Source organism: Herpailurus yagouaroundi, unplaced genomic scaffold, assembly GCF_014898765.1.
Source record: "Herpailurus yagouaroundi ecotype Mexico unplaced genomic scaffold, PumYag 77, whole genome shotgun sequence".
Taxonomy (NCBI): domain Eukaryota; kingdom Metazoa; phylum Chordata; class Mammalia; order Carnivora; family Felidae; genus Herpailurus; species Herpailurus yagouaroundi.
In genome coordinates, this window is record NW_024412388.1 from 26,127,305 (window position 1) to 26,198,697 (window position 71,393).

Here is a 71,393-nt window from a genome sequence, read left to right on the forward strand (position 1 = left end):
AGGAGGAGAGGACTTTTCAGGTGGAGGGAGGAGAGAAAGCAAATGCATGATGGTCAGAATATATATTTAAAGAGAGATTTATTTGTTAAGGCTGTGTGTAGCGTGACTGCTTTAGCCGGAGATACCCTGGAAAGGTAGACAGCTCTGAATACTGGAGAGGTGGACTTTTATTTCTAGGAAGTAGAAGCCAAGGGGCACAGCCTGGCATGTGCCCTGACTTCTCTGTAGGGAAGAGTTGGGAAGGACAGGGCAGAAAAGTGGAGTGCACTGGGGAGGTTACCGCAGTAGTCTTTGCTGGAAGTTATGTGGGCACAGGCAGAGATGGGAGCCTCAGGAACATTTGCAGGGCAAGGGAGAGGCAGGAGTCCAAGAGGTGATAACAACCCTCCGCCCTGTAGCCTAGGAGAGTGTGGCTCTCAGCCCAGTTCCTGGGGGCTGGCTTCCTACATGCCCCTTCCGTTCTCCCCAGAGCAATAGGCAGCCACGGGTCAAGATGTCTCCACGATATCATGTTGCAAAAAAAGCCCAATGCAGTATAGTGACTCGCCAAGATAAGCTTAATATCTAGATAAGATCAGAGTTCATTTTAGAAAGAAAACAAGACCTGATGCGCTGGAGAATTCAGCCTGATTCAAACAGGGGCTGTAGACTTGATGCCCTGAAATTTTCATTCTGACCCAAGAAGAAAATGAAGGAGCTTTCTGAAGCCCAGGGGTGGGAGGTGGGCAAATACGATGCTGTAAATAGTGAGGGCAGAAATGGATGTTGAGGGGTGAGCAGGACTGCAGAGAAGGGCTACAAAGGCAAGGGCTCAAAGGAAAAGCCTGGGGTCTGAGTGGAGGGTGGGGATTTGAAATCATGAACATGATCAGACAGAAGCTAGTATTTCCCAAGAGCAAGGCTGTCACTGTGGAGATGACAGTGATCTGCTTCCCAGGGAAAGGTGACAGCAAGGGTTGAGAAAGGAAAAGCCCAGAACAAAGCGTGATGAGGCTATGGACCACAGAATCCAGGAGGGGGAAGTGAGAAGGGCCCATAGTCAGCCCTTCCTCCAGGGCCACCAAATGCTGGGGCCACCAAATTTTAACACTTCTTATAGAAAAATGTGTTTGTGATACAAGACAAGGGACAGCGCTCACATCAGTGGCAAAAGAGGGCAGAATTCTCAGCTTGTCAGAGGCCATAATGCACAGGACAAGGGCTATTCTAGGCTGTCGTCTCTACTTGAAGCTCTAGTCAGCTCTGCTATCACGTCTCCGTGCCTTTACTCATGCTGTTTCTTCTGACTGCACTACCATTCTTTTCTCACTGTGTGGAGTAAATGGTCCTAGCCATCACTCAGCTCAAGTGTCACCTCTCCCAGGTAGCCTTTCCTAACCGCGCCCCACTCCCCCTGCTGGATGCCCCTTGCAGCATGGCCAGCTAGCTGGATCTCAAAAACCGCATGCTTCACCTTCCATGGCACACAGCACTGTTCTCAATCAGGGGCAATATTGCCCCCCCCCCCCCCCCCCCGGGGGCACTTGACAATGTCTGCAACCTTCTTTGGCTGTCACAGCTGGAGAGTGCTACTGGCATCTAGGGGGTCGAAGTCAGGGATGCTGCAAAACATCCTCCAATGCCCAGGGAAGATCTCCCCCACCCCCCGAAATTACTCAGCCCAAAATGTCAATAGTGCTGAAGTGTCACTTAGAAGTGGCTACATTTTCCAGTCCCCTTTGTAGTTGGGTGAAGTCATGAAACAAGGTGCCAGCCAAAAGAATGTAAGCAGAAGTGGTGTGAGCCACTGCAAGGCTAACCCCATAAAACCCTCTCATCCTTCCTCCTCCATCTGCTGGCTGAGCATGTGGGTCCCTTGGGGACGGCAGAGCCACAAGCTGGAAGAAGCTTGGATCCCAAATCACTGTGTGGAGGAAAATTACCACCCAACAGGGACACCGGAAACGCATCCTTATCTGAGAAAGGATCTTTTTAAAAATTTGTTTTAATGTTTATTTTTGAGAGACACAGAGTGTAGGTGGGGGAGGGGCAGGGAGAGAGGGAGACACAGAATCAGAAGCAGGCTCCAGGCTCTGAGCCATCAGCACAGAGCCCGACATGGGGCTCGAACTCACAAACCATGAGATCATGACCTGAGGTGAAGTTGGGTGCTCAACCCATTGAGCCACCCCGGAGCCCCTGAGAAATGATCTCTAACAGCATGAAGCCACTGAAATATTGGGAGCATGTCACAGCAGCTAGCAGTACCCTTACACATCCCTTCGTGTTTTTTTCTGTAGTCATTGGCTTACTCCTCACTCACTCATTCAGTTGTTCGTGTCTGAAACATTAATGTGCATGCCAGGTTCCATGCTGGGTGCTGAGGTAACAAATACGAAGAAGAATAAGGCCTGGCCAGTAGGCCCTGCCCTCATGGTGTTGATAGTTTATTGAGGAAGGAGTTCAACAACAAAGCATGGCTGATTACTCTGGGAGAGATAGAGCATGGGATGGAAAGGAGGAGGACTCCGGGCCTAGTTTAGGGAGAAAGGCAGGTGGCTTCTGCAGCACTCCTGAGGCCCAGGAGGCTGGCAGAAGGGGGGGGGGGGGAGGGCAGAGAACCTCCCTTCTGCACTCTCTGGGCTCTGTAATTGTCAGATTTCTCACTGTCCCGCCTGTACCCTGGTGGGCTGGGAGTTGCCTCTGGCAGAAACCTCCTCCTGAAGGTCTGAGTCCCTAGTACCTGCAGAGTGTCTGTCATCCTCTCCTCTTGGACGTCCCGCAGGACACTGTGCCTCAGCCTGCTCACACCTTGACTCCCCCTGCCTCTAACCTGTCACCACACCCCGCCTCTGTGCTCAGTGCCTCCATGTCCACAGGCTCCTGAACTGGAAACCTGGGGCCTCATCCCAGACCCCCTCAGTCCCTACTCCAGGCAGCCCTCAAATCATCTAAATTCTGCCTCCTTAATATCGCCCAGGTCCCAGTGAGGGCCCTCCTGGTCTTTCTTTCCAGTTTCTTACAACAGCCACATCACAAGTGCCCCAGCTCTGCTCTCGCCCCATCCAACGTAGCTTCCTCTTTGCCACCAGTGATTTCAAAAGCACTACCCTGATTTTACAGCTCCCACACCTTCCCAAGACGGTTCCCCATGACCTCCAGAGTGAAGGCCAAGCTCCCTGCTAGATTCTCTGAATAGGGGCTTCCATTACCTGCCCCTGCCTGCTCTTCTAGCCCCTGTCTCCCTGCTCCCCCAACCCACCCGCTCATGCTCTAGCCATTTGGAGGCCCTGTGCTCCTGAGATGCGCGTGCTTTCTCTCTCCCCATCGCCTTGGACTTTTGTGCATGCTGCTCCCTCTGCCTGGAATGCTGTCCTCCTCCTGCTGTGGCTGGCGTCCTCCTGTTTGTCCTTCAGAACTCGGTCCAGGTGTCAGCTCTTGCAAGCAATCTTCACCAGTGCCACTTAGAGTGCCTGGTACATGGTGGGCATTCAGTAGAGCTTTGCTGGCTGGCTGGCTGGCTGGCCGGAAGGATGGATGGATGCTTGACTAGGTGCTCAGTAATGTTTGTGGAATGGACCCAAAGGTGTCTCCCCTAGTCTTCATTATTGGAGTTCCTTAAAGAAATGCCTTCTCTGAGTTATGATTTAATGTTATGCTCTATGTCTTCAGAGAACCCTGATGTGAGAAACTGACCAACTTAATGGCATTTCTGTCTTTATGAAAACAGAATTGAATATATTGCCCACTATGTCACTCAGTGTCCTTTACACAAGGACTCATGATAAATTCATGCTTGGGGTTATTTCCAGGAAACATTTTGTCTCCACAGATGAAGATGTGTATTTTCTGCTGTCATAAAATAAAAACTCTGCCTTCCGACGTGTTTCCATTTTTGCTTTAGCTGACAAATAAGGAAACTCAGTTTTATTACCTTATTACCTCCGTGGTTCTGACCAATTCAGGTGCCTGAGAGTAGCAACTCTTTCTGGTTTCTTTAGATGGAGTCAGTTCTTGCTTTATTCTTCAATGCTGTAATTTTTACTTTTTAATCTGAAAGCTGCCTCAAATCATCTCAGCACTCAGCTAGTCCAAACCTTAAACGACTGCATATTGGTGACCAACATCCTGGCCCGGAAGTTATGAAAGGGAGGGCAGAACACCAAGCTTGTAGCTGAGAAGGATCCCACATAAAGCCTCCCCAGAAATTCTTGGGGTACCTATCAGGATGAGTCTGGCGGGAAAGCCAGAGCAGGAAGCAAAAGGCCAAATGCATTCTGACTTTTTTGCTACCTTACTTTCCCACCACTACCAAGTCGTATTCTTTTCCTCCATTTCCTCCATTCCTTCCTTGTTCCTAGCTTTAAATGGAGATCCCATAAGCTACCATTTTCACTGTAACAGCTGATAATAATAACAATAATCGGTATCTTTCACTGTGGGCACACCATAAGCCTGGCACTGTGCTGAGAGACTTTGTGTTGTCCTATTTGAACCTCGCCCCCTCCCAACCTGTCTATTGTTTTAACCACTTTGCAGATGAAAGCTAAAACGCCAGAGAAGTCAAGCACGTGTAAAGCCACTCCACAGTAAGTAGCAGAGCAGGAATTCAAATTCAAGTATGTTTGGCTACCACAGCCTAAGCTCTCAACAATCTCCTCACATGTGGGCAAGGAATGGAGGCAAGAATAAGGACTGATATTCCCTGGGCAATGGTGAGGATTGCTGATGACATTGCTGGGAGAGAGAAGTCACAGCGTCATAGCATTGCTTCTAGAGCATTCTGGTGTCCTTTCCAAAGTCCTAGAAATGGCTGGCTACTCTGTGGCCAGGTTCAGTTGCTGGGACAATATCCAGGGGAGGCTTGTCCCTGTGATACATGGCTCAAGAAATTTACCTGGGAGCTCCCTAGGCATGGGCCCCCCTCTGGGCAGCTTGACCCATTCAGGCATCATTGGCCTGGTAAGAAAAGGGGTTTCTCTGTGGTTTTTTAAAAGAGCCTACAAGAAAATTTGAAGCCTAAGGATGTTTTTATTAGCTCCACAATACCAAGTAGAAAACTACGACATTAAAATCAGTAAATATTCAATTAAATGCAAAATGTAACATTATGTCAACTTCATTAACTGTTAAATTTAGTAGTCATAAAAATTTCATCTCATTTGATAACAGTTTGCAGGTTGGACTTCTCTCACTGCGCAAGATTTCCCAGGTAGGCACCAAGATGGGTAAGAAATCATAGCCAACCATAAAAGAAATAAATTACTCATGGCCAAAAATTTTCAAAAGCAAAATGGCAAAAAGCCTTTCAAATTGTTTTACAGCCAAAAAGTTATATTTGTGGTGAGAGGTGGGTGTGTTTAAAATGTTAGATGAGGGATAGGGCCTACAGGAGGAAGCCGGCTTCGCGCCTGTGAAGGTCTTCACAGAGTGCAGGCCACGCCCAACCTGGATGAGCTCTCCATCCTGTCCATGTTAGTGTCAGTGATGGACGCCGGATAAGTGGAGGTTTGGGCTGGAGACTAGGGAGGGAGATTTGCTTCTTCCTGAGGATTCCCTGCTTCTAAATAGAAGAGCAAGAATCCCTGAATCCGAAATAATGATAGCTTAATATCCATTGGGTACCTGTTCTAAGCTGTGCACCTGCATTATCTCAGCAGTCACAAAACAACTCTATGAGGTTTATTATCCCTGTTTCCCAGATGAGCAAACTGAGGTATGCAGAGGTTAAACAACCTGCCCAGGGTAATAAGGGCAGTAACAGGTAATTGAAGAATTTGTCCAAACAAATTGAACCTACCGCTCAAGGTGGTGAAGACAGGCCTGGTCCCTGCCCTTTTCCAGAGCTTGAAGTGCAGTGTTCAGTGGTGATAGACTCCATTTCGTGTGCTGGGCACACAGATCTATACGTGCCGGAGGAACACAGCCACCTATACTGAACAAGAATGGAATAAGTTCAGTTTCCTCCACAATCTGCTGTGTAGCAAGCACCTATGGAATGCTTTGCTCCCTTCACTTGCCTGTAACAGTCTTTAAGCTAGAGAGAGGTCTCATTTACCTCCTAGCCCTGCGCCTCGCACAATCTTGGTCCGTGGCAGATGCTCAAAAATGAACCAAGCCTAGAAAGGCTTAGTTGATGATTGGAGTCTGTCCCTCCATCACAGAGCAATTTCCCCAGTACAGCTAAAGTCCTCCCTCCCTACACATAGCACAAAAGCTGTTATTTAGAAACTCCAGTAGCACACATTTTAATGTAATCAACTGTAAAGGAATCCGTGTAATCAATGTAAAGGAACTAATATACAGCACTTTTATGTGCCTCTTATGTGCCAGGCATTCTAGGGACTTTCCATGTGTTAAATAGTCATTAGTAATAGTATATCTACAGTTCTACCAAGCACGTGTTCCTTATCATCCCATTTTACAGATGAGACCAGTGTTGTGAGCTACATGCTGTCCCTCCAAATTCGTATGTTCAAGTCCTAACCCTCAGTACCTCACATACCTTAGAAGGGGAGATAGAACCTGCAAAGAGTGGTAAAGGTAAAATGAGATCGTTAGTGTGGGTCCTACTCCAATATGACTGGTGTCCTTATAAGGGGACGACACACACACGCACAGAGGGAAGACCATTCGAAGACACAGGGAGAAGACAGCCATCCGTGAGCCCGTGAGAGAGGCCTCACCAGGAACCAACCTCCCCGACACCTTGATCTTGAGCTTCTAGCCTCTAGAGCTGTGAAGAGATAGATTTCTATTGTTTCAGCCGCCCATTTTGTGGCACTTTGTTCTGGCAGCCCTAGAAAACTAATACACCAAGGCACAGAGTAGCCTGCCTAAATCTACATCGCCAGAACACATGAACTCGGAATTTGAATCCAGGTAGTCTGGTTCTACAGTCTATGTGTTTTAGGACAATGAAAATGTTCTCTGTGCTGTCCAAAATGGTAGCCACCAGCCTCATATTGAAATGTGGCTGATGGAACTAAGGAGCTACCATTTTTAACTTTATTTACATTAAAATAGAATTAAAATAGCCATGTGTGGCAAGTGGCTACCATATTGGACATAGTTTTATGCGATTTCTAATTGCTTCACTTATGTTTTTTGGTAGAATCTTCTATTTTTTATTAGGTTTACTCATTTATGATTTCTGAGAGAGAGAGAAAGAGCGAGCACAAGCTGGGGAGGGGCAGAGGGAGAGAGGAAGACACAGAATCCGAAGCAGGCTCCAGGCTCTAAGCTGTCAGCACAGAGCCGATGTGGGGCTCGAACTCATGAACCGTGAGATCATGCCGAGCAAAGTTGGATGCTTAACTGACTGAGCCACCCAGGCGTTCCCTTGCAGAATCTTCTAGAAACCTCAGCTGTGTGCTCCAAGAAACATGCCCCTATCTTTATTCCCTGTCCCTGCTACATTTTATTATTGTTATTATTTTTGCAATCCTTTCCAATTTAGCCGCTGTTGCCTAGTCTCCTGCTGAAGGGGAGAAAGAGCAGGAGCGAGTGAGCTGGCTAACTTTCCAGAATCCTGTGGCCTGGGCAGTGCTGGGCTGTTGGTGTACTGCTCTAAGCATAGGTGTTAGCCAACCAAATGCCAAGCAGCACAAACACTGAGTGACATTTTCAGAACTATTAATATTTCATCAGAAATGATCACTTTTCCTTTAAATACACTATCTTAAAAGGTTTTCTACATTCTTAACTATAATTTTATTCAGTCTAGATCCTCAGAATTTTCCCCAAAGGAGCACATCTTCAATTTTATAATGAAAATCAAAGGGGAACGAAGCTCGGATTGCAAAATTGAGAGTCAACATCTCCAGGAACTCGGGCCTTCTCCAAACAGCAAGGATGTGTGTTGGGCACCCACTGTACCACCAGGTGCTTTACGTATGGCATACCATTAATTCATCCGGCACATATTTATTGAGTGCCTACTATGTGCCAGAAATGTGGTTTTCATAATAATTTATCAACACCATTTTACAGAAGACGGTTCCTTCTCTTCCTTCCGTCTCATCTCCAATGTTACCTTAGCTCCCGAAGAGGCCTACCTGGATATCCATCTAATTCTGCCACATTCCCCCCTCCCTTGCCTCCCTTTGTTGGTTAGTTTCCATCAGGGCCCTTATTTCATCTGCAATTGGTGCTTATTTACTTGCTATGCTAGTTTGTGACCTGTCTCCCTGCTCTGGAATATAGGCTCCATAAGAGCAGGGACCCCAGGACGCTTTGTTCACCTGCCCGACGCTCACCAGGAGGTGCTCAGTCACTACTGGGAAATGAAGAAGGGAGCATGGGAGACGTCAAAAAATTGGCTGGCGTGACACAGCTAGGTGGTGGCAGGGTCCGGGTTCAACCCAGCTCTGGTCTGTTCCCATCCGTTCTTCTTTCCAGTCATCTGGTTCTCCCTTTACTGGGTGAAACCAGGAAGGAACAATGATTCGTGGGGTCAGCGAGCCTGGGGAAGGTGCTGTGTCAGCTCCGAGTTCTGCGAAGCCCATCCAGTGTGGGGGGGGGGGGGGGCCCCCACTGGGGGGCAAACTGCTAACTTAGCCCTTCTTCCCGCACCTGAGCCCCTGACCCCACTCCTACCTGCCCACCCTCCACCCCCTGCGTGGGAGGCACTGGTCGATTTCAAAGGCTGAGCGCTCAGCAGCAGGCCTGGGGTGGGTGGGGGTCGCGCTGGGTTTGAATCCACTAGAAAGAGGGCCTTGGACACACCCCTTTCTGACTCGGAGACTGGGTTTCCGGCCCCGCGGCACCGTGGTGCTAACTTCACAAGCTTGTTAGGTTGCACATGACACAGAAAGCCCAGCGCTAGGCACACGGTAAGCTCCCAACATAGTGGCCGTTTGGGGTAAAATGAGGCGACCCAGGGCCAAGGGCCCAGGCAGGCGCGGAGGTTTCATACGGAGCGGCGGGGCCAGGCGGGGGCGCGGCGCCCTCGACTTCCAACAGCAGCAAGGGTCCTCCGGGCCCCCACCCCCACCCCCACCCCGCCGTGGGGCCTTGGGCACCGAACCCGGGGCGGCCCGCGCACCGAGCCGTTGCGTTTGAAACCCACAGAGGAATTCTGCGCTGGACTGGGAGGGTGTGGGAGCCACCGACACGCAAATAGGCCCAAGCTGCCACCTCCGGCGCGGCCCGCCGAGACAGCGCCCTGTTTTGGCGTGGGGCCCCTGGCCGGTCGAGGCTGAGCGCAGCCCAGCGCGGGGGGCGCGGCAGGTGTCTGCTGGGGGCGCCGGGGCGGGCTGCGGGCGGCCGCACTCCCGGGGGCCTTCCTGCCGGAGGCGGCGGCCGAGCGGCGCAGGCGACTGGGACGCGGGCGGGCAGAGGGGCGAGCTAGGCGGGGCCGGCGGGCCGTTGGCCCCCGGCGGTGCGCAGGGTTCCCTGGGAAGGCCCCACTGAGGAGCTGATGGCGGGTCCCCGCCCCCACGGCGCCTAGCAAGGTGCCCAGTGCGGGGCTCTCGCCCATCCATCCGCGCGGCTTAGCGGGCGACAATGGGCTGAGCCACAGGCTCCGCAAGGTGTCGGGGGCGCCTCACGACGGGGGTGTGCCAGGGACTGTGGGGAGAGCCCGCCCTCCCCCTCCAGCTGTTCCCAGATGTCATTCTGCCCGCCCAGGCGCCTGGTTCCTGAGCTCAGGGGGATTCCACGGTTACTAAGCTACTGGTTTTTGTTGACTTTCAAATATTTTCTTCTAAGGGAGAGGGGGAGGGGGGCAAAAGTCAGGAGAGAGCAAATAAAAAGAAATCAAACTAAGCTCCCCCTCCCCAGAAGAAACTTGCCCTCCAGCCACCACTCACACACACATCGAAGGCCTCTGAACATAGTCACCTTGCTGGAGGAACAGCCAGACAGAACTGACCTGCTTCTGCCCCTCCTCCTCTCCCCTTCCGGTGAATGAGGGGCCGTGGTGGATGGTCCCCCTGTCTTGGACCCCTGGGTGGACAAAGGAGCTTCCGGAAAGAGAGGAGGAGGATGGCCAGTGGGAATGGGCTCCCTTCATCCTCGGCCCTGGTGGCCAAGCGCCCCTCCGCCCTGGGCCCATTCCCCAGATACATCTGGATCCACCAGGACACACCCCAAGACAGCCTAGACAAGACTTGCCACGAAATCTGGAAGAGAGTTCAAGGCCTGCCCGAGGCCTTGCAGCCCAGGACCTCAAAGGAACAGCTGTCTGCCCCCATGACTGGGACCCCAAGAGACAACGGGCTCGGCTTCCAAGAAGAGTGAGTGTCCCCCCTGTGTAGCTGGCACCAAGGGAGGAGGGAAGAGCAGAAGCGGGACCTTCTGGGGGAATGTTCTGGCCCATTGTTCAGTCTGGTTAAACCGTAAAGGCTGTATACTTTCCCTCCATCTGTTGTGGTCCTTCGTCCAGCCTTTATAAGGGAGGTGACTGGGTCCTGGACTTACTGGGTGCAGGGCCAGACCAGGGCTGGATTTCTGTTGCCCCTTTAGCAGTCCACTACGGGGACATTTTTCATTTTGCACAGGCGGAAACCCACACTGGCCAGGGCTGAAGGTTAGATGCCCGTGGCTTTGCCTGGAAGCAACTGGGTGATACTTCCCTTTCTCAACCCCCAAAGGCTACGCATTGGCACGGCTGAGTCTGGTGGTTTAAAACCACATCTGGAATTCCCTAATACAGGGAGCAGCTGTCCCATTCAGCCTCCACAGAAGCCGCTGCAAGAGCGCACATCAAAATATTTACTGGGAAGGCATTGACATATTCAGAGGACATAATAGAAAATTAAAGTGCGGGAAGATGGCTGTAAATAGCCCTTTTCCTGGATGGGAAATCCTGTGTCTGGGAAACACAGAGCTAAATGTTTCTCCACCAGGGCAAAGGCGGGCAGATATTGTTGGGGACAGATATCCGCAAGGAGAGGAAGATGGGAGAACTCATTAGGAAAAGCAAGTAAACCGCCATGGTCATTAATGCCAGTGGCTGAGCCCTCGTTCAATGTTTGGCGTCTTCCAAGTGGGCTGCAAACATTAATTAATCCTCCCAGAGTCCCTGTGAGGCAGGTATTAGTGTCCCCATTTTACAGATGGATTAAGTGTTAATAATTAAGTGCTAATTAAAGACTAAGTGATAATTAAGTGTCGCCTGTTCCAACACATGTTCCTCTTCAGCTCAGAGATGCTAGAGTGGGGGATAATTTAGGCAATTATCAAATGTGTCTGGTTTCAGGGATTTCTATGAAAGAGCTAGGAAGAAAGGTGAAGTATAACCACTACCCAGGTGCACCCTACCTGCTGTCCCCTTTCAGGCTGCAGGTGAAGGTGGAACGCTCTTTAGCTATTATTGAGTATCCTGCCCTGTGCTCAGCACGACATGGCTGGGATGGGAATGGCCTGTCTATAGCCAAAGTCCTGCTGTCCAGCCCTCCAGTGGCACTGAGCCCCTCTCCCCTGCCTATGGCCATCTGCTCTGGGACAGGGCCTTGGCAGGGGGCCCTTGGGGCTGTGCTTAGCTCTCAGTGGCCAAGAAGCTGATTGTCCACTTTGTGGACCAAGGGTCAGTGGCAATTTCCAGTAGATGGCACCCTCTGTGCCAGGTCACACTGAGTTAATGGAGACAGACTCTACTTCCAGTCTGCTCTTGGCCAAAAAGTGAACTGGTGCACCTTTGGCCAGTTGCTTAACTCCATTTGGCCTTGATTTTTTCATCTGCAAATTAAGGGTGATGTGCCCTGCCTTGTCCACCACGGAGTCGATAATGAGGATCACACGTGATAGAGACAGGAAACCGAAAGCTGCATTATGCAAAGAAGGCTGTCCTTAAATGTAATTCTCAGAGTTCAGGGGTTTTGTTGCTGTTGCTGGCTTCAAAATATGGGCTTTTCGCACTATGCTCACAGACCCCAGAGTGCTTCAGGGGCCACCCTCGAATCAAGGGGCCTGGTTGCTGGGCCCCCATCCCCACTTCAGACAAGGCTGTTTGGCTTTTTGGGGTTTTGCTTCCTGGAGTCCTGAGTAAAAGCTGCGTTTGGGGAGAAAAAAAAAAAAAAGGTTCTGCTACTGAGAACCGAGCTGGGAAACCACTGCCTTAGATGCATAAGCGATGTCATAACCGCGTAGATCTCTACCAAGTAGAACACGAGGAGCTATTCTTGACATCAAGGCAGCTGTGATGGTGGAGTCAGATACTGGGTTTCAGATCGCGTTGCAGCCCTGTGCCAGCTGCGGGATTTGTTTAACTTATGTGAGCTTCAGTTTCCTCATCTGCCAAATGGAGATGATTACCGCCATTTCAGAGGGCTGTTGGGATGATTAAATGGGATATTTAAACATTCCTGGTAATAACGGTAATAACTAGGATTTGTAAAAATTCCTTGTAATAATAATGATGATGATGATTTCTTTAAGCCCTGCAATTACTACATGAGGTTGGTACTATTTCAGACTCCCCCTCTTTTTACTTTTTATTATGCAGCTTCCCATGCATAAAATAGAATAGTGTGGTGAATGTCTGTGTGTCTGTCACAGAGCCCCATTAATTACCACATTTGCGCCATTCTTGTTTGGATTCCTCCCTCCCCGCTTTTTAAATGAAATCCTTTTTGCAGATGAGGTCACGCGTTGGAGGGGTTCGTTTCTCTGCCCAACGGCCTACAGTTAGGAAGTGATGGAGTTTCAGAAAGCAAACCCAGGTTCATTCTTAGCTACTGTGCAATAGATAGTGTGGTCTTTGTTCCCCTGGAAATGGAAGCATCTTTTTGGATCATTACAATATTTGGCAGCCAGGTGTTCTGAATGGTCACGCATAGACAACAGATTTCAAATTCAGTGAGCTGTACGGTATGTTTCTGGGATGGCTGCAAGCCCACGAGATACCTCTCAGCTAGTGTTCCCACAGCGTAATTTGTAGACCTGGTTTTGGTGATATTTTTTGCTATCAGGGTGACTAGAGAAGTAAGTTCTAGAACTCTTGTTAGCCAGAATCTTTTTTCTTGACTCAATCCCTACATATCATAAAACTCCAGACAACTCAAGGTTGAAAGGGATATTGGAGGCCATCTTCTGCTGTTTGAATCTCTTCCTGAAGGTTCTTGCCAACTGGTTATCCACTTGTACACTTTCTTAGATGGAAAGCTCACCGTTTCGTGAGGTAGTCCCTTCCCTTACTATGAATGCTGGCTGTCAAAAGACTGTTTTCTTCCTATGCCGAATCTATCTCTATCAAACTAATACCCATAGATCTGGATTCTGCCTTTAGGGCTGTAAACTAAATCAATCCCCTCTTTCTCTCAATAGCTCTTTAGATATTGAAAGATGGCAACACTATTCCTCCTAGGATTTCTTATTTCTACAACTGATTATCTCTGGTCTTCTAAGTTTCCCCTCGCGTGCCAACTTGGTCAGTTTCCTGCCCGCACTGCTGGTCCTCGTGGTAGTGCAGTGACCAGAATCAAGTACGGTAATCCAGGTATGATCCAGTTGGTGCGGATTGGATCTTCCCTGTTTCTATTCTGTATTCATGGTAATGGTGATTGATGCCACATTTACTTTTCTCTAAGAGCCAGCTTCATTCTGTGGACACATTTAAAGTTCATTCACTCCTTCATTCTATTACTCATTCAACAAATATTTAATAAGCATCAACTATGTGCCTGGCACTGTGCTGGCAGGATAGAGTCGGGAACTGGATAAGGCTCTCCTTCTTGGAGCTTACATTCAAGAAGGGGGCAGAAACAAAACAAGTAAATAAAAGAGTATGATAGTTTCAGTATGTGAAAAGGACTGGTGTTCTAGTGGGAGGAAACCAGACACATAAAAATGAACACATAAAATAATTTCAGATAGCGAAGAGCGCTCTGATGGAAATAAAACCAAGTCCAGGGAAAACACCCTTGGATAGATTGCGGTGGGGGAAGGGTTCTCTGAGGAGAGATGGTCATGGGATGTAAAACCTAGATCCAGAGAAGGAGCCAGTCAGGTGAAATCCAGGCAAGGGCCTCCAGGCAGACGGGAGAGCAACTATGAAGAAGAACCCGATGTGGGGGTGAACACGGAGAGGGACAGGCCCAGGTGTATGATGGGACATGGGACAAGGCAGGCCGGCAAGGTGTAGGCGGCTTGGGGCATCACTGTAATGAGTTCGGACTTGACTCTCCGTGTGATGGGGCACACTTGGAGGATTTTAAGAAGGGGGTGTAGCATGAGCAGATTCACTTGTTTTTAAAGACCTCTCCAGCTGCTGTGTGGAGAGGGTGTGCGGGCCTGAGAGAGGACGTGGGAAGACCTTGGAAAGATGCCACAGTAGTCGAGGTGAGGTGCCACGGCAGTGGTGGCTGGATCAGAGTGAGTGCAGTGGAGATGGAAAAAGCAGGCGAGTCAGTGTGTGTTCTGAAGAGCCACCAGACCTGCTGGTGGTTTGGGGACACTCAAACGGAGATGACCAGGCTAACCTGAGGTTCTCGGGCCCGAGCCACTGCTTGGACAGTGTGCCATTTACTGAGGTGGGGAAGAAGCAGGAGAAATGGGCTTTGGGGCAGAAATCAATAACTCTGTCTAGTGTTCATTAAACTGCAGAACCTTACTCAGTTACCTTTTAATTAGACTTAAACTTGGGCTCAGAGAATCGTGGCAAACCACTACTGACTCATATTCTAGGATTACTTTCTCACTCATTCCCCTAGTTACTGAAACTTCAAAGCCTCGGAGTGGAGTTTTGGATTTGCTGTTGAGTCCATTGCCCTGACTCAGAAGGAGCATTTGTTCATTCCTTCGTTTACAGGCTCATTCAGCAAACACTCACCGCCGCCTTCTCAGTGCCAGGCCCAGTGCTGGGTCCCACGGGTACAGAGATGTGTAGGACAGGAGCCCTGCTCTCAAACAGCTCCCACTCCGGTGGCTGGGAGGGACCCAGATACATCTGACAACAAGGACATTCAATAGTGTTTATTGTGCACTTACTGCATGCTGATAAAGTGTGGAAACAAATACAATGGTGGGAAAGATGGGGACTGAATTTCAGGGACCTTTGGTGTCTTGAGGAAGGCAGATCACAACGTATTATGGTTAATGTGCTGGTGAAGTCCCAGCGCTGCGGGAGCACATGGCTGGGGGAAAACTTCCTGGAGGAGGCTGCGGGAGGCGAGCTGGAAGGAAAAGTCAAGACCCCTGCACTGTGAGTGTGATGAAGGATGGAGAGACAGCCCCTTGGGGGCAGAGGATGGCAGGATTGTCACTGCAAGGATCTCCATGGTGGTGTCTCCTGAGCTGGGTCTTGAGAAGAAAGAGGGAGTAGCCTACAGAAAGCATTCTGCAGGTGCTGGGAAGGATAGGAAGCTCCCTGCTGAGGGCATATCCTGTGTGGGGTTGGAAGAGAGCAGAAAGGTGGCCAGGAGCTTGTTGGATGTGGTTTCACTTTTCTGGCTGCTTCCAGGCCCTCAGGCAGCACTCCGGAAACTTCCCATGTCCCCAAGTCAGACAGAACTTGGTCTGTAGAGTCAGGCTTTGGTGGGTGTCACTCTGAACCAGACCGAAGAAGGAAGAAAAGTCTAATAAAGGAAAGGAAATCCATTTAAACATTTAAAAAGCAGAAATACTCCTTCCTCTCTCTCTCCGCACCCCCCCCCATATTCTGTCTCTTTCTCTCTCTCAAACATAAATAAACATTAAACAAATTTTTTTAAAAAGTTTTTTAACGTTTATTTTTGAGACAGAGAGAGACAGAGCATGACGGGGGAGGGTCAGAGAGAGGGACACAGAATCTGAAACAGGCTCCAGGCTCTGAGCTGTCAGCACAGAGCCCGATGCAGGGCTCGAACTCACAAACCGTGAGATCATGACCTGAGCCGAAGTCGGCCGCTTAACTGACTGAGCCACCCAGGTGCCCCTAAACAAATTTTTTTATAAAAGGGGGTGGTGCCTGGGTGTCTCAGTTGGTTAGGTGTCCAACTTCGGCCCAGGTCAAGATCTCGTGGTTCGTGAGTCTGAGCCGCGTGTCAGGCTCTGTGCTGACAGCTCAGAGCCTGAAGCCTGCTTCGGATTCTGTGTCTCCCTCTCTCTCTGCCCCTCTCCCGATCACACACTGTCTCTCTCTTTCAAAAATAAATAAACATTAAAAATGTTAAAAGAATATATCCTTATATCCTTTCATACTTTGCAAATGTCAAAGATGCCCTGGGCCCCACGTTAGAATCCTTTTCTCCTGGACACTTAAGAATCTCCCTCCCTTAAGATTCCTGGGGCTGGGTCTCAGCCACTGCTATGACCCCAGTCATGTGGACAACCCCCCCCATCTTGGTTGTCAAGTGAATTAGTGCACAAAATGGCAGACCAGAGGTTCAAGGCCCCCCACCCCTTCCCTCTTCCAGTCGTCTTCATGATGGTGTCTGACTCCTTGCCTCTCTGCTGGTCTCTCTTCTGCCGTTTACAGAACATCTTATCTTGCTGTGTCTGGTTTCTTTCCTTCCTGGATGTCCTTCACCCTTCATCTGCTTCGTATTCCTGAAGCATGTCAACAGTGTTGCTCAGGAATCTTCCATGGCTCCCCTCATGGTCTTCTGAACCCCTTGACCTGGTCCTCAAGGATCTTTGTGTTGGCCCTGCCTTCATGTCTAGATGCATGTCCTGCTGTTCTCCAAACTCTCTGTAAACCAAGATGAGCCACACATCTCCTTGCTCTTGCTCAGACCAGTCCACTACCAGGAATGCCTTTCTTCCATATCTCTGTCTGTTGAAATCCTACCCATCCTTAAAAACCTAGAATAAGTATGTCATCTTCTGAATTTTTCACCGCTCACCCATTCAACATTTTGTTTTCTTCCACCCTCTTCCATGTTCTTCCTTTTAATTCAAATAAAGCGTATGCCTTCTCGTTTTCCTCAGAGTTTAAAGGTGGCTCAGAAAACAAAATAAGGCAACAGCTGGATTAGAATCCATGCCTACTTCTTAGCTGTAACCAACTTGCTAACACGTTCTGTGCCCCGTTTTCCTCATTCTGAAACATGGAAAATGTCTTAGTGATGAACCACCTTAAAGGATTCTTTTGGAGGTTAATGAAAGAGTGCATGCAAAACTCACGCAGCACCTGGCATAAGATAAGGGCTCCCAAGTTATTTTCCATCATCATCATCACCATTATTGTTCTGATCAAAGATAAAATAACAGGCGTTAAGTAATCAAGAATGGTATGGCGAGAGGAGACTTAGACCAGAAAACCTCAGCTAATGGAAATTATTCCGCTGAGGCTAGCATTTTGCTTTGGGATTCTTGGCAGCCAGAACAAATAGTGGAAACACAGCAGTTGGTTTCTATAACTTGTATCATCTCATAGGACAAAGCAGGAGAGATCATCAGGAACGACCAGTGCTTCCCTAGCTCTAAGGACCATATGGCTTTTATATGAGGGTGATGGAATGGAAAAGTTGGTTCGGGCTCAGCTCTTGTGTTGACCATCGGCCGAACGGGAGGATACCACAGCATCCCAATGGGATCTGTCAGTGAGGTTCTGGCGTGAGGTTTCTGATCATCAGGCACATATTGCACACTGCCTTGTGGCAACAAGCCCTCCACCCCCACTTGACCATGGCTTCTTAAGGGCAAGGACTGTGTCTTACTCATCTTTGTCTTCCCAGTGCCCAGCTGAGTTCCTGGCACTTGGTGGCTGCTATGCGGTGTGTATGAATGAATGAGGAAGTGAATGATGGATGAACCATAAAAATGCCACTGCAAGGAGAGCGTGAAGCCCAGAGGTGGCCAGGATCCAAGCAATGGGTCACAGTCATCAGAGGAAGCATTGAGTGACCCAAGGACAGAATATCAATAACGCAAGACATTGCAGGGTTTTTCCCTCCTCTGCCTTAAGCTGCAGAGAGAGGAACTAATGTTTTCTTGAACATCTGATATATGCCAGGCTCTATATTTTAATTTTCTGTGTATCTCGTTGTCTTAGCAGCCCTTCCCAGTAGATGGTCAATATTACTCCCATTTTACAGATGAGGAAGCTGAGGCTCAGAGTCCAGGCAACTTGCCCAGAGTCCTCCTGCTATGCTAGGAGTGGGCGAAGCAGAGCTAGAAACCCCCTGAGGCTTCGAGACCTGAGCTCCTTCCTGGACACCGGGATCCCATCGGGATAGCTCTTCCGTGTCTGCTTAGCACCAGGAGCCATGAGCAGCAGAGGGAAGATGAATCACGATTAACGTCCCATGTCCTGTGTCCCCCTTTTTAATTTAATTTTATGGTTTCAGGAGCTGTGTCGCAGGTTGTGGGAGCCTGCAGAGATGGGCCACCGGTGGTTTGTTTTAATCCCCTTTTTAATATCTTTGTTGCAACGTTCTTTCCAATTCAGCTCCCAAGTCACATTAAAAAAATACCTCTTCCTTAGGGTAAGCCTTCTCTTATTAAACAGATTCAAATGAAAAGTTTTAAAGATAATTTGAACAATACGAATCACTCTGTAGCTCTGCAGCCGTAGCCGAAGCTCCTTTACTGCTGTAGTCACTCCCCAGCATCTCTTGTCTTAATCTCCAGCCCACTGAGTGCCCCCACCCCAAACCCTTCCAGTCCCAGGCCAGCCCCCGCCCTTGCCTGCTTCCGGGTGGTTCTGAGCTTCTCCTGTCCCCTCCTGTCCCCTCCAGGGGCAGTGGGAGGGAGGGAGGGGGAAGGTGTCTCGCTCTGCCTTCTTGGCTTTCTGTCCCACCTGCCCTAAGGGACAGGCAGGGAGGAGCTGGAAGGTATCTGAAGGAAATTCCCACCTCATTTGCCCCAAGAGGGGCGGAGACAGAAGGTAGCTGAGGGATACCTGCTCAGAACGCAGATGCCTAGACCCTCCTCTGGACCAACTGAACTGCCATCCCCCCACGAGTGCCCAGGGATCTGCATTTGGAACAGTTTCCTTCCTGACTCCTGTGCATATGTATGAAAGTTCTCAGGTACTTTGGGGGTCAAAGATGACAGATCCTCAGATTTAAAAGGGACATAGCTTTGAGAAGGAGGTGTTCCAAAGAAGCGCGTGAAGGAAGGAGACTGAGCTTTATTGAGTGAGCTGTAAGTGTGTGCCAAGGACGTCATAAAAAATGGGCTCTAGTCTACGTGAAGGCCTTGCGAAGAAATGAGAGGGACATGAAGTCCAGGCTTGGCATCGGGGCAGCTGAGGGATTTCACGGGGTTGCCTCCTCTAACGCCGGGTGGTATCGCCATCCGCACGGTGCCCATGACAAGGTTTCAGCGACTTCCACCACTCTCCAGCCCCACCAGCCCGGGCCCTGGGCAGCGCGGGGTCAGCAGGGCTCCCGCCCGTAGCCCGCTGGCTGGCTCTCCCACACCGCCGGCTCTCTCTCTCCGTCGGTCTGAGCTGCTAACATTTGCATAGCGCTGGTTACAGTTTACCAAGTGCTTCGCATTCACCTTCTCACTTAATCCTCCCACAGCCCGAGAGCGAAGGGCGGGTGGAGGCCAGCTTTCCGAAGGCCCTCACCCCGGCCCCCTGCGCTCCCCAGACAGACAAAGCTCAGCGGCTTTCCAGGGACCTTTGGGACCCAGCTGCACAGGAGCTGGGATGGCAGATTTGCAGCCTCCGTCAAGTGACCCTCTGCCCCAAACTGAGACCCTTCAGAGCCCGGGACCCTGGGTTGTGATGGGTGGAATCCACCCTCCTTTTCAAGCCTTTCCTTCCTGCCAGTTTTCCCCAAGGCTGTGGCAGTGTGTGTGTGTGTGTGTGTGTGTGTGTGTGTGTGCGTGCGTGTGTGTGCACGTGTGTGTGTGTGTTGAGTGTATATATGTATGGCTGTGGTGGGTGTGGAAAGTGCACATGGGTGAGGTGTATTTGCACAAATGTGCATGGATGTGGTACATGTGTTTGCATGTGTGTGTGGGGTTGTGTGTGTGCACATGCCTTGTATGCATGGTCGTTGCATGGCTACGTGCGTGGGTGTGTGCACCTGGGTATGTGTACATGGCTATAGTGTGTTTGTGTACATGACTACTATGTCTGTGTGTACACATGGATTGGTGTGTGTGTGCATGGCTGTGGCGTGTGCATGAGGAGGGAGCCCCAGGGCGGTCCAGTGAATCTTACACCTGGAGAGGGAAGACGGATGAAGACACAGGCAGCTTTGACCGAGGTGGCCGTGTCCCTTCCCTCCATGTGGGGTGGGGCATCCTGGGTGCTGTGATGAATATGCCAAGGCAACAGAAAATGAGTCTCTGCTCCTCATGCAGACAGGAAGACCCAGAAACGTCCACCACCCTCGGTCAAGCAAGGGTGGTGCCCGCTAGGGATGGGACCAGGCTGTATGCCAGAGCCCCTGCCCCCACGATGAAGGCCTCTCTTTGCTGGGGACCTTTGGTGTCTCCTCCCCACCCCCACTTGCAACCTCTCACCTGCCCACCAAGTTCTGCCTTCTGCCACCTCCTAGTTCCTGGCTGGCTCCCTGGCCTCTAGCCTCCTGCAGAGAAGGGAAGTGAATTGCTGAAAGGACAGAGCTGGGGTTTGAACTCAAAGGCCCTGTTCTGTGTCCCACTTGTACTGTTCTGGGCAATGTGGAGTGGTGACTGTGGGTAGAGGCTTGGAGCCATGTGGACTTGGGATCCCATCCTGTTCCAACACTTATGCTCTTGGGTGAACTTGAATTTACGTTTTAGATTCCTGAGCCTCAGTTTCCTCTTTCTAAATTGGGAACGAAGATGCCAGCTATCCTTTGTAACTGTTGTGGGGACAGGTGCCAAGTATAACACCCGGCACCTAGAAGACACAGCGTAGATCCTGGCTCGGGCCCTTGTCCCCTCCTGTCACTCCTCTGGGCTGATCCCTGGGAGAAATACATCTGGTCTGGGGAAACGACAGCCTGGCACCTGCCTGCTGAAATCTCCCCAGTGGCTTCCCTTGCCTTTAGAATCAAGTCCCCTAGTATCACTCCAAGGCTGGCAGGTGCCCCCTCCTGCCTTTACCTCTAACCCTGCCTGATGGGACCCTGCCCTTAATGAGCCTCAGGCACTTGAGCATCAGTCCTGCCCAATGCACCAAGCCCTTTGCCACCTCGTGGTCTTCGCACGTGCAGTTCCCCGCATCTGGAAAGCTCTTCCTTGCGTCATTTACCTGAATACACACTTGTGTCTTTTCTCCCCCAGCTTAAATGACACTTCCTCAACAAGGCCCTTTCCGCTCCCCTAACCTGGGTACGTGCCCCTAGAATTCCCGCTCGCAGCATCCCCCTCTTGGTTTTCAGAGCAGTAGGACCTGGTGGTGACAAGAGTGGCCATCTGAGCAAGATGGCCTCAGTGCATCCACTGTGTTACCTCTTAATTCTGTGACCTTGGGAAAATTACCTACCTTCTCTGTCTCTTTGCTTCTTCATTTTAAAATCTGGGAAAATTGTATCTCCCTGTGTCAGTTAGCCTTTGACATATAACAAACCACCCCAGAGCTCAGTGGCTCCACCCCACAACTCTGTACTTAGCTCCCTTTTCTGTGGCTCAGCAATGTAGCCTGGGTTCAGCCACATGGTTCTTCTGCAAGGGGCTGGGCCTGACTGCACGTGGCTCGTGTTCACCTGCATCTGCAGTCAGGTGGGCATGGCCGACTGGAGGACCTTGGGGTTTCCCTCTGTGGGCTGTGTCATCACCCAGCAGGCTCTCCTGCACTCGTTCACATGGAAGTTGCTAAGTCCCGAGACAAACAAGAGGTTAAGCCCTAATGTCCAAGCACTCTCTGCTTATTCCTTTTCCTTTTCTGTATAAAATATAATTTGTTTTTAATTTTTATTCTATTTCTATTGAGCTAGAGTTGACATACGATATTATATTAGTTTCAGGTGTATAGCATAGTGATCCAACATTTGTATACATTATGGAATGATTACCATAAGTCTTGTCACCATGCAAAGTTATTACAGTACAGTATTATTGACTCCAGTCCCTAAGCTGTACTGCGGGGGGTATTTTATAACTGAAAGTTTGTACCTCTTAATTCAATTCCCTTCACAAATTTCACCCATTCCTTCCTCCCCCAGCCCCTCTGAAAACCACCAGTTTGTTCTCTACTTATGAGTCTGTTTCCATTTTGTTTTGTTTGTTCATTTGTGTTGTTTTTCAGATTTCACATGTAAGTGAAATCCTACGGTATTTGCTGTTCTCTGTCTGCCTTATTTTACTTAGCATAATACCCTTAGGTCCATCCATGCTGTCACAAATGGCAAGATTTCATTCTTTTTTATGGCTGAGTAATCTTCGTGTGTGTATGTGTTGTGTGTGTGTTGTGTGTGTGTATACCACATCTTCTTTATTTATCTGTTGGTGGACACTTAAAGTGCTTCTGTAATCTGGCTGTTGTAAACAATGCTGCAATGAACGTAGAGGGGCATATATCATTCCAAATTAGTGTCTTCATTTTCTTCGGGTAAGTACCCAGAAGTAGAATTGCTGGACTGGATGGTATTTTTATTTTTATTTCTTGAGGAACCATAGTTGTCCATAGTGGCTGCACCAATTTGCATTCCCAGCAACACTGCATGAGGGTCCCCTTTCCCCCACATCCTCGCCAATACTTGGTATTTTTTGTCTGTTCTATACTAACCATTCTGACAACTGTGAGGTGATTTCTCATTGTGGTTTTGCTTTGCATTTGCCTGATGATGAGTGATGTTGAATATCTTTTCATGTGTCTGTTGGTCATCTGTATTCTTCTTTGGAAAAATGTCTATTTACAGTCTCTGCCCATTTTTACTCAGATTATTTGGTGTTCTTTTTTGGGGGGGGGTGTTGAACTATATGAATTTTCAGTACATTTTGGATAATAGCCCCTTGTCAGGTATATCACTTGCAAATATCTTCTCCCATTCAGTAGGTTGCCTTTTCATTTTGTTAGTTTCCTTCACTGTACAAAAGCTTTTTAGGTTGATGTAATCCCAATTGTTTATTTTTGCTTTTGTTGCTCTTGCCTGAGGAGACAATGAAGAAAATATTGCTAAGACTGTTATCCAAGAGTTTACTGCTGGTTTTCTTTTAGGAGTTTTACAGTTTCAGGTCTTACATGTCAGTTTTTGATTCATCTTGAGTTTATTTTTGTAGGTAGTTTAAGAATGTGGTCTGGTTTCACTCTTGAGTGTAGCTGTCCAGCTTTCCCAGCACCGTTTATTGAAGAGACTGTCTTTTTTCCACTGTACCCTCTTGCCTCTTTTCTGTAGATTAGTTGACCATATATGCGGGTGTTTATTTCTGGGCTGTCTGTTCTGTTCCACTGCTCTCTGTGTCTATTTTTGTGCCAGTACCATACACTTTTGATTACTATAGCTTTGTAGTATAGTCTGAAATCTGGGCACGTGATACCTCCAGCTTTGTTCTTTTTTATCGAGATTGCTCTGGCCATTTGGGTTCTTTTGTGACTTCATATGAATTTTAGGATTATTTGTTCTAGTTATGTGATAGCATTTTGATAGGAATTGCACTGAACCTGTAGATTGCTTTGGGCAGTATGGACATTTTATCAACATTATGTCTTCTAATTCCCGAGCATGGTGTACCTCTCCATTTATTTGTGTCATCTGCTATTTCTTTCATCAGTGTCTTATAGTTTTCAGAGTACAGGTCTTTCACCTTCTTGGTGAAATTTATTCCTAGGTATTTCTGCTTATTACTGAATCCAGATGGGTGGGGTCTACCTAAGGGCCTGGATACAGGAAGGCATGATAAAATGGGGGTATCACTGTAATCAGTCTACCACCCTACCCCACCGGGGCTCTTGTGGGGATTAAAATGAGGCTTTTGCGTGGAAAATGCCTAGCACAGTGCCTGGCTGGTTTGCGAACTCTCCATTAAGTGCTAAGCCTTCTTTGTATTTCGTTGAGCCTGGAACCTGAGGCTTAGATGTGTCAGCCAGCTTGCCTAAGGTATGGCCCCCAATTACCAGTGAGGGTTTGAGTCCTGTTTCTGACTCTTTCCAGGGACTGAGCTCTTGGCCACTAGGCTCTGCTGCTCCAACCATGCAGACAGGTAGGGAAGTCAGAACCTCATCCACAGTCAGTGAGGTCGGTCTGCAGAGGGACCGTCACTCAGGCTCAGGTCGGTGGCAGACCTGGAGCCCTTCACTTGCTTCGGTCACAGTCAGCCATGTTGCCTGGGCGCTGGGCTTGGGTACTGTGTTTGTCGTCGTTCTGAAATGCCACGGTGGGAAGAAAATATTTGTTTTGGTGTCCTCTTGTAGCACTAACAATTTTCCGCTTGCATTTTTCTGTTGTCTGGCTCAGCTGAATAGCAGTTTCATCTTTGCTCTGTGTTATCATGTACACAGAACCGCTGTTGGGAGCTAACAGTGTGCTTGCTTAGTCATTATTCTGGGAAGGGGTGCCAACCAGTCAATAGCCTTTATTTTTATATGACTCTGTACCCTGCGAATGCAGACATGATGCACTCACTCAGGCACCTGTCACTTCTGGAGGTAGGCAACGCAAAGGTGGCGGTGGCCCCTGGGGCCACGGCACCAGTCCTGACTTCTTTCTTTGTCAGTGCCCGGGAGCTGAGTTAGCCTCCCTGAGTGATTCACTGTGATACAGTCTGTGGCAGATTTTATGGTTTTTACCAACTCAAAGGAGAAAGCAAATAGCATGGGAGAGGTGCCAGGATCGGCAAAACTTCTTAGGAAGAGAGAAGAAAAGATAGATTCCAGGAAATGCAGGGGAACAGACTTGACAGTGAACCCAGCAAAGTCGTGGGGAGAATGAAAAATCTTTCTGGGAGCCCATGGTGGTTGTGAAGATCAGGCGGGCTCTGTGTGGGGTCTGCTGTGGGACCACTGTGCAGAGGTGGGGAGTTCTTAGGGTGGGGCTGAGCATGTGGTTAGTATCATCTGACCAGCTTAGAGGGTTGCCAGGCTAGTTGTGGGGGCTAGAAAATGGAACCAAGGCAAGATAGTTTGCAACCAGTGGAAGGAACTGGGAAGTCTTTGGCAATAGAGCTCTTGATGTCAAGAGCTCCAAGAGATGTCAAGATAAGTTCATGAGCTAGTCCACCCATTGATTCAACAAATTCTCGATGAACTGGAGTCGTATGCCAGGCACTGCTCTAGACCTTGAGGCTCTGTGCTGAGCAAGATACAGTTCCTGCCCTCAGGGAAGTTATGTTGTTGTGGGAAGTAGAGATGTAAAAAAAGATGCTGTGTGGTAGTGGTTAATACCATGAAGAAAATAAACACTTAAGTGGGCACAACCGAACAGGAAGGGATGGATTGAAATTAAGCCTTAAACATGAGGTTAATAAACAGAGAAATGGATTGATCTGAGTTCTGAGAATGTCCTAACTCTGCAGGCATGCAGTTTTCTAGAACAAACAAGAGCAAATGAATCTTGTTTTCTTGGGAGTGGAGGGGGCAGGTAGGAAGACCCTTGATCAGGGACTTGTAACTGTGCGATGAATCTTGATTGCAGCGAGGTGCTTGATAAAGGCTGTCTTGGAGAAGTCGAGATGGGCCGATAGTGACTGGATTGATTTATTCCCCCAAAGTGTTGAGCCAGGATTACTGTCAGGCTGCGGGGAGGGTATCCGGCAGTGTCTCCAAGGCTTGGCCCTGGGCTTGTTCCCTTCAACACTTCTATCCATAAATTGGCGGAAGACCCAAAAGACGTGCTCATCAGACATGCAGCTGAAATGGAGCTGTCAGGGACAGCTAATGCCATGGATGACAGACCCAGGATTCACCGCGATGATCCTCCACAGGCTGGAGTGATGGAATGAAACCAGCAATGGCCCTGATCACACTCAGATTGGGGAACGAAGCCCAGCCATGGAGTAGGAGTCCTTGCTGGATAACTGACCCTGGAAAGGAAGCCGGATGCGGTAGGAGGAGGCAGCAAAGGCAGCCAGACCCACTGGCATCCCCACCCTTTCTAGTTGACAAGGTCCTTGGCCTCTTTCAGGCTTAATTTTTCCCCTTCATAAAGTGGGGATGATGCTGTTTATTGCCCAGGAATGTGGAGAGGATTAAATTCAAGCATGTATGTGGATGCCTGGCTTCCTGTCTGTTCTGTAGTGGATTTATGACAGACGCAAGGGAAATAGGGGTTTGTGGAGGCCCATGGGAAGCCTCGGTGCCCGGGGGCAGCCTTTCAGGGGTACGTGGAAGGCCCACAGCCAGAGTGGAGCCTTTCAGGGGTACATGGAGGGCCCACAGCAGAGTGGGTCCTCCATTCTTGGCACTGTGCCGTCCCTTCTGGGGATGCCAGCTTCCTAAGAGGCCCGTGACCTCTGTGATGTATCCAGAGTAAGGATAGGGGTTCCTACTCAGTTTCTGCCTGTATTCCGAGTTGGGGAGAGGTAGGAGTGTCTTATCAGGTGCTGAGAAAGGACCATCTGTGGGTGGGTTTTGATTCAGGGACCCCAAGGTCCTGAGGGGACCTTAGAATCTGCCTCGACTTCTCCTTAGAGTTGGCCTTAAGTAAGTGGTGAGACTTTTTTCTATGTGTTTCTATGTCTAACACCTGTATTAAAAAAAAAAAAACAGCCAAAAGTAGAGCAAATAGCACGTGATGAACCCATGTACCTATCAGTCACCCAGTTTTAGTGATGGCCAATGTGTGGCCATCTTGTTTCATCTATGACCCTGCCATCTTCCCCTCCAACTCTGCTGGATTAAGTTTAAAGTGAATCTTAGACATAATTTTATCTGTAAACACTTTGTATGTATCTCTAAGAGATAAGGACTCAGTTTTTTTTTTAAGCATAAACCACAATACCATTATCACAATGTTTTAAAATTGATATCATTGTAGTAGGTCTTTCTAGAAAATCTATTGGTATATAGCTTGCTTTGTAGAGGGGAGAGTCAAAGAGTGGTCCTTTAAATGTCTGGTGTCTGTGACTCGGGACTCACCTGTTCCCTTTGAGGATGATGATGAAGAAGAAGAAGGGGGTCTAAAACCCAGATTGGTAGCCTCTTTTATTCTGATTGTTCCCAGGGACACAGCAGTGAGAGTGGGGCCTATTTATAGACAAAGTCTAGACATGGGACGGAGGAAAGGAAGAGAATGGGAGAGGGCAGAGAGGAGGGGGGGAGAGAGCATGGAAGGATCAAGAAAGCCTGAATGGAAGATGGCCCAGCCTCCCTGCAGCCACACCACCTTCCTGAGCTCCCAGGACCCTCCCACTGCAGCCAGCACTGGGCACCTCACCACGTTCTCAGACCTATGCCATTACTGCCGGTACAGGTGTCACGCCCGTGCTACAGGGGAGGCCTGGAGGTTCTGGGCTCTGGCATGAAATAGGCACTAGCACCCTATTGAAACCCAGACCCGTTTGGCCAGATTCTGCTTTTTCCTGGCACCTCTCTCTGCTTCTAAGTCTGCTGAGGCCGAGTGCGCAGCTGGTGACCAGGGGGCATGGCTGTCTCGGTTGTTAGAATAGCGAGGCACTCCCATATCTTCAGCTCTTCCCAGTGTTTGCCATTTACCCTGGCCACCCAGCGACCTTGGTACACCCCCCGGGCCTCATCAGGACCTGGCAACGAAGGGGGTAATGCCTGGCACAGAGGAAGCCTCTGGGACTGTAGCCTATGTCCGTTCTGATTGGCTGTCAAATGCAGTGACTTTCCCCCTGGTTCTGTGTGTGGGAACATGCGAGACATTTTGTGCCTGCACGTGTGTATGCATCAAATACACCCACACGTGCGTGCATTTGCTCTTGTACACAGGTGAGCGTGCATGTGCTCATATACAAAGAGCATTACCAGGAAGCCACATCCCTGCTGGGAACATTCATAGTCCCCGTTTGTGGGACTCACTGGGCCTTTGGGATGAACTGTGAGAGTAGGGGTGTGCTCCAGATGTCCCCATTGGCAGAGCTCCATTCATGAGGCATTTTCATTCCCACCCCCCCCCCCCATTGCTCCTTCATTGTCTTCACCACCCTCTCCCAGGAGAGAGCACTGAGAAGTTTTCAGAATGCTCTTTCTAGAGCACCTCATCGACTTCTTATGGGAGCCCACCAAATATGGATAGCAGATGGTTTTAAGCTAGGTAGTCATGGTCCTTCTGGGAGTGCCAGGGAGGAAGATGCCCCCTTGCCAAAGATGCTAGTGTGGCAGGCTGGGCCACAAGCCAGGCCAACAGGATTGCCATCCTGTTGTGTGAGGTGCAGGTAGGGGCCAGTGTGTAGGTACAGGGAGATGCATGTGAATCAGTGCACGGACCAAGCAACTGCAGCTGCCCACGGGAAGTTGGGCTCAGCCCAGAGACTGTGATCTGATTGGAGGGCCATGCCAACGTGGGGGGACATGGGTAGCCACGGGGAAGTGGTATGGACTCCAGGATCCAGAGCCCAACCAAGCTGACACAGGTGTAGACACCCTCGTGTCACCCTTACTCTGTGCCAGACGCTGTCCACGGTGCTTTGTACATCTATGATATTCCTGTTAACCAGATGAGGAGACAGGGTGTCAAGATGCTAAGCAACCTACCCAAGGTCCCAGCAGGGAAGTGAGGGAGGCAGGGCGTGAGTCCAGCTGTCCACTCCACAGTCCCTTCCCTCCCCCTGCCACGGGGCAGTGAGTCTTGGGCTTCCTGGCGCTCAGCCCCAGCACTCTGGCCTCTACGCTCAGAGCTGTCGGCTCACTCCTGACCCCTGTGCAGCTGGTCTTTCCTTGTTTCAGGTCCTGGGCACAACCGAACAGGAAGGGCTGGATTGAAATTAAGGCTCAGCTCACTCAGCAAGACATAGTGTCTGGAGAGGACCCAGGTGTCCCGATTCCCAGAACTGTGCTCTCGGTGCTGGCATGTGTAGAAACCTCTTGGGAACCCACTGTTTGTCCATTTTCTGTCTTGAGAAAGCAGTAGGTTTCTTTGGCCTGGAGACGTGTTTTCTTCCTCCCCTTTCCCTGGGGCCTGGGCCCTGCCACGGAGCCACCCCTAGTGAGCTGGCACTAAAGCTGCCTGTCTTTCTGACCCGTTTGCAGAGCTCTGGAGCTCAGCCGTGATAAAGATGAGATCTCCCTGTTGGTGGAGCAGGAGTTCTTAAGCCTGACCAAAGAGCACCTCATTTTGGTCACAGAGAGCTCGGAGGAGCTGGAGGCCCCCGGCACCTCTCCCGAGGGACCCAGACAGCTGGCTCCCTGCCTTCTCATACCTCCTCCAGTGGCGGACAGCAGTGAGTACCCGGGGACCTCCATCATTGCTGGTGATACGCTTCTTGAGCCGAAGGTGGCCATGTCTGTCATCAGCAGCCGGCCGGACTGTGATTCTGTCATGTCTACTGTCACGGGAATTCTGCGCGCTGCTAAGGTCAAGAGTGTCAAGGGGACAGAAGATGGGGGCCACAGCCTGGGTGCCTCTAACTCAGAGATCGGCAAGCTCCTGGCTCAGTTCCCATTCAAGTCCACAGAAACGTCCAAGGCTCCTGACAACAAGATGGTGTTGGAGGAGACAAGGGTCATCAAGGACTTCTTGCAGAACAGCATGTTCGGTGGCCCAGGACCCAGGGAGCCCATGGGGCTGGGCCCATTCCTACTGCTACCGCCTCCGCCTCTGTCTGCACCTCCTGAGAAGCTCTCTGAGCTCCCGCCTCAGAAGAGGCAGCTCCCAGTGTTTGCGAAGATCTGCTCCAAGCCCGAGGCTGACTCTGCTATGGAGGGGCACCTCTTGATGGGTGAGTGGGCCTGGGAGCAGGGCCAGTAGATGAGCCTGCAGGGAGGGACTTACCAGCAAGCCAATCAGGGTTACAGCAGGTGCAGATGGCATCTCTGTGCAGAGTGGGGGGCAGTGGTCTCTCTGGTGGGTGTGGGCCCCAAGTGCAGCCTGCTTTTTGCACCCACAGGCCCCCTCTGCTGGAGGCCCGTGTATGGGGCACAGCTTGTCTAAGCAAACGTGGTGACCTTGATCCCAGCGCACTTTGAGGGGAGATAGAGGCACATTTGGTAACGGGCTCATTTTTTGAATCCAGGTACTCAAAGTACGTTGAGGGAAGCGTTTACCCCAGCTGTAACTGCAGCATGGGGACCTTAAGCCAGATAGGAGGGAAATTTGATTAGCAGACAGTGTCATCTGGCTTCCGATAAAGGCACCTGTTCTGACCATGAGGACTGGTCCTCGCTCTGGGCCCTGGGAGTGAATGTGCAAACCTTCCACGTTTAGTTCAGACTCTTGGCTCTGGACTTGTTCCCTGGGACTGTTCCCCCCCATCCCACTCCCAGGTTCTGCACCTTGTGCCCCTTCTGATCCAGCCACTCAGACCGGATGGTTCCAAGCAGTTACTAGGAGAGTTGACCATACCCCTGTCAACCAAAAGAAAAATTACCCCCGGGCTGTGAGCGTGGATGGATACCTGAGATCCCTGTGTTGGGAAGGCTCAGATCCCTCTCCTTAAGCAAATAAGTGCGTGTTCTGTGTTCTGGAGCATTATCGGAAGGCTGAGAAATCAGAGCTGGGGACAGCAAGCTGGACTCTGGGTCCTAGGAAGAGTCTCTGGGAGCCAGTGGCCTCTTTGGAGCCATGGGCTGTGCGTGTGAAGGTGGAACCCTACCCGGAGGGTGGGACTTTCCTGCCATCTCCTTCTCCAGAAAGGATGTATGGATAGCTCCCGGATGGATGGGGCCGCTGGGTTGGAGGTATTCCTTTCCCACCCGCCGTGCCCGCTACCTGTGTGTGTCTGTGTGCCAAAGAGAACTTTACAGATGTGAGTATGCTTGCTAGAAAAAATGCGGGTGTGAGTGCATCTGAATGTGTGTGTCTTGTGTGCATAGTTGTGTACGTGTGAGTGAGGCGGAGGAATGACAGGCAGGAGTGTGTGTGTATGTGTGTCTGTCTGTGTACACAGATGTTAGAAGAGGGAGCTTTGGAGCTGAGTGAGTGGCAAGTGTGTTCAAGGCGATGGGAGGTGGGTGAGAGACTGCAGGTGTGTGGGTCTCTGGGGAAAGGGCTATTATTAGTGGGTACCGTTATTTCAGCACACTGGCTGGGGGCTAAACTTGGCAACCAGAGAAACTCTTGGAAGAGACTCTGGGGACATGTTTTGCTAAAAATGTCATTTTCTCCTAAATTGGCTCAGACTATAGCACTCTTTCCTTGGCTGGGATGGCACTAGGAGGGCAGGCCCAGTTCTGTCCACACTCAGCCACAGGCCACTGGACTGTGGTGGGGGCAAGAGCTGGTAGGATCAGATCCACTCTCAACAGGTGACACAGGGCTCAGGTCCTCCGATCCAGCCACTATGGGAACGATCTGAGGGCACCTGCTGTTTGTCCAGGGCCGTTTCCCAGCCAAGCTCCAGGGAGACCTGCAAAACCTCCAGGTTGGGGTAGGAGTGGGGAGCACTACTCCAACCAGACAATGCCTTAAAAACAAACAAACCCCCACGTATATAATTTCAACCATAGTTAATTTTGTTTGAAGAATGAGTTCCTTTTGCTCAAAAGGAAATACGGGTGTGGAGGGTTCCACAATGGTCCAGGCAGCATCCTCATGCTGGCAGTCCACTCAGTCTATTTGGCAGGAGACCTGAGCCTGGCCCCATCCCCATGCAGGGACTCATCGTGTCTCCCTGACGCCCTCTCCCGCAGTGCCACCTTTCCAGACTCCTGCATGCAAGGCCTCACTGAAGGCCCACTTCCTTCCGGAAACCCTCGGACCGTCTCAGATAGAAGCCGTCTCAGCCACCCTCTTCTCCCACTGTGTCCCTCTGTCACCTCACGGTCCCCATCTGTCTTGTCCTGGAGCTATTTCTGGGTCTGTCTCTCTCTCCCTCCTTGTTGTGAGCTCCTGCAGGGCTGAGTCTAGCTCTGACTCATCACAGTGTCCTCAGGACTCAGGTCAGGGCCCGACACTGACGGGCGGGCTGCATTGCCCATGAGCGAGCGGCACAGCAGGAGCAGAGTCCATGGTGAGGGGCTGGACCTCGGTGCAGACCATGTGCTCTGCAGGAATGTGTGTCTCCCCCACTAAGCCAGGGGCCCCCTGAAGGCAGCTTTGTATCCAGGGTCGGCACTGTGGATGAATAGAGAGAAGAGAGGGAAAAAAAGAGGGAGTGAGGAAAGAAAAAAGATAGGAATGAAAGGAGGGAAAAAGGAAGGAAGGGGAAGGAGGAAAATAAAAGAAGAGAAGAAAAGAAAGGTAATTGGGAAGAAGGAAGTTTGGATGGAAGAAAGGGAGAATGGATGGATGGAAGGGAGGAAGGTACAAATGGAGGGTGGATGGATCCATGTATGCATGCATGAGAGGGGAAGATTGGAATGGGCAATGGTCCACAAAGGCCCCAGGGAGAAGAGTAGGACTGGGTTGGGCTGGCAGAGAGGCCCCAGAGTGCTTTGAGTCCCACGTGTGTGCTAGGGAGGACCTGTCACTTTGTCCACAAGAGGGTTCTCCCAGCATCCAGCACTTGGCCTTCCAGAGCCATTGACCCAGTTTCTCTCCTGCTGTAGAATGGAACCCTAGCACCAAGGATCCAACCAAGGGTCGAGAGAGCCTCTTTCTCAGTCAGTGGCCCCAGAGCCGGAAGGACACCGGTGGTGAGGAGAGTTGCAGTGACCCAATAGGCTCCATGTCCATGGCCCTGCCATCCACGAAGTCTGTATGGCCAGCCGAGAAGAACCTGCTCTATGAGTTTCTTGGGGCCACCAAAAACTCCAGCGGGCAGCTGAAGCTTCGCAGCAAAATGGAGGTGGACGGGCTGGAGCTGAAACGTGAGTTGAGCGTGCCCAGGGGAGCATCTGTAGAGGAAGGGAATCCAGAAACTCTGCCGCCAAATGGCTGCCTTTGAGTCACTGTCTTTCTCTGGGTGTCAGTTTCTAAACTCATAAAATGGGGAAATGACTGTCTCCTACGTCCCTTATCAGGAATACAACTACTAGGGAAATACAGGTGGCTTTCAGGGTCCCATGGGCATCATTAGTGGTCAATTTGAATACAACTCGGAGCCAGGGTGCCTCATATCCTCTCAAGTTGCTCAAGCCCAAGAAAAATCCATGCTTCCTATTATTTCTACATTGAGATTATTCATGTCCCTGCTTTCTCTCCTTACAACTGTTTCAGTCAGAACTCCTTTCCCAAAAAAAGATGCCCATAAGGGGAAACTGAGGTCCCAGCTCTGACTCTGTGATAAGCTCACAGGACGTATTATAGAGGGAGAGAACCTAGGATTCATATCCCAGAACAACTCAACCAAATCTCATTCATTCAGACTAACTTGGGGTCGTACCATATTAGTTAAATAATGTTTGAGATTTTTAAAAAGTGATTCCAATATAGGTACAATAACCTATATAAGGTTCTCGGTGTTGCCAAGTACATGTCCCAAGGGACTGCTTTAATAACTTGGTAAGAATGAATTCCAACGACATAGCAATTGTTGGTATAAAACTGGATTTTTGTAAAGCACTTGAAAGAATTTGGTTTTGTACCTAGGTGAAATATAGCCATAGCAACCTGGGTTATTGTTTTTTCTTGCTAAACCATCTCCTTTACTAGTGAATGATGGAGAAAGAGCTCTAAGCCAGACCATGCTGGGATTCTCACTTCTTCCAAATTGGCCAGGTGTGTGCTAACGATGTTTTTCTGTAGTTGGAAAGTCACCCAAACTTTGAAGAACCCGAGTCTTGGAGCTTAAAAGACCTGACATCTGAGAGCGTTAATCCTGGGGTAGTCACGGTGCTGAGGGTGTCCTGGCCTCTTTCTTCTCCAATCACTGAAATACTCTACCTCTCCCATGACTTGCAGTTAACCCACCTGTGACGGTGGCCGACAAGAACAACCTCAAGTACACAGGGAATGTATTCACCCCACGCTTTGCCACAGCCTGGACCTCAGCAACCTTGAACCAGCCACTGTGGCTCAACCTCAACTATCCACCTCCGCCCGTGTTCACAAATCACTCCACCTTCCCACAGTATCAGGTGAGTGAGTGGGTCTGGCTGTCCAGCTTCCAGCCACGGAGAAGCTGTGGCTTATGGGGAGCCTGATTCACAAATAGGCTTTAGACTTGTTACTCTCTTCATTGCAGCCACATCAGACCAACTGTGTGGTGTATACACACACACACACACACACACACACACACACACACACACACCCTTCTAAATTTTCCATTGTCTGAATTCCAGTTCACTCTATGCTGTGTATTCCAGATCTGCTTTGCTAGTTTTGGCCGTTTAAGTGCTTAGACTCCAAGCATAGGATGATGGTGTGGTCCCAGCTTCCCACACACCTGCTAGTGCTTCCTTGTTACCTGGATGGTATGTGTCCTGTAGAGTACTCAGGACAGTCCGGGTTTAGGACTTTTGTCCCGGCATAATTATTAAAAGCACGCCCTTTCACTCTCAAGTGCCCTGGTGTGGACGCCAAATTGTATGGCCACCTTATTTCAACGACATCTGAGTGGTCTTAGCTTGTACCAGTGAAGGTGGCCTGGCATACACATTTTCAGTCTTGGGTTCATAGCCTAATAGCCTAAAGGGAATTAGTGACCAGAAACACATGTAGCAGGATTGGAAATTTTACTCACAGAACTTACTTATGCAGGAAAATGTAGTTTCTTTAGTTTGTCTATTTAAGTCAATTTCCCTTAAGAGTTGCTGCCCACTGGGCAGAAGGAAGAAAAAAATCAAATCAATGTCCACTCTGGTTTCAACTTGAGTTCAATTCAGTAGCTTAAATAGTCCCTTTAGGTAGTGCTCAGCTTCTCCAGGAAAGGTGCTCAATGTCTAGGATTACTTAGTCTTCTGGCCCCCGCCCCAGCACCTCTCCAGAGCAGCATGTGGGTGTACCGGCGGGACATGCCAACTTGGAACAGTCAGGCCCTTGGGAACCTGCTGCCCTAGCCTGGCCCAGCAAAGCATGGAGAGAGCAAATAGAGAAAACAAGACACCGGAAAGTCATCTTGTCCTCTCTCTGTCTCCCTTCCCCTTCCACTTCTCCTTGGCTCCCTGTGTCATTCCCTCTTTTATAGCAGAGCAGCAAGCCTTATGGCTTAGATGTCCCCTGAGCAGAAGGCAAATCTTCTCTGCCCCATATAAAGCCTCTCTGGGCCAGTGCACGAGCCTTAGCCCCAGAATCTTAAACAGAAGCTAAGCTTTCTTTCCCTTTGATGTTTTGCTTTCAAGCCTTTTTTGTTTGTTTGTTTGTTTGCTAAAGAGGACAAGGGCCTGCCCTCTCCTCCTGCAGGACAGAAAGCCTCACACTCGGGTCCCATATCTGGATCCTCCTTACATCAGTCTTGAGAGAAGTACCCGCATGCCCTCCTCCACTCACCGACCCCTTCTCCAGTACTCTTCACCCTTGCACGTTTGTGTTTGCTTGTTTACTCTTCAGGCATTTATTCACCGACTCACCGATGTGTTCATTTTTATTTATGTGTTTACTCATTCATTTAAGTAATTCAAAAACCTTTGCTCGACACTGACTAGAGGCCAAGCATTGGCCAGGCGAGGGCATTCGAAGATGACAGACAAGCTCACAGTCCAGCACACGTCAGGAACAAATCCAAGAACAGCCCTGTGTGCACACCCCACCTCTGAAAGAAGCAGTTGCATACTTTTATGCAGTGTAAACCGATCCACTCTAAGTGCACTCACAGCTCGGCATATAAAGCTGATTCATGATGGCTTGCTTTATAAACAGGAGATAGCAGCTCCTTGCTATGACACCCGCTTCTGACCTGACTTTTTGGAGGGAGTGAGATTCGAACGTACCTGAGCACAGAGACCCTTTGTTTTCAGAGATGCCAGTGTTTGCAGGGCAGGGCTGCTTCCACGGCTTCTTGGCCTCGGCTGGAGATGCTCACCCTCCCAGGTAGTGATGGGGAACAGTGCAGTATACCTTCTTCCAGCTCCTCGTGATTTCATAATGCCATCCAGCTTCAAGACAGCTCGTCAAGGGGCCTGATTTAATAAAAAGAAGGCAGGTTTTGGAATCGGCAGACTCGGGTTTAAAGGAATCTACTGCCTTCGAGCTGTGTGGCCTTGGGCAAGTTAAAGTTAGCTAAATGCTCTGAGCCCTGGTTTCCTCACTTGTGAAATGGGCTCATGATAATAAGCAGCAGCCACAGCAGCAGCATAGGCTTGACTCGCTTGTAAGGTTAATTGAGTTCATGGGTGAGAAAGAGCTTTGAAAAATCTAAAGTGTGATACAGATGTTGGTTTTTATTATTATTCAGCCCTGGTCTTCCTAGGAAACAGGGTCAGGGAACTCCAAAGACCTGGAGGAGACACAGGGAACGGTCTATCCTAGTCTCTTTTCCTGCTTGGCGTTAGGAATAAAGATGAGGTCCCAAAGCCAATTTGCTCAGAACCCTACTGTGGAGCGATGCGGAGCAATGCAGAGCCATGAAAGACTAAGTCCACAGCACCAAGGAACTCCAGAGTGCCCTGGGCTCCTTGGCATAAAGGAATGCTGCTCCCAGTTAAGGAGGGAGAGTGGAAAGAGGCCATGACCTCAAGCAAAGAAGAAATCGTTGCTTTCGATTTTCCAGAATTGCAAGTTGAACAACTAGCAACATCCTTAAAGTCAGATAGTGTGTTGCTCATGCTGATACATGTGGCCCTGTCTCTTGAAAATCCGTCCAGGATGGAGCAGGGAGGTGGCTGTTTGTCTTGCACAGGCCCGAGGGGTAGCCCGGCCCAGGCCGATGTGGAGGGGATGGTGGCCTGGGGGAGTCTGCTGTGTATAACAGAGCTGAGGCTGATGGGGAGGGAGACAGACACACAGAACATGGCCTTGGAGCTGGCTGCCGGCTGGAACAGCCCCATCTGTCTGACTTCTCTGTCCAGGGTCAGGCCACGGCCGGGGTCACAGAGACTAGGCTGTGGTCATGGTGGTGAAGGGGTTGCCCTGGCCGCAGGGTCTGGGATGCAGGTGAAGGGGCTGGTGGAGGTGGGAAGGGCCTGACCACAGTCTGTGTCAGTTGGTTGGGAGCAGAGACCAAGGAGAGGTTCTTAGAGGATGTGTAAACTTGGGGACCTGGAAGATAGGGCCCCATGTCAGGAATTCTGGAGCCTTTGATGAGGAGCTCATGGGCTCTGAGGAAGTCATCAAGGGTACAGTGTCAGCCACCAACACTTTGATAGTTGCCACAAGCTGAGCCCAGAATGAAGGCAACATCTCAGGGTTTGGAATCTTTGGGAAAGACATACTGGCCTGAGGGGTGCTTTGAGCAGCATCTGAGGAGATGACTCTGAATTGGCAGGTAGAGGCAGTCTGAGATTAGAGGGGCCATGATCTGACGCCACCCACAGAAGCACATTCTGTGTGTGTGTGTGTGTGTGTGTGTGTGTGTGTGTGTGTGTGTGTATACATGGATGCCTGAGGCCACCCCAGACAGAGTTCGGAATAAAGATTCCACTTTCCATCAGGCTGAACTGCCAGACAGCTTCTCCAAGGGGTGGGGAGCAGTGAGAAATTCTAAAAATCCCTAACATTTGCAGAATCCTCACTATGTGCTGGGCACTGTTCTAAGCCCTTTAGATGGACTAGCTCATTGATCTTCGGGCCAATCCTCATCATAAGGTACAGACTCAGGTGTACATGTGGCACATAGACACACAGCTGCAGGGACCCAAACTAATGCACCCGAAACACGCAGCTGCAGACACAAAGGGAAGCACACGTGTTGATGTGTTTAAATAAACACAGATGCAAACTGACACACACATACACACAGATGTACCTCGATACCTCCTGTCTTGGGGCAGGAATGGGGTTTGGGGAAAGGACAAAGGGTGAAATAGCAAAAAAAAAATAATGTAGCTACTTTCACAGCCTTTCCAGGTCCAAACACATATAATTTTGTAGACAAGGGAAAAGAGGCTCAGAGAAGTGAAGTGATTTTCCCAAAGTCACACAGCCACCAAGGGGCAGATCTGGGATTCAAGAGGCAATCAGGTTCCTCAAGGTCTTACCTTAAATACTCACCCCAAGGGCCATGAATCCTGCCCAAGAAGGGGCTTCCTGTGTGGGGTGAGTTGTGCTTGTTTGGCCTGATGGCTGGACAGGACTAACTGGCGGGTGGGTCTGGCCGGCAGTGTGGTGGGACGGACTCGAGCAGGCTGGCGATCCAGGCACGTGAGCTGGTCTGTGGGCTGAGCGGCTACCGCTCTCTGGCTGGCTGGGAGCCCTTTTCTCCACACTGCTGAGCCTCCCCCTTCTCTCTGCAGGGCCTGTATCCACAGCGTGCAGCCAGGATGCCCTATCAGCAGGCCGTGCACCCCCAGCTGGGCTGTTATTCCCGACAGGTGAGTAGACAACCTGCCCACCTCTGTCCCAGCTCCACAAAGGCCTTCAAGTCAGAAGGACATCTGCTGCCTCGTCTTTATCCAGCTGGGCACTGGCCATATATTTCCCGGCCCGCCCTTAGCCCCAGAGAACAGGCACAGAGGCCAGTGTGCATGTGGAGACAAACCAGTGTCCCTTGGTGATAAGAGCTGGCACCTGCAGAGCCCTCACTGTGTGCCAGCCGTTCTCTACAGGCTTAACCTGCATAAACTAAGGGCAGGGCGCCTGGGTGGTTCAGTCGGTTGGGCATCCGACTGCGGCTCAGGTCATGATCGCACAATTCATGAGTTCTAGCCCCACATCGGGCTCTACTGTCAGCACAGAGCCCGCTTTGGATCCCCTGTGCCCTTCTCTCTCTACCCCCACCCCCAGCGGCTCACGCAAGCATGCTAGCTCTCTCTCAAAAATAAATAAACTTTAAAAGAGAGAGAGAGAAAAAGATAAGGGCTTTACCTGCATGAACCTAACAACCGCCCTATGAAATAGATTAAGGATGAGGACACTGAGGCACAGAGATATTAAATAACTTGCGCAAGGTCACAAAGTTAACATACTAGTTAGCTTTTTCTGTGGCAACAGATGGTCTCAATACCTCAGAGGCTTTCAACAATAAATACTTATTTTTCACTCATAGGCCTCTGAGTTGGTTGAGCTGGGCTGGGGTTGGGTTCAAGCCTGTTTCATGTGACCTCCTTTTGGGATCAAGACACGGTAGCTTTGGCTCCTGCCACGGTGGATGACCGGAGTGCCAGAGGGGTGAGCGGAAACACGTCATGCTTCCGAGCGCCTCGGCGTAGAGCCAGCACGTGGGATGTGCGCCTACCCGCTTTCCACTGGCCAAGGAAAATCACATGGGTTTGCCCAGCATCAGTGGGGCTGGGGACTCACACCCTTCCATGTCAGTTTGTCAGTTAAAATACGAGACACCCAGTTAAATTTCAGATAGATGGTGGGTAGAGTTTTAGTATAAGTTAGCTCCAAATACTGCATGGGCCACACCGATATTAAAAAATTATTTGCTGTTCATCTGCAATTCAGATTTAACTGGATATCTTTTTTTGTTTGTTTGTTTGCTAAATCTGGCACCCCTGGTTCCGTGGGTAGCGGATATGTGCTTAAAAATCACACGACGGCAAAATTGGGAGTTTGACCTTGGGCAGCTCAGCTTCAGAGTCCATGCTGCCAATGACCATGGTTTACTGCCTCTTGGACACAGATACACAAAAACACAGTATCAAAATAAAGCAGCAGAGACAAATGCAAACACATAGAGACACACATGAAGATATAGTCATACGCACGCCCCCAGGCTGCACACACAAGTCAGAGAGACTGAGAGTCTTGGGGCAGCAACGGGGGTGTGAGGAGAGAAGCTAATACTGCTCTTCATCCCCAGGCTGGTCTTGGCCCCTCACACACAGGTGGACAGACCCCCCCCCACCCCCCGACACACACACACTCAGACGTACACTCCTTGGCTCTCCTTTCTCCCCCCAGGGAGCCCCACCCTTTCTCTGCAAACTGCCCCCCTGACCTGAAGTATGTTGGAATGTTCCAGAGGGTAGAGAAGGGCCCATAGATAGATCCTACTTTATTAGCTGGGCCAGAACTGTTTCTCTAGCAGTAGGGAATCTGCATCCTGAAGAAGAACAGAGAGGAGACAGTCCGGCTCACAGAATCTCAGTCAGTCACCCCCACCCCACAAACAGTGATACCAACCACCTAGCCCCCACCTAGCTCCAAAGAGTTCGCACTGAGGCGACCTTCTGGGCGTGTGTGCATCTGAAAAAGTAATATAAGAACACGGTACAAAATTTTTAAAAATGTCAGAGTCACTGTTGCTGGTTCCTCAAGCATCTTTCCAGTGGTATCTATTGATACAAACATTTTGTACAAATGCCGCTTTCTGGGCACACTGTTCTAACATTAGTTTCATCAGCAGAGAGTATCCTGGAGATGGTTCCAGAATGGCATACGCGGCCGTTGTATGGTGTTTAGCTGTTACATGTAGTTAGGGTACCTTTCTAAAGAAAGTTTGTATCAGCTGTAGGACCCCCGTCTCCTCTCTCACGTCAGTTTCCTCCCAGGTCCGGGACTCCACCCACCACCCCCACCCCCAAGAAAACCAGGGGGATTTTCTGCCATTTTCTTGCAGGTGTCTGTCCTGGGAGGTGTCTTCCTGGGTTCTCTCTTTGAGCCCTTGACCCTTTCTGACTTTCAGCTTGTCATCTTCGGGTTTTGGTGCCCATGTCCAGCATCACCCAGTCCTGTGTATCCTCTGGGGGAGACATGGGGAGGGCCAGGACGGAGGAGCATACCTCCAGCCTCCAGAGGGAGCATGCGTGGAGGTGCGGTACAGCGGTGTGCCTTGGGGCTTCCCACTACAACTCTGACACCTTGAAGCACTTTACTACGCAAGGTCTTAACTTCTCTGAACCCCATTTCTTCATTCCTACAGTGGGACTAGTAATGGTCCTGCCTCCCAGGGCTGTTTGGAGTTTGAGTGAGAGAATCTGTATGAAGGGCTGGGCATGCCCTAAGCACTCAATAAACCCTAGCCTTTGTGAGTTTTTTTGTTTTTTGGTTTTTTTTTTTAATGAGATAGGATGTGCAGTGTTGGAGAGAGGGTTGTCTGTGTGCTGAATCCCTGAGCAGCTTGGACCCCAGACTCTTGCTTTCAAAGAGGAAGCCCAGAAGTTTCCCCAATTTTCCCTTCAGCACACAGGAGGATGGCTGTCCAAGAGAGAGTTTTCTGACGTTTGGAGCTGTCAGTAGTAGAACGTAGTGCTTAACATGTAATGAGATCCCCATCACTTTAGGTATTCAAGCAGACACTTAGTGGCCTCTTTTTTCCTCCCTCCTCTTCCTCTCTCTTTCTCTCTTGCACTCATTCATTTACTATATGTTTATTGACCAGTTTCTGTGTGCCAGGCATTGTCTTAAGGCTGAGAAGATATCAGTAGATAAGACAGATAGGGTCCCTGGCGTGTCCGTTGGTGGGAGTCGGATCTAGGTAGTGTCTGAAATCCCACTGAGTTCCTAATTTTCTCCAGAGTGTGAGCTGAATCCCACTGCCTTTTTGTGCCCTTTCTCCCAGACTCACACTGTGCAGTACTGTAACCGCTAGCCACATGTGGCTATTTAAACTTAAGTCAATTAAAACTAAGTAAAGTTTAAAATTCAGTTCCTCATTCACAGCAGTCACATTTCAAGTAGTCAGTCAATAGCCACATGGGGCCGGCGGCTACCATACCGGGCAGTGCAGACACAGGACATCTCCATCACCTGTCACGGGCATTTCCACGGGGCAGGGCTGTCTTGCATTGGGAATCTGTTGAGATCCTGAGGTAGAGGCCAGGGACATATAAATCTCAACAGCTTTTTTTTGACAGTAAAAGTAAGAGACAAGGGCTTTGGGGATGGTTATTGACAGAGGAACAGGTAGGGAGGTGGGGCAGAGAATGGGGATAAAATGTATGTACTATTTATTACGTGCCAGTCTCTTCACTTATATCAGCGGACTCAGGGGAGTCCGTTGGGGGAGGGGAGTGTTTGCCCATTCTACAGACGAGGAAACTGAGGCTCAGATAAATTAAGTACCTTGCCAGTCAGACACAGCACCTGAGCCCTGTGCTTTTGCCGTTTCAACACATTGCCTTCTGTATACCCACAATGAGTGAGGGGCAAGGGGCTGGGGGGGGGGGGTGGCGCCTGGGATTAGGGTTGGGGTTAGAGCTGGGAACCGTGAGGTTTGGAAGCAGTGGGCTCTGCGGGACCCAGCCCCTCTCTCATCTCTGACCTGCAGGTGACACCGTACAATCCACAGCAGATGGGACAGCAGATTTTCCGCTCTTCCTACACCCCCCTGCTGGGCTACATCCCCTTTGTGCAGCCCAGCTATCCATACCCTCAGAGGACACCTCCAAAGCTCTCCGCCAATCCCCGAGACCCTTCCCCCATGGCAGGAGATGGGCCGCAGTACCTCGTCCCCCAGGCGTACGGGTGAGTCCTCAACTCGCGCTGGGAGTCCACCTGGTACCCAGAAAGCTGCCGGGGAGGGGAGGCGAGTGCTCCGGGCCTCGCTGGTGTGTTCTTGGTACGTACGTTCCATGGTTGACGGGAGGGAGGGGCCCTGTGCCTGTCAGGATGCTATGTGGGTCACGGACTGGTCCGGTGTGGAGGTGAGGCCGGTCTGGGGCCTGCCGGGCCCCTTCTGTAGGCCCATCGGGGGGCTGGGCCCCACAGTCTGGCTGCAGAAACGTAGCTGCAGAGCTGTAGTGGATGACGATGCACTGTCTATAGCAGGTGGCCGGTAGTGGAGCATAACACACCCGCCTTTACCTGTTTGCTTGGTTTACAACAGGACACGGCCAGGCGATCTTCTTACAGCTTTCTCCCCCCACTTCCTGCACCCTGAGCTCCTTCCCAGGCTAATCTCTCCAACATCCTGTTGACTTTGTAACAGGCCTGCTGAAGGGGCTTCCATTGCTTATCAGGGCTCCTCACGCTTCTCCTCCGAAGTGCCCCAAACGGCAGATGAGAAGGATTTAACCGCAAGCAGCCAACACAAACTCAACATTTTAGCCGAAAATTCCACACACATTTTACCTGCTGGTCAGCCATAAAGTTATGTTTGTTGTTTTAAGATGACAGCACACGGCCGCTCATTCCCACCCACCAAATCTTCAACTAACATTCGTGCTCAGGAAAGGGAGATGGGAAAAGTGAGGCAAGGTGGGGGCAGGCCCCGGTCTCCCCAGAGGGGCGATTTGGTCATTCAAAAGGTGTTTATTGAGGACCTCGTGTGTGCCTGGCACTGTCCTAGGCAGTGGTTCCTGGAGGGAACAAGGCAAAGGTTTTCCTTCTCTCATTCCAGTGGAAGAAGTAGACAATTCCGAAATAAACAAGCAGCTCACGTGTCAGGGGCCAGAGGTTAGGAGAGAGAGAATGAAGGGATGTCTCCTGAGCAGAGATCTAAATGAAATGAGGGATTATATATAGGTGATGAGCTCTCTGGGCAGAAATACAAAGCGCAGTGGCCCTGAGGTAGGAAGTGTTCCTGGAGCATAGCGCGTAGGAGAGGGAGTGGGTGGGATTGGAATCAGAGAGGATGCAGGGCCAAACTAGATGGGGCCTGGTGGGCATGGTGAGGAGTTTTAAGAGCAGTGGGAAGCCATTAACGCTTTTAACCTTTGGAGGACGTATTCTAATTCTCCGTCTAAAGAAGAGGACGTTGGCCAATGTATGAAGCCTGGACCACGGGCCAAGAGCTGGTGCAGGGGAGCAGGATAGGAGCCCTGACAGCTGTCGGAGTAAGAGGTGCTGGCGGTGTGGACTAGGGCAGAGACCGTGGGAAGGAGATAAGTGAAAAGATCTGGAGTATTTATTTTCTTGGTTGAATTGACAGGACTTGATGATGCAGGATGTGGAAGGAGGGAAGGAGAGAAGCCAAGCATGATTCTTCAGTTTTTGATTTGAACCAGTGGAAATGCCAAAATACTAAGGTCAAAATGACTCTTAAAGACGGGTCTGTCGATGCAGTTTGGTTTTGGATATGCAAAATTTGAGAGGCCCGTTACACATATGAGTGGGGCTGTTGACAGGCAGGTGAATGTGTGGGTCTGGGGCTCAAGGGAGAGGCTGGGGTTGGCAATATAAATTCGGGAGTCATTAGCATATAGATGATATTTAAAGGCACGGGGTGGGATGAGATCGCCCAGGGAGTATGTGTGCATCGAGAGGAGATGAGGCCCAAGGACTGAGCCCTAGGCCTCCTACAGGTAGGGAGGTTGGGGAGTTGTGGAGGACGCCACAGAGGCTCTAAGAGGGAGCGTTAGTGAGGTGGGTGAAGGAATAGGTGAGGGTGGAGTATAGGAGGCCAGGGAGGAGGTGTTTCCTGGAGGGGGAGAGGGAAGGATCACAGAGCAACGTGAGCACGTGGGCTAGGATGCAGGGAGTGCCAGGCAGGGCCGTGGTGTCTGGGGTTCCCAGCCATCTGGGCTGAACAGGTCTAGGAGAGGCGGCGCTGGGCAGGAAGCATGCAGGGACCCTGGGGGAGAGTGTAGTCCGGGTAGTTCGGAAGACAAGTAGCGTCAGGAGCAAAGAAGCGAACCAAGAGACTAAACCATGTGGAGAGGGAGAGGAAGGAGCAGGTGGCTGTCAGGGAAGGAGGAGCCGAGCGGCCCCCTCCCTTTGCCACATCAGTTTGCATGCATTCATTGGGGTAGGATAACCACACGGTTTATCTTCCAAACAACAATAAGTTTGAGAGTTAAAAGGAGCACAAAGAATAATCACACTGGAAATGCCAGTGTAGAGACTGTTGCAGGCAAACCAGGACAATTGGCCATGTGCAAGGTAGTTCAAGCTCCTCCTCTTCCTCCAGGAATCACTCCTGGATCACTCTAGTCCATGGGGATTACCTCTCCTCCTGGCTCTCTAATGAACGTCCTGTCCAAACCATGCCCTTGACAATTGAACCCATCGAAAGTTCCCAGCCTGGGTGGCCTAGATTCACGGGGCGTGGCAATCCGATATGAGGTGTGTCCTGAGTAATTTGTTACCAGTAATTATGAAATGCTGAAGTACGGGCTATGTGTGATCTTTTTTGTAAATCAGAGTGGAATCCAGTGTATCCCTATAATATCACTTTCCATCATTTCTTTTCCAATGTGATTTTTTGAAGAGAGAAAAAAGGGTGGGGTTAGGGGGGTTAGAGCCAGCATAATTGTTTATGAGGCATCTCCCTTGTGCCAGGTCGTGGGCTGGGCCCTGGGCATAAAGTGGCAAATAGTCCAGATAAGGTCCCTGCTCTCCTGGAATTTATTTAATGAAAGGGGAATCTAACTAACCCAAAGCCTTGCTTGCCCATGACACTGTGAGCGAGAGATCTGGATACCAGCTGAGGCATTACAAATTAATGCGGTGGCTTGTTCCCATTCCTTCTTCCCTCCCCCACCCCCTCCCTCTTCTCCTTTCATTAATTCATGGGAGGGTGTGGTGAACGTGAACGTCTTCTGTAATATGCATCTGCCCAGCTGAAAAGGGACCGAGAATCCCTGGATTAGACTAAATCTAGCCATTTGTTCCGCTGCGATTTGTACTGATCTCCGTTCCCATTCATTCCAAGTATCCTAGCAGATGGGTGAAAAAATTGCTGTAGGATCCCAGAAGTGTGAGTAAATGATTCCATCTGGAGAGGTCAGGGAAGGGGTCACGGAGGAGATGGCTTCTGAACTCTCTTTTGAAGTATGAACGGGAGTGTGGTGCCGGGGAGAAAAAGTGGTCTGCGCTTGGAAGGTGAGGCTCAAATACTCTTGGCTTTTCCTTCCCTGCTGGTCTAAGCACTAAGTCCCAGGCACTCAGTGACGTCTCAGTGCTTATTCCTCGCACTGGTGTTGAAACGGAAAGCCTGATTTTGTTTGGTGTTGATAAGGGGTCAGGGAGCCCTGGGACGGTCTAGACTCCGGGGTCTCCCACTGGGACGTGGCCCTGAGTTCCGTGGTGTGGTGGCATTCCTGAAGGACACACCTGGGTCCTCTAAGGCAGGTAGAATGGCTTTAGGCCCACAGGTAGGGTGCTCAGATCCGGAGAGGCTCCCTGCTGTGTGGTCCTGGAGATTGGGGGAGCACTGGCCCCAGAGAGGCAGTCCCTTACAGGCTGCCAGGGGCTCCTTGCCTTAAGGAAGTGGCAGAAGAAGCTCTATATTGCCCTCCAATTGGATCATTTTAATATTTTATTTTCCCAGAGCCAAAGCTTTTTTTTTTTTTATGCTAACGCGTTTAGCCTTCAAGCCTGTCATGATCTACCCAGTCCTTGACAGCCACAAAATTAATGTATTACTTTTTCTAATATCTCTGCTAACATCAGGAGTTTCATCATGATGCTGTATTCTCTCTCTTCCAGGTTTGGCTCGACGGCTGGTGGGCCCTTGATGAATAGCCCCTATTTTTCCTCCAGTGGGAATGGCATAAATTTTTAGATGGTCTTCTCTTCTCCCCCCTCCTACCTTAGCCCTTGGATCAGGGCTAAGGACTCTGGAATTCTGGATTCTGTAATAGCAGCGTGGCATGAAGTTGGAGAAGCCAAGGCTCCGACCAGGTCATAGACAGAAAACAGCAAGACCAGACTCATCTGTTGACCAGCTCTCTCACACACATAGCCCCCCTCACACACACCACCCGCCACACATGCACCTCCCTCCTATTCACACTCACCTGCTCAGCCATCTATGCACCTGTATTTAGCTGACATGAGTGATTTTTTGTTTTTGTTGTTGTTGGTAAAATAGAAATAAGACACTTAATTTTAGAACGTTTGTATTTTATGATAAAAGTGAGAGCTGCTTGAAATGGAGTGTGCCTGTTTATTTTTGTGATGTTCTGTGTTCTCTCCACTGCTCATTTCTCCCACGCACGAGACACAGCGTTCACCCAGAACATGACAAGAAACCACAGGCCGGAGTCCTCAAAGTGCTGCTGTCTAAATACAGGAGCCCAGGGATCATAAACTGAAGGGCTTACTCTTCTCTTCGGTGACCCACTCACTTCTCAACATCCCAACTGATGTATCTCAGGAGTGGACATAAAAGAAGGACACTCTGCTCAGGTGGCTGTTTTACAGAAAAAGTCTCTCTTGGACACAAGATGGGGAAATTTGATCTGGAAATCAATTCCAAAAATAATCCTAAATGTGACGGACTATATCCAGAGATTGTCTATCAATGCCAAGCCCCAGGCCAATGACAAAACTGATCCTGATGGCACTGCCCTTTGATCTGTCTCGATCAGCTTTTATCAGTGACTTGAATAAGGGTGTTGAGAGCATCCTGACCACACATGTGGAGGACACAGTTCTGGGAAGAGATGATGGTCTCATCTGGCAATAGCACACATACTAAACTCCCCCATACCCATGGCAGGTGGCATCGCTAAGCAGCGGTTCCCCTCGACCTGACAAAAGCCACACCATCATTTTCCCCATGGTGGTTCAGGGGGCCATCCCTGATCAGGGATGGTCTGTGAAATGGAACCCCTGGATCATCCTTTAGAAAACTCTAACAAGATGACATTAAAGGGAGTTAATTTAGGGACCTACTCTTGGGTCAAAAAAAAAAAAATGAGCTATGCACGTATGAGACAGGCCAACAGTATCAGTTATAAGTTACTCTATTACCAATCTTATTAGTTACCTGAAAGCTCAACCCCACCCTGGCTGAGCCCGATCCTGACAGCAATGACAGGTCAGGGTCTGGAAGTCACCGATGTCTTGGGGCAGCCTTGGCCCCGTGCTTACAAGAGCATGACTCTTGACCTTACAGGGTGACACCATTAGCCTCACTAGCCTTTCCTGTTGGGAACCTGGAAATCAATTTATCTTCTAAGTTCTCTTAGGACTTAGGCCCCCTCCCTTTTCTGTGGCCTGAGTCTTGGATTCCTTCTGAGTTCATTAGCCCCTTTCCCCAAGGCTGGACACTATTTTTAGTATATATATTTTTTTCCTTTGGCTAACAGTCTAGATTTGCCATGAACTCTGAAAGACACTAGTTGCCAAGGAGTTCTGACAAACTCAGGACCCCTTTTCTGAAGGGCTTCTTGGCATTGTATCTCCAGGTATTAACCACAAGTGGGACCATCATTTACCACCCTCTCTTGATCTTAGGGTGTTTGGAGATAGAAGAGAGTAAGAGAAAAAGCACTGATTTGCCTTTGGCGAGACCTGGGTTCTAAGCCACTTTCCGACATTGACCTTGGGCGGAGAATTTAACTTCTCTAAACCTCAGCTCTATGAATGGCTATGTGAATAGTTGTGGGGATTAAAAGAGAATGTAGACTTAATATAGATTTATGTCTACTTAATGCAGACATGTGATTTTACAATGGTGGAGTGAAGATGTTTCTGTCCCTCTTCTCTTGAAATCGCCCCCTAAATAGCAAGAACAAGAAAACCCATATGAACTCCATTCTCAGTGAAACTAGGAGAAGCCAGCAATCCCATCCACTATATACGGAAGCAGAAATGGGATAGAGGAATAGTAAATACCTCAGTGGAACAGGGGAAGATCATCTTGAGATGCCCACTGAAGGACACTGATCAACAAGAAGCAAACGATTTTCTTCTGCAGAGCCCTGAAGGTCTCAGTAGGAGTCCGGTACTGGACACCGTGAAAGGTGGGCTGGAGAGGGTTGAAAGCGAGGATATGATGCAGAAAGTAGGTTCTATCTTGACCACACAAAGCGAGGGGCCATGGATAGCATGTATAGCAGACAGGAGGCATTTTTTCTGGGGAAACTTGGACGCCATGCATAAGGATTGTGGAATTGAGAGTCCAGATTTAAAATGGGGATTAAGCAGAATATACATACCCACCTAATGCCAGCACCTAGATTTTAACCAAGAGGCAAGGGTTTGGGAGATCCTCTGGAGAAGCTGAACTGACCCAAAAACACTTGAAGGCACCAATAAAAATTATCCTATGATTATGTCCATCACAAAAGCTGCAAATCAACTTTTAACGACCTGAGTGTTTTAATTAATTAATGAGAGCATGCACAAGTGGGGGAGGGACAGAGAGAGAGAGGGGGAGAGAGAGAATCTTAAGCAGGCTCTGTGCCCATCACAGAGCCTGACGCAGGGCTTGATCTCATGACTGTGAGATCATGACCTGAGCCAAAATCAGGAGTCAGACGCTTAACCGACTGAGCCACCCAGGCTTCCAAAAGACCTGAGTCTTAATAGGAATAGGCAATCCCCAACAAGAAAGAAATGGATCAAAACAAAGGTAAAAAGGAACCAAAAAAGAGACAGACCATAATATTCTTGGGGAGATAAGATAGTACATTTAGAAAATAAGACAATATGCTGTATACTTATTTTTAAAAATCAGAACAAGAAAGTGCTTTTGAAATTAAAGCAGTGATAGTTGATATTTTTTAGCAAAGAAAGTTGGAAGCTAACATCAGAGAGATCTCATGGAAAAGAGAACTAAAAAAAGGCACAGGGATGGATTATAGGAGATAAAACAAGAGAAAATGAGAGGATCAATCCAGGACACCAGATATCTGGCTAACAAGAGTTCTAGGCAGAATAGTGAAGATAAAGGGGAAGGTAGTATTAGCAGAAAAGCACAAGAAAATTTCCCGGATATAATGGCCCAGACCAGTGTTCAGCAAAATGAATTAAAAAGATCTAACCCCCCCAGGCATATCACTGTAAAATTTTAGAATATCAGGAATAAAGGTAGGAGTCTCATTTCAGAAAAGCCCGCTCACATACAAATGTGCAAGAATCAGAACGGGATCAGATTTCTCAACAGTAATATGGTGAACTTAGAAGATCCCAGGACAAAGCTGCCATTACTTAGATCAGAAATGATCTTTGACCTAGAATTTTAAAACTCAATTTTTATCTGTAAACGTAGAATGGAGGTGTTTTCAGACATGCAAATCTCAAAAATGTTACCTCTTTGCCCCTTTGTCAACAAATTAAGGGAGGATGTTCTCCACTAAGACAAGTAGATAAGCCGAAAAAGGCACAGAATGTGGGAAGCAAGTATCCAATGGAACGTGAGCAGGAGGGAGGCTAAGGAGGCATCTGTGGTGATAAAAGAGGAAGGTCTCAGCTCAAAACCATGTGGCAGAGCCTGGGAAGCCACTACCACCCGTCCAGCAGGAAGCTGGAGACCTAAGGAGGTATGTCTACAGTGGGCCCTAGGGGCTGGAGAAAAAAGCCAGATTATCCTGACAGAGTTGACCGTGTAGAAAATTGTGCTGAGAGTTGTTTTATAGCGGTTGGTGGGGGTGGGAAGACATAGCTGTAAATTCAAGTGGAAAATGAAACAATTGTTAACTTGGCAGTGGACAATATTTACGTGGTCATAATAATAAAAAGCTCCAATATAGACTGCATCAAAAATTGTTTATAACTGTAGTGAAAGGGTGGAGGTGAGAAGAGACGTGTGAATAAAGCGAAAATCCTCACTTACCATAAGAGGAAGTCAGTAGGTAGTGTCTAAAATCGATGATTCCAGAGAGTAGAATACACATAATTATCAAGAAATGTGGAGGTAAATCCCAAAATAAAGAGCCAAAAGAGTTGAAGGAGTCGCCTATGAGAAGTAGAATGGGTTTGGGAGGGATGGAGGTACAGGAGTCCTTGCCTCGTTCATGACTTTTTAGCACCAGTTAGCTTTTAGACTATGTGCATAAAAGTAAGCATTTATTAAGAAGAGAAACTGTATATAGAACACCATTTAACAGAGTGCCTGGCACATGCTGGGTGTCAAAAATGCTTGTTGAATTGTATTGAGCTGCATTCTGACACAGACCCGCTGTCCAAGCCTTCATTCCAGGATGTCTGAGAGTCGGATTTCCAGAAGTCCCCAGGAATATTTTTTCCCTAAGAAATTTATCAGGAGGAGACAGTTAAGGGAGGGCTGCAGCCAATGCCCAATGCCTTTCCAGTGCGTTGCACTCCCTGACTCTGCTCACCTCTCAGGGAATTCTAGAAATGGTTGGGAATGGGGGAAAGGGAGACTGAGTGCTTGCCCTGATTTGGACAGTGAGGTCTGAAAAGGGTTGAAAACTCCCAGCTCTTCTCTGTGTCCCTTCCAACCAGCTCTCCATCCCATTCATCTAGCACATACTCACTGAGACTCTTAGGGATGTGCGGTGAGCCGGACAGACACAGTGCCTGCCCCCCCTGTGTTATAAGCTTAGACATTAAATCACAGTTACTGCAAAAAGTAATGAAGTTATTATGGGGACATATGAGAGCACATAGCAGGATGTCCACCCCAGTTCAGAGTGTTAGATCACTCTGTTAGTGATCACTCTTTTAGTATTTCTGGTTCGTGCATCTGATTCTCATCTGATATGTTCTCAAGTTCTAACCCCCAATCCCCTATCTCAGAACATTTATTTGCAAATCTCAAAACTAATGATAGTCCGTGTGGGGTTTAAGCAACAAAGCTGAGGAGTAGCATGTTTTTGTGGGCTTCAGAAATACTTAATAAAATAATAACAGCTATTAATCATGGAGCACTTACAATGGAGCAGGCACATTGTTGTATACATCACCTTTATTATCTGATGTAATGTTCATAATAACTGTAGTATGTGTCTTACATATGCAGAAACTAAGGTTCAGAGTGATTAAGTATCTTATTTAAGGTCACATAGTAAGTGACTCAATGTTCTTACCTACTTTCTTCTTCCTTCCCTTTTTATATTAAGACAGCCCAGAGTGAATGACTTTTGTTGGATCTTATATCATGCGGTTAATGACTATTAAGTTTTCAGACAACTAAGTCATTTTCCAGTGTGAAGCCATTGTCATAAGAAGTGGGCGGTGTGAACTGCAGACTTGGGAGAGAAGCAGCCCCAGAAGGGAGGGAATCTCTGAAGCAGGGAGATCAACTCTCAGCCTTGAAACTCATCCTCCAGGACTTCAGGTTCTCCAAGCCTTTCTCCTTTGGGGAGGCATCCTCAGTTTTGTGTTATTTGTTCCTCTGTATGACAAGATTTCCAGTTACCATGCATCTCACCCTTCTTCCTTAGTAATAGAACTTCATTTTTCAGATTGGCACATGGCCATCCGGAATATGTGACTTAGTTCTAGCCAAATGAGGTGTAGGCAAAGTGTTTTGTGTGATTTCTAGAGGTCAAAGCTACAGTATAAAGTTGGTAGGTAGAGCAAAAAGATGGAAGAAGAGAGCCTGTAATAATAGTGGAGGTCCTGGGCCAGCCCTGGAGTGTCTGTCTCCAAACTTTGCTTCTGTGAGAGGACAGTGAACTCTTTTTAAAAGCCATGGTTATGTAGGTTTCTTTCCCACATAGCCAAACTTGATCCTAATTCACATACTCAAAAAGGAAGTAACACCATTTCTTCAAAAAGGATTATTTCACCCCACTACTAAATGTTTTTGAGATCAGACTGTCATCTTTTCATCCATCCATCCATCCATCCACCCATCCGCCCACTCATTTATTCATATATACATATATACATACATCCTTCCATCCACTCATCCATCCATCCACTCGTCCATCCATCCATCCATCCATCCATCCAATTATTCATTCATCACATAGTAGGAGTTTATTGACTACTTGCCTTGTACATTGGGCATTGGGCTAGGTGCTGAGTTACACAGTTGGACAATCCTATTCTCGGCCATCACAGAGTTAGCTGACTCTAAAGAAAGAAAACTTTCCAACAAGGAAGGTTTCCATGTCACAATCATACAACCAAGCAGTTCCCAAAAGGAGGAGAAACTTGACTTAGTGAGGTCAGTCTCATACATGAAATGTATTTACCAGTTGCTTCCTTTTACAAGGAGAGAAGCAGGCCTAGAAAATGCTAGTCTATCTACATTTTAAAGGATTACATGCAAAAAAATAAATAAATAATAAAGGAATTGGAAAACTAAAAAAGTAAAAAAAGAAAAAAGAAAAGAAAAAGAATTCAAAGGTAACACAGAAGTAACAACTGCAGAGAGCAGATACCATTCAAAGAGAAGAGGATGATTTATTAAAACTTAGAAGCCCAAGGTTGCCTGGGTGGCTCAGTAGGTTAAGTGTCTGACTTCAGCTCAGGTCATGATCACAGTCAGTGAGTTCAAGTCCCGTGTCGGGCTCTGTGCTGACAGCTCAGAGCCTGGAGCCTGCTTCAGATTTTGTGTCTCGCTCTTTCTCTGCTCCTCCCCCACTCATGCTCCATCTCTCTCTGCCTCTCAAAAATGAATAAATGTTTTAACAAATTAAAAAAACAAAAAAACCCAAAAACTTAGAAGCCCAGAGGAAGAGCACTGAGGATTTGAAACTCAGATATATGGGCCTGGGAACCAGGGACTGTTTGGTGTTGGAGTCTGGATTCAGAGGAAGGGGCCCTTGGGGTAGGAATAAAGACCTCTTAGGAGGAGGTATCAGCCTACTGATGTTGGTGTTCTAAGAAGGCACAGTGAGGCTGATTGGACAAGTGCTGAGAAAATGGCAACCTGGGTACAACTGTTGCTATTGGAAAGTTGCTAAGGTGATGCTGACCAGAATAGGAGCCACACAAGAACGAACAAGCCCCTTCTATCTCCTCCAGCTTTGGGGCTCCCTTTAGTATCCCTTCTCAACAAAAGACAGTAGACAAAACAGAAAAGTGGTCTGCAGAGGTTTGGGATCATTGGGAGTTCATTTGAAGCCAAGTAATGAAGACTTAATAACAATATTTAATAACTATTATTAATAACATAGTTAATATTAATATTAATAATTATTAGTAATAATAACTTAATAATAGTCTTTTTATGGACTGAATGGTTGTGCCCATCACAAGTTCATATGTTGAAGGCCCAACTCCCAATGTGATGCTATTTGGAAATGAAGCCTTTGGGAGGCAATTAGGGTTAGATGAGGTCATGTGGGTGAGGCCCTCATGATGGGAATAGTGCCCAAATTAGAGGTGGCACCAGAGAGCTTGCTATCTTTCTCCACATGTACACAAAGAGGTCATGTGAGCCCATAGCAGGATGGCAGCTTCCTACCACCCAAAAGAAGAGGCCTCAGAATGAAACCCACCTTGCTGGCACCTTGACCTTAGGCTTCCCAGCTTCCAGAACTGAGACATAATTATCTGTCTTTAAGCCACCCAGTCTGTGGTATTTTGTCATGGGCACCCGAGTACACTCAGACATTCCCCAGTGATCTTGACATGAGTGAAATGCTCCGAAGTTGTCATATATGGAAATAACTACCCTAAACATTACCTTCTGGGACCTACCTCAACCAGCTCCCTAGCACCCCAAGTTCTAAAGAATGGTGTGTGGATGTTCCTGGAGATTCAACTTTCTTGAACAAGACATTTTTGCACAACATTTGTCCAAATCTCCACTCCTCAGAAATCACCCGTTGTCCTTCAGGAATCACCCCAGGAGGCAGGGGGGTTGGGTGGGGGATGATCAGAAACTATTAATCAACAGACAAGTCGTCTTCTTGCTGCATCATAAAGTCTCAAGGCTTAGCTTCAGCAGTTTATTAAATTACCAGAACGCCAAGAAAAATAGCTTTAATAACACATTTCTGCCTATCTATTATTTTTTTATAACCCAGAGTGGAGAATTAAAAGGCTCCCTACCATTTAAAATAGCATTTTTAAAATTAAAATGAACATGTTAGAGGGCTCTCTCTCTTTTATTTTTTTAAACCCAGAACAGAAGCCATTGATTCAGGATGTGATTACTCTAAGCCGGAATTTTATGGCTAAATCTTTGTTTGGTGTAAAGGAAGGAGGAGAAATGGTTTTTCTTCGGAGGTTTAAAAGTGTATTAATCAGAATAGGTGGATGGGCAGGTCACTTTGTCCTCTCATGTGGTTTAGTGTTCCAAACATCAGCTTCAAGAATTATGATGCTAAAGAAGTTGAGAGAGACACCATCTAGGGGGCCAGCTGGCCACATAGGTGAGGCCTCTTGCGGGGGAAGGGGAGACTGGTGAATGCCCACAGTTTAGGCTGTGCTTCCGAGCTTTGAAAATTCAAGAGCATTATGTGGGTCCTTAGATCTGACCAACTCATAGGTTGATGTATAAACCCAACTCCAATTTATTTCTAATGAGGGACTTGTCAATAATTGTTGACAATCATTTATTGAGCTCCAAGTATGAAACAGTCAATGTTCTATGAAGCACAAATAAAATGATAAACTAGCCCCATTCCATGCACACAAAGAGCTTATAGGATGGGTGATGGGAGGGTGGAAAATATAGATAAGTATCACTTAAAATGTTTCTGCAATCGTAGAACATAGCTGTGGAGATACAGAGGGCTGTAGTAGTAGTTTTCTATTGCTGTGTAACAGATTACTACAAAACGTAGTGACTTAAAACAATATTTATGGCTCACAGCTTCTGTCAGTCAGGAACTTGGGTGTGGCTCAGCTGGTCCTCTGCTTCAGGGTCTCTCACAGGCTGCAGTTCAAACATCTGCTGGGGCTACTGCTGCATCAGAAGGCCCAAGTGGGGAGTATCCACTTCCAAAGTGAATATTTATGCATTTATTAGCAAGATTGGCTACTGGTTAGAGGCCTTTCTTTGGTTCTTAGCCACATGGGGCTTTCTATAGATCATCTGACAACATGGCAGCAAATAAGCAAGAAAGCAAGAAAAAGTACTAGCAAGATGGAAGTCACAGACTTTTTGCAATGGACCCAGTCATGGAAGTGGTATACCATCACTTTAGCCATATTTTATCCATTAGAAGTGAGTTACAGGGTCCAACCCACATTCAAGAGTAGAGGAGTACATAGAAGCTAAGGTGTTTCCTGGAACAATGGAGACAGTAAAACAGAGTGGTTAGTAGTAACTCTAGAACCATTTTGTCTGAATTCAAAGCCTGGATACAACACTTAAATATTTCCTCAGTCTCTTCTTTAAAATGGACATGTTCTGGAGCACCTGGGTGGCTCAGTCAGTTGAGCGTCTGACTTCAGCTCAGATCATGGTGGATTCTAACCTCACATCGGGCTCGCTGCTGTCAGCACAGAGCCTGCTTCAGACTCCCTGCCCCTCCCACTCTCTCTCTCTCTCTCTCTCTCTCTCTCTCTCTCTCTCTCTCAAAAAGAAACAAACATTAAAAACTATTTTAAAATGGAGTGCTCCATTGAACACATATTTATTGAATAACTACTATATGGAAGGAGATGAGGGTCAACCACAAAACAAAGCTCCTGCTCTCATGGGGTTTGTACTCTAGTGAAGGAAGAAATTAACATCGTTGCTGTCACCAGTGACATCTGAATGGAGGCCAGAAAGAGGTGAGGGAGTGACCTGCAGAGACCTGGGGAAGAGGGCATTTCAGGCAGAGGAGGTTATAAAGACAAAGAATAATAACAGTGCCTACTTCATATGATGTTGTCAAAGTTGGATATAGTACATGCTCTAACCAGGGGTAATAATGGCCATGCAGAAAAGTAAAGCAGAGTAAGGTATGAAGAATGGGGCAGTGAGCTATTCTTACTATATTTTCTTTTCTCTTCATAAATTTTATTTAGAAACGATTTCAAATATACAGAAAAGTTACAAGAAGAGTATAGGGAGCACCAATATACCTTTCACTCAGGTTCCCTAATAGTTAACATTTTACCAATATTTGCTTCATCATTATTTTGTAATTTATTTTCAGAACTATTCAGAACAGTAGGTTGCATATATGATGCTCTTTTACCCCTAAATACTTCAATGTATAGTTTCTAAAAGCAAGGACATTTTTTTTTTACACAGCCACAGGACAATTATCAAAATCAGGAAATTAACTTAACATGGTTATCTATTCTGTAGACCTTATTAAAGTTTTAACATTTGTACCAGTAATGTACCCTATACAAAACAAAACAAAAACAAAACAAAACAAAACAAAACAAAACAAAACAAAACAAAACAAAACAACAACCCTTATCTTTTCTGGTCCAGGATCCAATCCAGCATCACATGTCTCCCACTTACTTGTCATGTTTCTTTAATCTTCTTTAATCAGGGATAGTTGCTCGGCTTTCTTTGTCTTGACATGTTTGAAGAATAAAGCCTAGTTATTTTTGCAGTGTGATTCCTCAATTTGGACAGATCTGGTAAAATAGGAAAACCACAGAAGTAATGTGTCCTCCTCAGTGCATCATATTAGGAGCCATACAAGGTAACTTTGTGCCATTACTGGTGATATTAACTCTAATCCTTTAGTCAAGGTAGGGTTTGCCAACTTTCTCCATCATAAAGTCACTATCTTTTCCTTTCTAATTAATAAGTATTTTGAGCCTGTGTAATTATCCTGCTCCTCATCAAGCTGTTACTCACTAGTTTTAGCATCCACTGATGATTCCTGCCTGTATCAATTACTAATATGATGGTTGCCAACTGGTGATTTACTCGTCCCACCATCCCTTCCGCATTCATTAATTGGTATTCTACTATGAACTGTTTTTAGATAGGGTCATCAGGGAAGGCTTCTCTGAGGAGGTGACATTTGAATGGAGACCAGAAGGGAGTGAAGGAATAAACATAAAGATTACCTGGAAGATTATTAGATTATTATTCTAAGTGCCAAGAATAAAAATAGTACGTATCTCATATGGCTGTTGTGAAAAGCAAATACAATACTGTGTGTAAAGTATGGCACACAGATTTTAGAAATAACTCGTTAAAAGGAAACTATTGCCATCAAATAGTGACACCTAAGCTGAGACCTAAAAGGCAAGAGGGCTGGGGTAACGAAGTTGAAGAGGGGTTGGGGAGAGTAGGGGAGCCCATGTGTGGCAGGCAGAAATCTAAGACAATCCCCAATGACCCCATGCTGTGTAACCCCCCTCTATCTCTACCTGTGAATATCATGGGACATTGCTTCCATAATTAGGCTATGTTGTAGACACACATCTATCTATCCTCAGTGAGCCTGACCTACTCGCAGGAGCCCTTAGGGGATGAGGTCCTTCCTGGAGAAAGAGATCAAAGTCAGAGAGATTCGAAGCATGAGGGGGATCTGACATGTGACAAGTTCTCCACTGCTGGCTTTGAAGATGGAGTGGCCCATGTGACAAGGACAGGAGAGTGACCTCTTGGCACTGAGCACACACCCCCATCCTCCCAGTCAGTCAGCAAAGGACTGAATTCTGCTAACATCCTGAATAAGTTTGGAAGAAGAGCCCCAAGGCCCCGATGAGAATGCAGTCAGCTGACATCTTGATTTTAGACTCATGAGAATCTGAGCAGAGAACCTAGGTGTGGTGTGCCTAGATTTCTGACCTGCGGAAATCATGGGATAATAAGTGGGTGTTGTTTTAAGTTGCTATGTTTGTAGTAAGTTTTTACACACCAACAGAAAACTAACACAGCCAGGGGGTCACATTAAGAAAGATCTTTAAGAGAAAGAGGGCATGAGGACACTGGGAAGCTGCAGCAGCTCAGAGCAGCTGGAGCTCAGTGGTGGACCAAGGTGTGGGTTGCAGAGGTAGGCAGTGTGTTCACCCACCCGAGGTATTGGGGTCATTCCAATTCAACAACCTGGGTGCCAGGTTTTGTGCTGAAACAGGCTGAGATCTGGAGACACAATTTCTGCTCTCAAGGAGCTCACTGCATGATGGAGAAAATCAACTCAGTGGGTCATTAAAGGCTTGTAGACTGGCAGGTCTATAAGAGCATGCCCCTTTGTTGGTTTTGTTCATTTATGTATCCCAATTGCCCAGAACGGTGCGTCACACATAGCAGGTGATAAAAACTGTTTGTTGAGTTGAATGGAATTAAAGTATATTTCATCAAAGACAGTGATCTTCAACCACGGGCAATTTTACCCCCAGGGCCAAGGTCTGCAGACATTTTTGGTTGTCACAACTGGGGAGGTGCTACTGGCATCTAGCAGGTACAGTTGGAGGAGACTGCTAAATATCTTGCAATGCATGCGATAGCCTTTCACAACTAAGAATTATCTGGTCCAAAATGGCACCAAGTTTGAGAAAGCATAGTGTAGACAATGGTGAAATCTGAGGAAGCCTTTGCTTTCCCAGCAGAAAAGATTTCTCTAAAGCTTATTGCTCCCAGTCTCCGCATGTCCTCTCACTTGGACATGAGTGGGTACAGAGTGAAATTCCCCTTTGTGGATCCTCTTGGGGTTTGTGAAGTTCATCTTCCTTCCACTGGCATTTCTTTCTGCAATACTATCAATGTCATTGATTAGAACCCAGTGACCTCTTATGCTCATTCCTCTGCTTTGGTTTGAGAGGTACCAAGTGATGTGCTGGTCAGTGTTCAATAACCAGCTCTCAAAAAGATATGTACATGGTGTACCTATATACATAAATTTGTTAAAATTCTACTGACCTAAAGGATGTGTAGCATGCAATTTGCAAATAATGTAATTGTAACACTATTTCTTGTAAATTCCATATAGTCAATTGATTCTCATAGAATGCTTTCATTGATTTTTGCTGAATGCTTGTACCCACAGCCAACCTAAGGAAGGAACTGGTGAATGGTGACATGGATATTGGTTGATATTTTCTTTTACGTTAACAAGTAAGATGAAAGTGAAACAAGAAAAGCATGCTGGGACTCCATTTGTTTGCCAATGATGTGAGTGACTGCTTTGCTGAACTGGGTAATGGTTTCTAAATACTGGAAGAATATATCCTCAAGTTTTGGGCCATTCCCAATGTGACATTTGCAGACACAATGGGCTTTCAAGTTTTAATCTGCATTATTAATATTTCCTCCATCACCGTATTAAGTCTAGACAATCAACCAAACAATAAATCAAGTTGTGATTTTTAACATTTTCTGGTTTCCATGGTAAAAATACTCCCACTTTGGCCAATTTCAAGCCACCAACATGATGTCACTAAATCCTGAGTGGGGAAGAGAAAGTAAGTATACTGTTATGTAGTGTTTCCACTATACAGATATAATAGAAGTAAATAACCCCAAGAGCATAGATAGTAGTAAAATGTAAAATAATTAGGAAGTATGAGTTCTGAATTGTTATCTTTTGTACAATAAAATTTATTTAATTGTAGGTTAAGAGAATTTAATTTTTAATAATGTCTGTGTTTAACAACCAGTTCACAAAATTTCAGAAAATTTAACAATTGAAGTTTGAGAGTTGGCTCCAACAGACCTCTAGTTTGGGCCTCATAGTTAGGGCCCTGTGTTAATGGTTAAACTCATTCTCATTGACACTTTCAACAGATCCACTCACAAAGAGTGATCTTACTTCTAAGTCCTGGGGATTATACACTGACTACACACACAACTGTGAATGTACTGATCACATCAGAACCCATCCTGTCTATATTTCATGTCTGCTGGAACTATTGGCCTTATCAGCACAATGGGAAGAAGACACTTGACTTTTAAAAGCTGGTGGAGACTATTGACTTTTCCTTGCCCTGCTCCCCATGGGGTTCCCTCCCAAGGAGCAGTAGTGGTGAGAACAGTGGGGGGAAATGTGGCTTCACAAATCCTTAATTTATTAACACTGGCTGTCACATGCTTGCAGGAGAAACATGCAGGAAGGTAACTTTCTCAAGATGTTCCCAAGTACAAAGTCTCTCTCTCTCTCTCTCTCTCTCTCTACATATATATGTGTGTGTGTGTGTGTGTGTGTGTGTGTACATATATATATATATATATATATATATATTTATTAATTACCCCTCAGTGTCGTCCCCATATGATGTCATAGTCTCCCCAAATCTTTTCTATTTCTACCCAATTCCTCTCTGAGATGGAGCTAGCATGACCCCATGTTGTACCCCTCCATTTGTAGGGGGATTTTCCATTTCTGGTGTGATTAGCAGAAGGAACAGGGAAAGTCAACTGGTTTAGTCTTTGTGAGGTCCTTTTTTCTACTTATTTGGAATGCAGTCATGTCCATGGCTCACTTCATGCCTGTGATCTCAAGGAGGTAAACATGTAGCATCCTCTGAGTTGTCTTGCCCATTTTGTCCAATGTTTTAATGAACTCTTCATATTTTCTTGAATTCCCCAACTTAACAGGTTTAAAAATTTTTCCACCAGCTAAACATAAAATACAAATAATCTCTAAACATATTTAGCCACATAATTGTACCTTATCAACTACCAAATTTCTTACCAAATACATTCAATATACTTAATGCTTAACTTATAAGTTCTCCTTTTCTGATGCAATGCATTTCCCTCTTAGCCAATTTTAGACAGTAAGGACATTATTTACTCTATGGACAGTATTTATTTATGCTTTTCCACAAACATAGATGAGTGCCAGTTCTGGGCCAATGGTTGGGGATGTAAAAATGAATAAGAAAGATAGATTTCTTCCCTCTTCTTATGGAGCTTTTAGTAAGATGGAGGAGAATGACATTGGGTACACACACACACACACACACACACACACACATATGGTTAAACCAGTGAAAAATGCTATAAAGGTAAAGAATGGGGTCCTAAGATAAGCATATATACTTTGTATTGGGGGCAAGGGAAGGTATTACTGAAGGATGAGAAGGAATGAGGCAGAGGAAGAGCCAGGGAAGAGTGTGGGCTCCAAGGACTGGGAGCCACCTGACCCAGGGTCCTGAGAAGGAGAATTATGAGGCTCCAGTGTAAGGATGGACTTTGTGGGTGGGATGAAGTGAGGTGTGAGACTGAGGCAGGTCCAGAGGACACAGTCAAGTAGACTTAACTATTGCTTTTATTCTAACCTCAATAAACCATTCAATTCCTAATAAAAGGCAATGAGTACTCCAAGCCACTTTCTTAAAAGATCATTCTGGATGATAGGTGGAAAGTGGATCGGGGAATGGGGGCAAAGAGGAGGCAGCATGATACTTAGGGAGCACTGGTAGTAGTCCAGAGGTGGTGTGAATACAGTGGTTGCAGTGGAGAGGAACAGAAGTGGACAGATTTTAGAAAATAGACAGTGGAAATGGTTGAAAATGCTGGGGGAAATTGTCATGGTGAGGGGGGATGAAGGAATAGGGGGTGTGAAGAATGGAGGTCAGTTTTCTGGCTGGACAGAAGGAAGGGTCATTCATCAGGACGAGTATGCAGCTGCCAGTTTGGAATGACTGTGTGTGACTATAGGAGGGGAAGCTGGTGGGAAGCAGGGAGAGAAACAAGAGGACTTAAACTAATTTCTTTCCTATCTTATCAAAAAGATCCAATTAGACAAAGAGTAATTTCCTATTGTCAAAATGTGCTGGCTGTTTTGCTTCCCCACCCTCTCTGATAACCAACTGGTCCTGGGCTCACTGTTTTTGGCCACTCATTCAACAGTTTTGACCAAGTTCAAACACTCTAAGACAGTGTTCCCTAAAGTGTCGAGCAGGTAGCACTGGTGGTATACCAGATGATTGCAAGTGGCATGGAAAATGACTTTTCAATGCTGTATGGATATGGCATCACATCACATTGAATCACATAGTGAGAAAGTAATTTCCTTTTCAATTCTTTCTTAGGCTTTCTGATTACATCAGGGACAAAGGCTCAGTTTGGTGTTAGTATGTCTTTACGCCTCTCTAACACCTGATAATCTCTCTTTTTAACAAAGAGAGAACAAGGCCACAATCCCAGAGCATTTTTAGCAGGCCACCATCTCTAGCTAGAATTTAATAACATTGTTTTGTTTTCACTGTAAAAAATACGTAAGATTATCTCCTATTTATGGCAAGTAATATTTGTTTTTCATGTACAGCACTGATATAAATACATTTATTTTAAAATAAGGCACTAAGTACAAAAAGGGAGTGGCAGAAAATTAAATAATAGTGTGTGTGATACACGAATAAAGCAAGAATCACAGAGAGAGCACAGTGGTCACAGTCTGTAAAACAGCAAAGTGGACATTTGTTATTCCTACATCTGTTTTCTCTTATTGGGGCAATATTTCCTGATTTGCCTTGGTGAATCACTCTCCCCGATTTTAAACCACATCTTCACAGCAAAATTGATTTCACTCGTGGACCCCAGAGGCATCCCTGGGTATTCCATCACCTTGGCCAGTGCTTGGCTTATTGATGAACACTTGATCCAACCAGGCCAGCCAGGCCCAGAGCTGGGATTTGAACCCGGATAACTTGGCTACAAGGGCCATGCCTGAAACCACTGGACCCCCCTTCCTTCCATATACTATGGCTTCTGAGCTGAGATCCAAAGATTAAGTAGCAGAGTGTAGATAGTTGTTGAAGGAGGAGGGGGTGATGCAGTGAGGCTACAGATATAGTCAGGGACTAGACCACAGAGAGCCTTTGTAGACCATGGTAAGAACTCCACTTTGAACTTCATCTTAAGAGCAGTGGGAAATCCTTGAATGGTTTTTAGAAGGAAGGTGGTAGGCTTAGATTTGTATTTAAAAAGACCACTGTGATGTTGAGAAACTTAACAGAAGATCATGGGGGAAGAGAAGAGGGAAAAAAATAGTTACAAACAGAGAGGGAGGGAGGCAAACCATAAGAGACTCAAATACAGAGAACAAACTGAGGGCAGATGAGGGGATGGGGGAGAGGGGAAAGTGGGTAATGGGCATTGAGGAGGGCACTTGTTGGGCTGAGCACTGGCTGTTGTATGTAAACGATGAAAGACAGAAATCTACCCCAAAAACCAAGAGCGTACTTTGCACACTATAAGTTAGCCAATTTGACAATAAATTATATTAAAAAAAAAAGACCACTGTGGTTTTTGTAAAGTACTTAGCATGGAGTCTTGTAAATGTGAGTCCTCAACTAGAGAATGCCTAGTGTTTGCTGGGTACAGTATTGGGGTTCAGTAAATATGTATCCTTACTCCCCTTCCCCTATGCTCGTTCCTGAGGCTGCTTCTATCAGATAGAGCTCCAGGGCAAGTAGAGTCTTAAGTAGGATGTAGCCTTGCCCAAGGGCACTGAAGTTTGGATGGAGCCTGTGAGTTGAGGCCAAAGGCAGGAAGTAAAGGTTAGTGTTCCTGGTACTTTTTAAACTTGGATAGTCACTGAATTTCTACAGTTTAAAAAAAAAAAAAAGTGGGATGTGGCAAATAGAAATTTTGAAAAAGAAAGAAAAAAACAAAACCAGTGACTGATGGTTAAGGGAGAAGGTCTAACTTCACACAGGTTATGAGACTCAGGAAAGTGCTCCTTTTCTTGGTCAAGGCCAACAGGCTGACAACATGATTAGCCTCCAGGAAACAAGGTTGTTTGCTTGCAGTCCCTGTTTGCATGTGGGAATGAATGCATGGCTACAGGAGTAGGATGAGAGTATAATTTGGAGATAGAAGTGGTTGAATGAATTCAACTGAGAAATTATATCCTGGCATAAACTTAAGACATAGAAATAAAAATCAATTTCATGAGACCCAGAAAGCCTGATTCTTGTGAAGTGTCCTCATAGAGTCTCAACATACTTCTGCACTCTCAGTCTCCTAACCCCTCCCCCCAACCACACCTTTGCTCCAGCTTGGATGGAAATAAGCAACCTCTCAATCCTTCACCTGCCATTGTCCAGAGCAGGCTGTGGCCATCGGTCCTGCCGCAGTGGTCCTCTTGATCCAGAGGCCCACACAGACCCAACTCACCAAGCAAAGATGCCTCCAGATGCTACCCCACTCCTCCAGGCCTCATTGCCCTGAACTTGGACTGGTTTTACTGTCTCCCCTTATATCTGGTCTCCCTCCTGTGTCAGGGCAGTGTGGCTCTGTAGTTAAGCATAGTGTCTCAGTCTCAGAGTTCGACAGACAGTCTCGGGGTATTGAGTAGTGGCCAAGACAGCAAGTTTTGGTTCCAGGTTCCTGGGATCTACTTCCCAGCTTCCCCCACTTGCCACATATGACCTTTTGGATAAGTTATTGAACCTCTGTGGGCCTTAGTTTTCTCATCTGGGAATGAATGAATGAATTAATTAATTAATTAAATTAGAATAATAATATCACCTCTTTCACCTCCTTCAATTCATGCATGTTATGAACTGAGGAGTTTTTGACACTTAGTGAGTGGTCCGTAAGTGTTAGGTGTTATTATTTGAACCTTTCTCTATTTACCAGCTGCGAAACATTATGCACACGATTTAATCTAAGCCCAGCTTCAGCACTACCCTCCTTATCATCCTGAAACAGTGCATTCGTTCCCAGGAGCAACAGGAGCAGTTAATAGACAGGACTGGTCACATCCAGGCTCAGAATGTTTCCTGTTTGTTTGGCCATGACCCAGACAATGACCACTCACCTGCATTTAGTGAATTGTGTCATTTATTCTCTTCTCCCCTATAAAGACCCATCAGTAGCTACATCTTCTCACTTTGCTTCTTTTGCTTCTTTACATCTGAAACACTTGGTCAAGGTTTCATGCTTTTTTTTTTTTTTTTAAATTCAGAGTTTAGTGATTTCCAAATGCAAAGCCCAGGACATCTCAGGAATGGGATTAATCATAGGATTACAGGAGATAGTGCAGATAGCCTTGATGAATGGCCTCAGTTACTACTGGAGCTGGAAACCTGGAGACACCCTGGACTCCTTCATCCCCTTCACTTCTGATATCCAGTTGGCCACTATATTCCACCAATTCTGATTTTTTTCTACTTGTTATTTTTTAGAGATTTCATTTCTTTTTTTTAATCTTTATTTATTTTTGAGAGAGAGAGAGACAGAGCGTGATCAGGAAAGGAACAGAGAGACAAGGACACACAGAATCCAAAGCAGGCTCCAGGCTCCAAGCCGTCAGCACAGAGCCCAACACTGGGCTCGAACTCACGAACCATGAGATCATGACCTGAGCCAAAGTTGGACGCTCAACTGGCTGAGCCACCCAGGTGCCCCAAGATTTAATTTCTTAAAAGCAATTTTAGGTTCACAGCACAACTGAGCGAAAGGTACAAAGGTTTGCCATTTCCCCTCTGCTCCCAACATGTATAGCGAGAGGGAGAGCAAGAGGGAGAGGGAGCCTCCCCATTATCAACAGCCCCTCTCCCTGAGTGGTACATTTGTTTTAATTGATGAACCTGCAATGACACATAGTAATTATCCAAAGTCTATGGCTTACGTTAGGGCTCACTTTTGGTGTTGTACATTCTATGGGTTTGGATCAATGAATAATGACATCCATCCATCATTATAATATTGTACAGAGTATTTTCACTGTCCTAAAAATCCTCTATGCTTTGCCTACTCATCCCTCCCCTACAATTCTGACTCTTTATTGCCTCTTGAAATGCCTCTCTCTTCTGCCTTCACCACTGTCTGTTTGGCTCAGGTCACCTGTACCTCTCATTTCATCACTATAAGAATCTCTAAACTGGTGGCTCTGTCTCCAGGGAGGCTTACCTTCTGTAATGCAGCCTGCACTCTGGGGGAGCCTATACAATCTTTCCAAAACAGAAATATGGTAAGTCCTTCCACTATTTAAAACTGTCTTATTTCTCCTCATTGCCTCAGAGAATGCCTGGACTTCAGTTAGGAGGATCATCACTCCCCACCTTTCACATTAGAAATGTTCCTAGACACCTCCTTGCACCTCATTACAACAGTTGAACTTGCCATAATTGTCATTTGAAAAATGCACAATGCCACAAAATACCGAGACTTGCAAATGTATCTGAATTTTTAAAATCATTGTAAAATTTATTTCTATTTTAAAATAGTAGCATATGTATTGACAGTATTTATTCATTGAACAGTCAAAAGTCAGTGCATGTAAGAATTTGAAGATTTCTTCCACATAACTTCATGACCCCCCTAAAGTCTCAGATGAGCCCTTCAAGGTTGAAGATGATTGGCCTAGAACTTGAATTCCAAACTTCTTCTTTCCTACAGGTCTCTTAAAGGGCACATCATCTCCCTCTCCCATCTATAGCTCTTCCTTTCCTATCTATAGCTCTCCTAAAATGCACATTATCTTCCTACATACAGCCAAGCTCCAGCCATGAGGATCTCTTGTTCCTCCAGAGCATGCCAGAACCTCTCATACCTTCTCAGAGGGTCTCTGCACCTCCCCCTTCCTCTGGTGAATTCTTACTCCTTTTTCAAACCCTGTATCAAATGTCACCTCCTCTGACAAGGCCAGTAGTTTCCTACTCTTTCTTCTGTAAAAACTCAATTAGCACCAAATTTAATGCATCGTAATTATAGGTTGATACATTTTCTCTCCTTTTATAAGCTCCTTATGCAAAGATACCTTGTCTACTTTATCATCTTTGTGCCCCATTCACTAAGGCAGCTCTTGCAATTGGTAGGTGCTTAAAAAATGTTAGACTAATGAATGGATGAAGGAGCAGCCTCTAAAGAGATTTGATCCCCTCAGTGTAGATGTGCTAATGGGAGAGGGCCAACAGGTTGCCCTAGGTAAAGAATGTGCATTTTAATATAGTCCTAGGGGAGCAACAAATGAATGGCCCCTCATGCAAACCAGGAGGGTGGGTGGCACATGGACACCATCTTTTCCAGAGAGCCTCATGAGCCCTTCCTTCATATCAGAGGTGGTTTTCCATTCTGCCTGTGGTCAGGGAAGGTAGCCCAGTGGACTGTTCATCTCATGGAGAGCTTGGTCCCGAGATCCCAACTGACTCAGGATACAATAAACATTTGCTGGTAGCCAGCACCTTCACTGTCTATCATTTTTCAGTAGGAAGGAGAAAATCTCCTTTGTGGTGGGGATCTAACCTATGTAGAATCTAATTTACTGTCCAATGTCTTAGTACCTAGAGGAGATACCTGATGGAGAGAAGAGGCAGATGATGTCAATCATATCCACAGGTGATGGAGAGAGCAGGGCAAAAGCTGTCTTCCCAGCCAGTTGCTTTACTACCTACCTCCCCCCAAAATGCAAATTCAACCTAGAAGCAGAAAGATAAGATCTGCTTCTCTCCCACTTGCCCAGGGTCCATAGACTCCGTGAGATTGGGGGTCAAGAGGCTTGCAGTGAAGTCCCAGTTCTGTCATTGAAACGCTGTGTGAAAAATAGGATAAAAACACAAGGAGGCATGCCATAAGAGACTCTTAAATACAGAGAACAAACTGAGGGTTGCTGGAGGGAGGTGGATTGGGAGATGTGTTAAATAGTTGATGGGCATTAAGGAGAGCACTTTTTGGGATAAGCACTGGGTGTCATATGTAAGAGATGAATTACTGGGTTCTACTCCTGAAACCAAAGCTACACTGTATGTTAACTTGAATTTAAATAATAATAAAAATGAAATGCGGTGTGATTTTAAATTTTTCTTTTTTTTAATTTATTTTTGAGAGAGAGAGAGAGAGAGAGAGAGAGAGAGACAGAGAGAGAGCAAGTGGAGGAGGGGTAGAGAGGGGCTGGTCAGAGGATCCAAAGTGGGCTCTGTGCTGACAGCAGAGACCCCAATGAGGGGCTTGAACGCATGAACCACAAGATCATGACCTGAGCCAAAGTTGGATGCTAAACCAACTGAGCCATCCAGGTGCCCCTTAAAAATTTAAACATAAGTGTTATATTTATACAAAAAGAATAATTATAATGTATGCTTATAAGGAAGAATAAAAATCTGTATTACTATCATTCAGCATAAGAGATAAAACACTGCCAAGACTTTTGACTTTTTCTTCATGCTTCACGGTGAACCCATACTCCTTCCTAACCCTTCCAGGGGTAAACACCATGTTGCATTTTATGTTTATTTTTCCCTGGCTTTTAGAATAATTCTTCTAAAAGAAATGATTTATATGTTTATGCATCTTATATATGGACACCATTCTGTATATATTCTTCTGTGACTTGGTCTTTTTTCTTAAAAAAATTTTTTTTAAAGTTTATTTATTTTTTGAGACAGAGACAAAGCGTGATAAGGGGAGGGGCAGAGAGAGAGAGGGAGACACAGAATCCGAAGCAGGCTCCAGGCTCTGAGCTGTCAGCACAGAGCCCAATGCGGGGCTTGAACTCACGAACCATGAGATCATGACCTGAGCTGGAGTTGGATGCTTAACTGACTGGCCCACCCAGGAACCCCTGGTCTTTTTTTCAATCAGCATTGTGTTTAATAGTTATTAACTTATTTTCACTGCTGTATTATATCCCATTGTATGAATACACTATAATTTTCCTGAAGATGGATCTTTGGATTGTTTCTAATTAATGGATGTTTTCAATAAAGCTATGAACATTGAAGTACAAATCTTTGGACATATGTATTCATGTCTCTTAGGTAAACACCTAGAAGTGGAATTGCTGGGTTGTATGTTAAGTGTACATTTAACATAAGAAACCTCCACCTTGGAATCTGAGGATTCCGATTACACCATATTCTTGTCAACACTTAGCATTATCACTCTTACTAGTTTTAGCTTTTCTAATGGATGTCTAGAAGCATCCATCTCACTGTGATTTTCATTTTAATTTTCCTGGATGTTAATGATGTCCATCGTCTTCTCATGTACTTATTTTCTATTATATATCTTCTTTGGAGACATGTCTGTTCCAACCTTTTAAATTGTATTTTTTTTTTGTCTTTCTGTTGAGTTGTAAGAATTCTTTATATACTCCTTATACAAATTCTTTGTCAGATACACACGTGAATATTTTCTCCTACTCTGGGGCTTCTTTTGACTTTTTAATATCATCTTTTAAGGATAAAAAATTTTTAACATTGATGCAAAAACAATTGGCTGATTTTCTTTAGCTTGTGTCCTTTGTGTCCTAAGAAATCTTTGCCCTCCTTTAGCTCATAAAGATTTTCTTATGGAAGCTTTATAGTTTTCATTTTGATGTTAGCTGTACGATCTTTTTGAAGGTAATTTTGTGGGTGGGGTAAGGTAATGATCAGATTCATTTTTTTCCACATCAATATCTGGTTGTACCAATGCCAGATGTTGAAAAAGTTACTCTCTCCCCATAGAATTACCTTGGCGTCTGTATGTGGTAGGCAGAATAATGCCCCCCCCCCCAAAGATATCCATGTTCTAACCCAACATGTAAATATTAGGTAACATGACAAAGGGTAATTAAGATTATAGGTGGAATTAATTTTGCTAATAGAGTGACCTTAAAATAGGGAGACTATTCCTGATTGTCTGGGTTTTTCAATGTAATCAGAAAGATCCTTAACAATGGAAAAAAAAGAAACAGAATAGAAGTTAGAGCGATGTAATGTGAAAAGTATTTAACCCAGCACTGCTGAATTTGAAGGTGGGAGAAGGGGCCATAAGCCAAGGATTGAGGGCATCCTCAAGGCAAGGAAACAGATTCTTTCCTAGAACCTCATAGCCCTGCTGACATCTTGACTTCAACTCTATGAGCTCTGTGTTGGATTTCTAATTCACAGATCTATAAAATAAATTTGTGTTGTTTTAAGCCACAAAATTGGTGATAATTTGTTATAACTTCAATGGAAAACTAATATGGCACCATTAATTGACCATATATGTGTGGATCTATTTCCATACTGTTCTATTGATATATATGTCTACCCTTATCCCCTTATGCAATGCCATATTTCCTTGCTTACTATATCTTTATATTTAGCTTTATAGTAAATCTTAAAAATAGATAATATTAATCCTCTATTGTTCGTCTTTTAAAAAATAGTCTTTGTTATTCTAGTTGTTTCCAAGTCCATATAAATTTTAAGATCATCTTTTCAAAGTTTGTATAAAATCCTCCTAGGATTTTTATTGGGATTGCATTGAATCTATAGATCAGTTTGGGGAAAATCGACAAACATCCTAACAATATTGACTCCTGATCCATCAATACGATATATCTCTCCATTATTTAGTCTTCTTCACTTTCTGTTTTTATTTTGTACTTTTTAGTGTATAGGTCTGAACATATTTCATTACATTTATACTTTAGAATTTCATGTTTTGTGATGTTATGATAAATGGCATTGTTTTTCTATTCCAATTTTCAATTGAATATTGGCAGTTTATATAAGTACAGTCTATTTTGTATCTTGATCTTGCTAGACTCACTTATTAGTATTGGTTGGATTATTTTTATGCATTGCTGAGGAATGCATAAGTTCTACTTAGAACTTGTATTATCCTTTTTCAGATGTTTTATACTGCTTAGGACCAACAGTACAAAATTGGATAGAAGTAGGGAGAGAAGACACCTTTGCCTTGTTCCCAGTTTAGGAGGTAATGCATTTAGTCTTTTGCTACTTGGTATGATGCTAGCTGGAGAGTTTTTTGTAAATATCGTTTATCAGGTTGAGAAAGTTCCTTTTTATTCCTTGTTTGCTGAGAGATTGTGTCATGATTAGGTCTTGAAGTTTTCAAATGTATTTTTTCTCTATCTGTTGAGGTGATAATAGGGTTTTTCTCTTTTATTTTGCTAATATGCTGAATTACATTGATTTTTTAATGCTAACCAATATTGCCTTTTGGAATAAATCCAAATTAGTCAAGATGTATTATCTTATTGTATATTGCTGAATTGAATTTGCTAGTATTTTGTAAAGGATCTTGTGTCTATGCCCACAAATGAGATTAGCCTATAGTTTGTTTTTCTTGTAATATCTTTGTCTAGTTTGGTTCATGGTAATTCTGGACTCATAAATTATTTGGGAAGTGTTTCTTCTTATTTCATTTTCTGAAAGATCTTGTATAAAGCTAGTATTATTTTTCCCCTTAAATATTTTATAGAATTCACCAGCAAAACCATCTGAACCGTGTGTTTTCTTTGTAGGAAGGCTTTAAGTTAAGAAATCAATTTCACTAATAGATGTAAGACTATTCAGATTCTTGCTTCTTTTTAAGTGAGTTTAATATATTTTGTCTTTCAA

At 46.8% G+C, this 71,393-nt stretch overlaps 1 protein-coding gene across 3 annotated transcripts; it reads left to right on the plus strand.

Annotated features, from left to right (window-relative positions):
• Positions 1-9,306: 9,306 nt before the first annotated feature.
• CUNH1orf94 (chromosome unknown C1orf94 homolog) lies at positions 9,307-46,532 on the plus strand. 3 transcript variants are annotated; one of them, XM_040468620.1, is made up of 8 exons: positions 9,310-10,217; positions 28,880-29,568; positions 32,336-32,596; positions 33,630-33,805; positions 35,627-35,699; positions 38,060-38,137; positions 41,983-42,179; positions 46,083-46,532. In XM_040468620.1, exons 1-8 carry the CDS (start codon positions 9,889-9,891, stop codon positions 46,116-46,118), a joined length of 1,839 nt encoding a protein of 612 aa, XP_040324554.1. In that variant the 5' UTR covers positions 9,310-9,888; the 3' UTR covers positions 46,119-46,532. The 3 variants fall into 3 exon arrangements, with proteins under 3 accessions (XP_040324562.1, XP_040324554.1, XP_040324566.1); XM_040468628.1 differs by lacking the exon at positions 35,627-35,699 and having other exon boundaries at positions 9,307-10,217; XM_040468632.1 differs by lacking the exons at positions 35,627-35,699; positions 38,060-38,137 and having other exon boundaries at positions 9,313-10,217.
• Positions 46,533-71,393: the final 24,861 nt, after the last annotated feature.

What these genes read in the sequence shown, in the direction of transcription:
- CUNH1orf94 (XM_040468620.1), top strand. Translation starts at nt 9,889, where the DNA reads ATGAGGGGCCGTGGTGGATGGTCCCCCTGTCTTGGACCCCTGGGTGGA. An exon ending in GGACGGGCTGGAGCTGAAAC is followed by an intron (nt 32,597 to 33,629) that starts GTGAGTTGAGCG and finishes CATGACTTGCAG; the next exon opens with TTAACCCACCTGTGACGGTG. An exon ending in CCACCTTCCCACAGTATCAG is followed by an intron (nt 33,806 to 35,626) that starts GTGAGTGAGTGG and finishes CTTTGTTTTCAG; the next exon opens with AGATGCCAGTGTTTGCAGGG.